Raw genomic sequence first — 72,089 nt, 5'->3', positions numbered from 1 at the left:
GCTCGGGTATATGACAGAAAGGGACAACAATAATCTATAACGTTACTACTTTTTAGCACTGGTTTTGCTGACTTTTCCTTCTTCTCACGCATTTCCACTCTGACCCTCTTCACTTTTTGCTGTCTTTTCCTTTTATGTTTTTGCATATTAATAGACGCTATTAATACCACGAGGCACCGATCTGAGTCTGAGTGTCCTGTATTTATGTGTTAATATGACCCTAGATACTTTGTGGAATCTCCCTTCTTTTTGCTTTGTTAATACTGCTGTGCTAACGCGGAGGTGACTCAGTATAAGACTCCATCTGTGGCTGTGCGCTGGGTGGGCAGGTTGTGAGGGTAATGCACAGTAAACCAGTACATCAGGAATCTTGACAATGGACGTGGAGCCCCCAAGGATTTATCAGAGATTATCCTTGACTGACTGGAATTGGGTGAGGGGAACTGAAGAGAAAGAGCATTCCACGCAAAGTTCAAGGAGTCCTCCTGGTTCCAAACTTGGGTATTTATGACATAACCAAAACAAATCTAATCACTTAGTAGAAAAGTTCAATGACAGATAACATCTACGTGTACATACAGGATCAATCTTCTAATTTGAAACAGAAGTCTAACTAAGAATGATCTTTCAATTTCAAATGATTTTCTTCTAATTTGTTTCCTACTCATTGACCTTCTATTACAACACAAAAATTTCTCTCGGCCATACATTTATGAATCACCTTGCAGAGAACTTGAAAGCAACTTCGGCAGTTTATAACTAATTGTTGGAGTCTAAGTACTAGGATGTCATATGCAAAATGAGCAGAATGACTTGTTAAATTCTAAAACCATCACGCAAACAAAAAGTAGCATACCAATCTTGAGTGAGAGTTGATGCTTAAGAAGTCTCAGATGACAACTGTCAAATAAATGGCATATTCTGAATGTAAGCTTTTAAAGTAGCCTTGGGGGTTTTATTAATTCATTCAATTTCCATAACACAGACCAGAAAATATAAAGTGATTTTGATTTCATGCATGCATTTGATTTAAAATGTATTCTCCAGTTGTCACAATTGATGATATGAATACATTGGAGTAAAGCAAAATTGTATTCCTCCCTCTTAGGTTGTATGCTTCAATCAATGTTTCCAAAAAAAAAAAAATGTGACCTTGACCCACAAACACAAATTAAGTTGATACTAACTATAAACTGAGGGGTTAAAAATGATTATATTCCAAGTCTGTTTTTGGTCCTAAAGGCTTTAAGTTTTCTGAAATAACAATCTTTTTCTTACAGTACACACACACACACACACACACACATACACACACAGATGTGTGTATATATAGACATGTATACACATATGCTTATTCATACACATGTATATGTGTATGTTTGTATATGTTGGTGTTTTAAATGCAAACCAGGATTCTGACACATAAAAAGAGGATGTAAGGTCTCAATAATATCAAGAAAATTTAGAAGAACAATGATGGAATTGAATTGTTATCACTTTCAAAGCAAATTAGGATCTATAAGACTAAACTGGTGATTGACAATGGGGATTTTTTCATTAAAATAACCATTTAAAATCATACAACTCCTAAAATGAAAAATAACATGAATTAGTTACTTTATCTTAAATTTAGTACATTTTTGAATGTCACTGATACACAAATATGATTTCCGGGTAGTTATTTGCTGTGAATACACACACACACACACACACACACACACACTCTTTAGAACATCATTGCCATATACTTTATATCTCCTTTGCTGTCTCCATGTATGAGAACATTAATTTTCATAGGAAAAAATATTTCCAGGACATGTTTTGCTCTGGTTTGTAGTTGTATAATTAAGTTTATATTACTCATGCTAAATATGTATTTTTGCCATTGAAACTATATTCTCCTCAAAGGGACTAAATGGTATAAAATAAGGCAACATGTCATTTTGCTTTGCTCCAAAAGATGCAAAGATCTATCAAAATTGCTGATGCTGTCATACAGTTTTTAACAAATTTTTTCCGGTAAGATTTTAGAAAATATGTTTACCTGGTTTGAGAACAGCTTTTAATCTTCAAGTCGAGAAACCAATTTGGGTAAAATGGGAATAAACTCTAATTCTCCAAAGACCCATTTACTTTAGTTGCTTAACTCAGCAGTTTATTTCAAGATTTTCAAACAGAAATACGTTACTGAAAACTAATTCCATTTGAGGAGTGTTTCAGGTAATGATTTAAGTAACTATAAATTAAATAAACTATTCTTAATATTATCAACTATTTTCTTCCATATGAAAGGAATTTTAAGGGAAGAAAAAGACAACTTAGACATGTGCCCTGTACTATTTGGGCATCATCTGTTATAAGAAGAAATAAAATATATTATCTGAAGAGTAGATACTGCAATAACATTTCTGTAAGAATTCAAAAAATGAAAGTCTTATTTCCTTCTATTTTTAAAAGTAACTCATGTTGCTGATGTTTTCCTGGTTCTCAATACATCACAAATTTTTTTTTGTAAAATAATAAATACAAATTATTTTTAAAAGAAAAAAGTTGCATTTTAAATATTTTACTAATTATTATAATATGTAGACTGTAGTCTCAAGAAGCTTTGACTATGTTTTCTTCAAAATTAATATTTAGAAGTTATATTATCTAAAACAATGAAATAAAAATGTGTAAGTCAGAGATGCTTCTGTCTCTAAGAAGACAACTGGATTAATAAAGATTTTTTTTCTAGGTTTTAAAAAAAGTAAAATCGTTTTAGAAACAAGGAAAGAATTTCATATACATGCTGCAAATAGTCTGTGAAATTTCTTTAGATATAGTATAAAATGCAACCACTGATGGCAAACACAAAAACTGTCTGAGAATTCTCTTGAGAATGTTCAGTAAATGAGTAGATATGAGCCCTATGAAACACTAACATTCCCAAATGAATGAATAAGGGCTAAAAGTGAGACTGAATCTGGGCTTAATAAATGGGATGAACAGGTAAACAGAAAGAATACAATCAGAATCCAGCTTTCTTCTCCCCGACCCCTCCCCGCACATTGTCCAAGTAAGCCTCTACTGTAGGTTCACTTCCTCCTTCCCCTTGGATGAAATCTAAGGTGGGTCCAAGTATTATTGGTCACTGTTAGATAATGAAAATTCCTGCTTACTTTAGTCGAGAGAAATTTGTTTAGTTCTGTCTATTTTTGTAATTAATATACCTAGTCCTGTGTAAAACAAAATGAAAATCATAAAAACAATTTTAACTTAAACTTCTTCCTTTCTTCATCCAAATTCCCTAACCACCTCCAAAGATGGAAAAAGGCTGAAAGTTGGAAAGGAGACAATAGGTGAAGGGTGGAAACTCTACTTTGGCCCTGTCCCGGTGGTTCAGAACTGGTACCCTGTGGGCATGATTGCTCTTTGAAACTTGCTTTTTTTCTCAGCTGGCACTGTGTCGATTCTTCAGTGTCTTCCTCCACTCTAAAATCACCTGCATATCTTACCTGCAGATTCCTCAACATAGACACACATGTCTTTCCATAGACCGATCTATAAATCATTTTTAAGCCTCTTAGCATCTCAGGGTACACTTCTAGCTTCTTTCTACTGACTTCTCCTAGCCTTCCTCAAAGAATCTATGGTGTCTCTTTCTCAAGGTTCCTTGTAAAACATTCACTCATTCTTTGTTCTGAGAGATGTTGGACAAGCAGGCAATCCCCACTCAAGCAACCTCTACGTACTCTGTATGTATGTGAACAGAAAAATACGGCAAACCATATCAGTAAACAAAAAATGCTGACGCCATCAAGTCGTCAGCAGCTGCCGCCTCCCCCCGGTAAAGACAAGCCTGCAGCCCGGCCTCTGCAGCCACTCACGATGCTGCACCCTGCGGGGACTCAGAATAAGAAGACAGGACACTGGCCCTAGATAGCTAGGTGCTTGTCAAAGGAATGAATTCAATGAGCCCAAATGTTTGCTTCCTCCTATACATAGAAAAGCACTAAATTCTTTAACTTAAGATGCCTGGTTTTCTTTAGATAACAAGCAATCTTTTATTGTTCCCACTACCTGGTCTTTGTTGTAAAGCTCCTATATATCCTAGCTCCTCCCCTACCTCTTCAGAGCGGTCCCTCAGAGCGATCTGAGAGGCTGTCACCCCGGGCTCTAAGGGGTTCGAGTCCTCAGAAATGTCCGCCACATAAAACAATTCTCAACTTTTAGGCTGTGCATTTATTTCAGTTGACACGTGGAACAAGTACCAGCCCTGAACTCTCAGCCTCTGAATGACTTACATTTGAGTCCAACACATCTATTGTGTCCTTGAAGCCTGGGAGACACATGCCGGTTCTCAAAGCATGAAAGCTGCTCTTCCTAGATTTGTGGACCCACAGTAAACTGAAGCACTTATAAAATTTTCTTTCTGAATCTCCAACTGTCTGACTACTTCAACTCTGAGATATTTATAACTTCCTGTGAAGAAGGTACCAAGTTTCAAAACTAGTCTCTTACCAACACATTTGCTAGCACCGTCTGGGTGGTCCTATTTAAGAATATGGAGAGATTTGGATCACATTATCTTTAACCAAAGATGGGACTGCAAAGTCTCCACTTTAACACTTGTTCCACTCCTGTGTACTAGGTTATTTGCATATAGCTTGGATGGAATGTTCACAAGCAAATGAAAAATAAAGAGATGGACATGCTCAAACTCTTCCCTGATACATCAGATTGTATAATCTAGAAAGAACTTAGAAAGAATCAAACATCACACATGGAATGTAGGTAAGCACATCAAAAAGCAAACTTTTTTAGGTTTACTGAATATAGTCATAAATGTTCAATGAATTGTTATATTCTATCAAATCATATAGTTTTCAAAACTGTGTACTCAAATCATGACCATCTACAATACATTCATTATACATGCATATTTAAAATCCAAAATTATTTTGACTTTTAATCATGAAATATGTGGATTTAATAATGTAACTTTTTAGGACTACCCAGATTGAAATATAAATAATCAATGAATTGAAATAGCCAATATCTATTTCTTACAGCTATCACTGAGATGATATTCTGTCCTCCCTAATGATAAGTGTGTTCTCTATTACTGATACTAATCACAAACTTATATACAGAAGATGTCTTCTGTGTATTAGCATACTAAACATACTTTCTAACATGTACTGTTTTGCATGTAGAGGAAAGCTTATTCCCTTATATTACTATATACCATAACTGTGAGAAAGAATGATACATTCTTCTTGTATAAGGATCCTGGTTGTAGAGGTTAGCCTAAGTTTCTTATGTGTTGGCATTTGTTTTCTATCCATAGACTAATCTTCTGTACTCAATTTGCCCCAAATATACTTGTCATAATTCTTTGTAATTATTTTGGGCAAGTTATTACAGTACATTATAGCATAATGGTTATTTTTGTCAGTAGAGACATTGACAGAAAAATCTAAAGAATAATCATGAAGAGTAACCTGTTCACTCATTCAGTAACACCAAGGCTTACTAAATTGCAGATGAACATATTCACAAGCCTCATGCATGGCTAGTGTCATGTCATTTACAAATGTTGGATTAATATAAAAAAACTCTGATATATTCATTTAGTGGAGATATTGACACAGGAAAGAAACTATTTCTGTACTTAAAAATAAATACTTGGATGAAACCACATGTGTATGGGCCAATTCTAAATTTACGAGTTAGCAGCTGTAGACATGCAATTGTACTTTTATTAAATTATTTTTCAATTGGGTTTCAGGTCATTCAAGATAACTATTTATGATTGGCTACCAAATGAAAACTTTTGCCAGTTTCTCAATTGTCCTCATATTTCCCAACTTTTGAAAACAACTAAACCAATAAAAGAAAGCAAACAAAAACAAAAACAACATACGTGGGGAACAAGTTTAGCACTGGTTAAATTTATCTAAAATAAAGCTACTTTATTTAAAATAATGACACTAAAAGATATGGACAAACATTATAAAATAAAAAGAATAAGTAATAAACATTTGAATACAAATAAAGAATTTGATCACTATATTTATCCTGTGAGTTTCCTTAATGTATTAATATTATATTATTACATTATAGAATAATGTCCTATAATAACATTATTAGAAAAATTAATATTATTTCAAATATTAACATTCTTCAATACATAAAAATTATGTCAATGTATGAGTTTAATTTCCTTCATCCCTTCCCCATCTCCCCCCAAAATGAATAGATAAAATAGGTACATTCCAAATCAGATAACCATAATAAGATTCAGTTTCTTAAAAAGGCATTTGACAGACATGAAGTTATGCATAGGCACAGATCAAAATGCCATAATCTGGTAAATTATGTTGATATACTCAAGAAATTTAAGTAATTCAGAGCAATAGCCAGGGGATTTTAGTCATCTGTTTGCCTAAAACCCTGAATAATTACAATAGCTTTAAATCTCTATATCACTCTATGGTTCCAGGTATGGTAGACTAAGGCATCGCTAAGCTTAAAATTATAAAAGCATCTATGGGACAAGGTTTTCAAAATTAATATTTTTATATTTTTATAAAGGTAAAGGAAAACAGGCTGATCTTAGATAAAAGTGTGTGTGTGTATATATACATATATATATATACATGCATATATATATATATATATACATACACTACATTTTTTTCAAGATATTTCTTCTGATGTCAATAATATTATATAAGAATCTGGGATCTCTTTTGCTACTGGGCAGTAGCAACTGAAATAATGATGTATATATAAATGTCTTATGATGATAATTCTTTCATTAAGTGTCAACTGAGTACTAAGTACAATTGTGTTAGGGTCACAAAAATTCATATTCATGTCAAATGCCTTCATACAGCAAAAACAAGAAACTCACAAAAAGCACAACAAAAAAGCAAATTTCAAAAGCACAGAAAAAGAGAGAAAGAACAAAGATTTCCAGTTAATCATGTATATAATGCTTTGAACTCACTGTTTATTAATTTTTGGTTCAGTTGTCATGAGATGAACATTCCACTGTCACTGCCTGTCTCATACTAAAATCCAATACAATGCCGAACAAGAAAAAAATAACGCTGACAGAATAAACAACAGTTTTCAATAACCCTTGAGCTGAAGTAAGCACCTCTTTCATATATAAATAAAGGAAATCCAAAACTCCTTGTTTTGCCTGTAATGCGAATGCCTCTTTGTAGGAAGCACACCACAAATTTCCCCTTCCATTTCTCACCCCATTAACCCCCTTGACAAAAGATGCTGCAGATCTTGGAAGAGTTCAAAGTCTTTTCTTTGAACATTTCAGATGTGCTGAACTGTAAGAGTGGGAGTGGCTATTAATTTCACTTGGATTAACAAGTATCTTTCAAAAACGATGTGTGTCTACAAACTCTTAAAATCTTACAGTGTGTCTGAACAACCCTACTTTTGAATGAAATAAAAGAAATATAATTAGAAATGAACTTTGAAAATGAAGTGATTTGTCATATTCAAATGAGATAATTTTGAAACTGATCCTAATTAATTTTGCACTTTACACTATTTTATTCTCATTAATGAAGGAAAATATTAGAATGGCTTAACAGAAAGAGCACTTTTTAACATGAGTTATAAGGACCTACTTCTTTTAATGAACAATAAGCAATATGGAATATAAATTATTTCTGCAAATTAAAAATATTGGCAGAGTCAACCAGAGAGGAATTAATGCTACACTGCCACCCTAACATATTCCTTTATGTTCACTGATATGAACAGTGTTGCAGTTTTATTTTATTGATAGTCCTTTCTTGTTTTAACTTCAGTGACTTCATGTACCTATCTTTTAAATGCCTACAAAACTCACTGATAACCAAACAATAAAATTATAATGCTAACTCCTTGAAATTAGAAGGAACCAAACATCCTTAGCAACTTCCTCTTTAATTACAGAAAGTAGTTGGATATATTTCACAAGGATCATTTCTGTGACATCTCTTGGAAATTGTAATAACCTCTTTCAAAGCTCTTTGAAAGCAATGAATAATAACTTCCCCAAAATTCCCTGCATCACTTGTTATCTCTTCTAAGCCAAGAGACCTACCAAGTTAGTGGCCACAAAATATGTAGCATGCTCTCACCATCAGGTACAAGATTTATAGTTAATATCTCCACAAGAATGAGCATGTAAAAGCTGAAAATGACTATAGCCAAATCAGAAATATGGATTTAAGTTCCTTCTGAAGTCTGCTCAACGAACATCCTCTGTGACAAAAGAACACCCTACTTCATCTAGTTGCTCCAGCCAAAAATATAGAGATTACATTTATTCATCTTTCCTTATCATTCATATCAATGTATTTTAGTGTATTTTTTCCGACTTTAAGGTCATATTCTCTCTCTGTCCATATTTTCATCCTTTCTTAGTATTAGATAATCTTGGGCTATTGCAATAATTTCATATCTTGCCCCCATTCTTGCCCCATATTACCTGGTTGATCAAATAATTCTTTACATGACATAATTTCTCTGCTTCAGATCCACCAATGGTTTCCATCTTATTTCAAATAAAATCAATCCTGTCCTGGCTAAAAGTTCTGATTTACCTATCTTGGAAGATCTGCTTGCCACTGTGGACTTAAAGTGTGACCATTTTGAAAGAAAGTGTAGTATTTGATATTGCTATTGCAGTTTTCATTAATCCATGAATATTTGATATTTAAAATTATTATACAACCCAAAATGTGAAAGACATTTAACATTTTGAATATGAGATGTCATTTATAGCAGTAAAATATGAAGCAAAAGTTGAAACTGGAAAATACTACTTTAAAAAAATCTTTAAGTGCATATTCAACGTAGACAAAATTCAGTTATTAATACATAATGCATTCCTTGAATTATCTTGCTGTCTCATTAAAACTTGCAGTCTGTGGGGGTGGTGCAGAAGAGAAATCTGAATTTGCCTTCATTTTCATCATTAGAAATGAACAAGTTTCATTAAGTTTATAGTTCAATTTGGATTTTAGGATGAAACATGATTTCTGCATTAAGAGAAGAGTAAGTTTTTCATATATCATCGTAAAATATCTCTTAAGCTCTTTTGATATATGAATATTCCACATTTAATTTTAAATTGTCTTTGAAAGTTGAGCAATACTAATGAGACCCCTACAAAAGAGAAGAAAGAGTCCGTGAAAAGAGCCTGAAAGGAGAAAGATGCTTGGCATGTTCACAGAGCTTTCTGGAAATCAAGTGAAGGAATGGAGGAGAAGAAGAAAATGTGACCTGAGAGGTCAGCAATGGGACGATATGGAGAGATCTTTGTAGATTTTGTTTAAAATATAATGAGAAACCTTGGGAATATTAAATAAAAGTGAAATATAGGTTTTAAAAAAAATTTATGTTGGCTGTGATGTAAAGTGCTTTAAGAGGGGAGGTTAGAAGCAACACATCCTGTAGCTATTGTAGGTGTCCAGGTGAAAGTTCATGGAAGTTTGCACCAGCGTGATACCAGCTAATGGGGTGGGAAAAATAGAAGTTTATTAACATGTACTGAGATGGGTAAAAACAGAGCAGCTGGCTAACTGAATAAATCAACAGGTCATTTTAGAAATGACGGGTTTAAATACCTGTAAGCAAGTCCTTGGCTCATAAGCATTACCTGGGAAGTCGTTAGACATTAATACTCAGGCCCACACCCAGAAATACTGATTCCGAAATTCTGCAGGTCGAGGCCCAATATCTGAATTTTAACAAACACCCTAGATGGTGTTAACAAAAGCTGACGTTTGAGAACCATGCTATGAAACATACAAGAGAAAAGGTCAATTATAGATATCTATCTATATATATGATTTTATGGATTTCAGAGCAGAAGTTTGAGACAGAAGCAGAAATCTGGAAGTGATCAGCACATAAGTGGCATTTAACACCATGGGAATGGTTGAAATTCCCTACACTGAGTGGGAATGAGAGAGAAGTGCCAGGACTGAGGCAGACATTTCGAGTTTTTGGTAATGGGCCCCCAGGGAGACAGGAAAGCTGGGGACGTGAGGTGGTTTTAATCTGGCAATGAGCTTGGAAGGTTACTTTTAAATCCTTAAAGCCTATATTTTCTAAAATGAGACAAATGTCTTCTAAATGTCTATTTGCTTTTTATTACAATTTTAAATCATACACTTTCATGTCAATTTTGATTAGGTATAACATTCTTTTAAATATTTGGTTTTGAATCACAAGAATATGCATTCTTTAATAAAGGTCATTTGTGATCAGAGTATAAATAATTGGAAAAAATAAGCTAAGTGAAGGAAGAGATTTTAAAAAGAGGATGTAACACACAATGTCCATGGAAGCTGAGAAGTTCTGCATGCTTTACAAAGTGGGATGCTAGTTTATGTTTAACAACTGGCTCTCCAAAAAAAGAAAGAAAAAAAAAGATTAGCAACATTTGCCAGTTTCTGCTCTGTAACTCCCAGCAGCACGGTCAGAGTTGGCAAGAGACGTTTAATAGCACCCCATTATATAGTATTGCTGCCACAAAATGCAATGGATAAAAAAAATACAGAACATAAATAATAAATAGCAAAATGTAGTAAAACAATTATAAACAAAGGAGTTTGACATTCACTCTGCAAAATTCCTGAGAATTTACTGGTCAGCTCTCATGAACCTACTCCTCACTTGAACTTAAAGGTCTAAGACATAAAATGAAGTTATTCCAGGTCATGTGAACCTCTTATATTGATACTCTCAGTATATTTAACATATATTTGTTAGCTTTAAATTGTCAACTAAATTTGAGGTGTTCAAAAGTGGGAATCATGTTGTATTGTGTACTGTGTATTCTTAAATTAAACAGCATAAAGCTGGACAAAACACCAGTTAAATGAAAAATTATTGATGTGTTAGTGTAACTCTGACCTGCTCCTTTTAGTTCTAAAAGTCTTTCAATGGAAAAGCATTTCTGTAGAAGACTTTGAAACTTATGAAGGTTAAATCTCATTTAAATTATATTCATGATATAAATGAATTAGCTCATACAAGTTTCAATTGTGAAATAATTTATGCAAAATCCTGACATGTTTTCTTCAGTTTAAGATATATATCACCTCGAAGTACAGAATCTATGCATGGATGACTTTTACTGAGCTTCAAGGCACAAAGACGAGTATGGTAATCATAGCAAAGTAGATCGAGAGGTTGGACAACAGTTTTGAGTAAGCTTGGTTCTTCAGCCTGGTTAATCCGAACTGAATTATTCAAGGATTCTTTTTAGTGCCATGGAAGTGATTTTTTTCTAAAGTAGAAGAAACCAAGGTAAATTTATATCCTGAAAATTCTGAGCCCCTTCCCTGACATGAAAGCTGTAAGAGACCCCAGACATTGTCCTAGATTCTGAAACTTTGAGCATGAGTGGAATTCATCCAAAGCCAAGTCATTTTTCTTTGCCAAACAAATGCGCGTGTAATTGCCAGGGGATATATTCCAAATGCTGCACGCCTGTATTAGTTCCCTAGGGATGCCAGGACAAAATGCCACAATCTGGGTGCCTGAAAACAACAGAAATGTATTACCTCACAGCTCTGAAATTATGGTGTCAGCAGGGCCATGCTCTCTCTGAAATCTTTAAGAGAGAATCCTTCCCCACCTCTTACTAGTTTATGGTGGTTTGCTAGCAACTCTTGGAGTTCCTTGGCTTGCAAATACATCACTCCAATTTCTGTTTCTACTGTCACATGGCCATCTTTCCCTTGTGTGTCTCTATGTTCTCTTATAAAGACACCAGTCCTGTTCAATTGAGACCCACCCTAACGACCTAATCTTAATTCAATTATGTGTGCAAAAACTCTACTCCTATTAAGGTAACATTCGTAAGTATTCTGGATTAAGGCTTCCATGCACCCTTTTTTCAGCTACAATTCGACCTATAACAGCACCTTACTAAGTATGACCCCCTTCTGTCTCCAGAAGAGGAGTAAACACTTTGGAATGCATCATAGATTTTAGCTGACTGGCCAAATGTTGAGGATTTAATTATTACACAGCTACTGTTACATAATTAATAGGTCTGAGTTTTGAAAATGTTAACATCCCAAAGTTGATAGTATTCTTTCCAAATTTAATAAATAATGCATCATTTTAGATATTTTAATGATTCATGCTAGTTTATACTTATATTTCTATAACACTCACTTTACACACTCAGATTAAAATTATTTCATATTTAATGTGAGGCTCAAAAGTGTTTCTGTTCTATTGTTCCTTTTAATCTATTTCCATTATAGTCAATCATGTTTCCTGTTCATTTCAACTTAAAAAAAACCTGAATGACAGAAACATCATTTTAAAAAATCTATTAAAATCTGCTCCCTTTCATGCACCTTGAATAAGTATTTCCATTTAAGAGCACTACAAAAATGCTGGCATGGCTGTAATGAGATAATTAACTTTATTGCTATTATCATGGTATGAGGCTAAACTGTACCCTCAGCAAGAGAATTAGTGTCCAGCTGTTTCAGGTGTCTCTCTAAGAATTTCCACAGGACAATGTGAACTCTTCTGTTATTAAAAAATTAATTATCTACTACACATGTTTTAGTTTTTCATCTTAAAAAGACACTTCATCATATCAGGTCATGAAACAAATTTTCTGATTTACCTATCTTGTATTTGTTTGGTTTGTTTGATGTATAATGCAGTTTATAGAATATTTTCAAATGAAAATAATTATGAACCATATAATATTTGATTCTTAGTTTAATCCCAAAATTAAGATTGCAGTTATTATGTGTCTTATATAATCTTACACAATCAGTAAAAAATTAGTGTATTTCAAATTAATATATTTAATTAAATAAAAAGCTCAAGAATATATCATCCAAATAATTCAACAATGGTGTGAGCCAAAAGCATAAAGACCAAGGATCTCTGTTAGTTGAGTTAGTTTTTGAATGGGCTTTGAATGAATGAATGAGATGTATTGACTGTGATAAGAATATAAATATAGAAAATTATTTTGCTAGAAAATTGCAGCATGTGGAAGAGAAAAACCTATTTTTATGGAGCATATTAGAAAAATAATAAGGAAAATAATGACTTTAAAAGAAGGAAATAATTAATACATAAAATGAGGCAAAGAAATAATTGTGAATTAATAAATAAATGACTTCTCAAATAAATACATGGAAAATCAGATAAAGCAAGTTCAGCAAATAGGCAAAAGTAGAAACTAAAGGCAATAGTGAATATCAAGTTTAAAACATTACAACGCTAGGAAAGACACTAGAAAACCTAGAGAATTTTTCTGTTTCTTTGGAAAGGAAAAATATGAATAAAAACAAAAATTGTTGTATAATACTATTTGGTTTAATTTTGAATCTCATTAGTCAGAATTTTAAAGAATGGCTCAAAAATTACTCATCATGTGGCCATGCAAATCAAAGCAGAAATCGAACTTTAACTTTCCACTTATGACAATTTAAGAAGTTTCATAATATCCAGCAATATCAAAGGCATAAGAAATGAAAATGTTCACAGTCTTTTGGTGATAATTTAAATTGATGGATGCGACTCTTCTAGGGAGCAGTTGGCAATATCTAGCAATATTTAAACATGCTTTATTTTTGACTCAATGATCAAAAGAAGTGAGTACAGGATAGTCATTTTGCTCCTGTTAGGAAAAGCAGAAATATATTCAAGTGAGGCCAACCTGTTAAATAGATTATAGATCATTCATAGGCTAAAACAAATAAGCCAGAAAAACCTGTGCATTCATGAAAGAAGGAGGTAGATCTCTAAGGACTAAAAAATACTTTAAATAAAGAAACAGCTATCTACAGAAAAATGTGTGTACTATGAACGATTACCTCTGTGAAAATAGTTGTAGTTCAATACAAATAACAAATACAAACCTTTGGGAAGGCAGTGGGTGGCGGGTGATGGAAGATTTACTATCTCACTTCATTTCTTTTGCTTCTTTATTTGCATATTATTTATTTATTTACTTATTTCAATTGTGGTTAACCAGGAGACAATCTTAGTGGTCTTTTTAGTTTTTATCATTATACGTCTCAGTTTTTATAGAAATGTATTAAACATTATATAAACATACTAATAACACAGGAAAGAGTGAGGGAAGGGTATTCAATAAATACTGCTGAAGTTTTTTACCAACTGGAAAATAACAACTCAAAGCCTTACCTCATTGTACAAATTACCTCATACAATACATTCATCCATTCCAGGTAAACCAAAATGTCACCGAAAACAAACTGAAATATATTATAAGGAATGTTTATCAAACACTGAAAGAATGATAGCTTATGAATCTTTGAGGGTTAACAGAAATGACAAAAATAACTCTCAAAAGTATGCATTATGGAATAAAGAATTTGTTAAGGATATTAAAAGAAAATTATCCATTGAAAAGTTTGAGAAATACTATATCAAAAATATTAAAAAGTATGTAGTTGAGTGAAAAGCAAAGATCAGAAACCAGTTGCCAGAAACAAAGAGGGAGGAAGGAGAGGGATTAAAAACACATCATAAGAGCTGGTACTGAATGTCTGTGGAATACTGGGGTGTGAGGCTGCACTCAGCAACTAGGTGGTTGGAAGTGGGCTTCCTACATAATCCTGAGTTAAGAAGGGACTTTCAGTGTTTTAAATTGGAACTAGAAAAATACCCCTGGCCCGGGGACATGGCATGGAGTCTGGCTGCCTACATGGTGGCAAAACAACCATTGAAAGGAAAATCAGGAGTTATTCAGGTGTACCCATCCTTATGAGAACTTGAATGTCAGGAGACGTTACCATGAAAATCAAACTAGAACCAATACAATCCAGTGTATCCCAGCAGAATTAAAAAAAAAAATCTGCCCATAGGAATATTTATGAACACAGGACACCTGCAAAACTCTCAGAGAGGATGACACACCCTGAAGGTAAATTAACACCATGCAAAAAAACACATGAAAAATCACTAGGAGAGTGTCCACCAAAGCAGAAAAGAGCCCAACCTCTCTCCATATAAATATTGTTAATTTAGTTAATTGAGCAATTTGTAAGTTTATAAATCCTGACCAAAATCTATTATGGAAAATTTGTTTCAGTAAAGATGCCAAGAGAATATATCATTAAGTGAAGAAACAATGTAAGAAGGAAGCAACTGTGATTCTAGTAAATGAACAGGCAGACCACAAACATATAATTTACAAACATACAATTAGCAATAAATCAAGAAAAATGGTCAAAGAGACAAGTAAAGAAAATAAGAGACAAAATAATGAATGATATATTTTTCACAGATCTAATTAGCAAAATATATTAACCAAGGCTGGCAACAATAAGCTGTAAAGGATCACTCTCATAATTGTGTGAGAGTGTGTGTGTGTGTGTGTGTGTGTAAACAGCACAATGCTTTTGAATAGGATATTGGCAGTTTTTATATAGAAACTTAAATAATCAATGATCGATTTCTCAATGCCTTTTTAAGATCTTAGTGAAAATTATATTAAATGTACACTATTCTGTTAGTTCAAATATGTAACAGCACTATGTACCAAAAAGTCTTGCAATGTAGGGTTATTTAAATAAAAGTATATATACCCAATGGATTTCTGCCCAGATCTAAAAGCTAATTTTACAGAAAATACGTAAGAACATTTAGTGGTAGCCAAATGCCTAGTGTGTAACTGTTCAAAAATGTTTGTTGAATAATGAACAGATGAAAGAGGATTTAAATCAATCAAAATAAAAGCATATATATATTATATGTAATGTTAGGTGGGAAATATAGGAAAGCTAAAATATCCTCATTCAAACTGTAAATAAAGTTTTGAGAATATTTACATACAGTTCTTAAAAGTGGAGCCACTGAATTATATAAATCATGTAATCAAATTATTTATTAATTATGAATAAATTAATTTACTAGATACATTTAGTGTTATTTATTCTTTCTACTGTTTAATGATGTCAAAGTAGGTATCATTTTATAGCAATAGTAAAAGGGACAGATGATTTTTTAAAACCCAATTCAGAATACACAGCCTTTAGGAAAAAGAATATATTCACTAATTTCTCCTAAATGTTAAATTTCTATTTCAGTCTGTAACACTGTCCCATGGTGGTCTTAGTCAGCTTGGGCTGTCATAACAGAATATCACATACTGGGTGGCTTAAAAACGGCCTTTACTTCTCACAGTTCTGGAGGCTGGAAGGAGACAGCTGCCCTCCTGCTGTGTGTCCCCGAGTGGCCTTTCCTTGGGGACAGTGAGCTCTCCTGTCTCTTCCTCTTCTTATAAGGGGACGAATCCCATCTCTAGGGCTTCACTTCCATGCTCTAATTTAAACCTCATTACCTCCCACAGACTCCACCTCCAAATACTGTCACATCAGGAGTGAAGGATTCCACACAGGATTTTAGGAGCACAAACATTCAGTCCGTAGACATGACTGAATGTCATGTAATAAAATTATGTTACATTAAAATTCAAAAATTGTATTGTCTTTTTATTTCGTTGTCTTTTTTTGTCTTTCATTGGCCCTTGTCCTTCCTCACCTCTTACAGTAAGTGCCATTATGGAAAAACCCTTCTTTACTTAAACATCTCTCCCTTTTAATAAAATGTGTTCAGACTCCTTATCACCGTTCACAGAACCTCACGTGATCTGCCTTCTCATCATTACTTAGATCCCAGTTTTTATTCTTATCTTGACTAAATCAGCTTCATGCAACTGGTGATCTTATTTTTTCTTGAATCTGCCAAAGCTTTCATTGCAGCAGGGCCTGGGAGCCTCGCTATCTATAGACCTCAGTCAGAGGTTGGTAACCCCTCTCCCTAACCCTGTGTTTTAGAAGACCCTGCAGATCACCGATAAGTGAGACACAAAGTGTTTCTTCTTTTCCTTTTTGAATGATATGGGGTTTTTAAAAAATGTTTTTCTGAAATCCAGTAACCCAAGGAGGACATGGGGATGATGGGAAGATGGTCACCCCAAGGCTGAACTGGACAGAAAGACCCAAGGAGGTAACTGAATGAGAGTACCTCTGATCGTGTGAGGGTTTGTGTTAAGTGTGAGAGCATGTTTGACAAGGTCTGACTGCGAGTGTGGCAGTTTGTGTTGGGGTGTGTCCCCGGGGGTGCCGGAGAGAAGGTGAGTGATTGAGGGTGTGTGTTTTGGGGGGATACGAGTGAATCTTCGTGACTGAGTGTGAGTGACACTGTGTGAGAGTTTTGTGGTTGTGTGTCCATGAGCATGAGAGCAAATAAGAGTGTGTGTGTGTATTTGTGTGAGTGTGTGAGGGTGCAGAGCAGAGCTTGAATGAGAAAGTGTGATACACTGTACGAGGCTGTGCATTTGTGTGTGGTGGGGGGTGTATGTGTGTGTAGGAGGGAGGGCAGAGAGGAGAAAACCACTGGCCTCTGAAATTGTAAGACGGAAAAAGAGGGGGCTTTGGTGTCAGTGTGGCTCCCCCAAATCCCCAAAGTGGATGTACAGCAACTCTTATTTCCTCCCCTCTGCTAATTTGGTGCCGTTTGAGAGACACTTAGAACTCCTTAGACATCCTGAGTGGGAAAAACCAGACCCTGAGAAGCTCCCTGGGGCGCCCAACAGGACTGTCCTCTCCCGGGTTCAAGAGCTGTCGCTCCTTGTTGCCCGCAGAGGTGGCTGGCCTCAGGCTCACCCTGATCCGAGGTGAGAACAGACCCATGGTGGGGAAGAGGGTGCCTTGTCAGGCCAGCTTGTGTTCACATGTCACATACTGAGAGAGATGGTGTATACTCTTGGGTCAGCCGCCCCTATGAGGGGCTCCCTGTGAAACACTGCCCGGGGCATGGTCCCCCATGGCTCACGCACATCTCCACTCACATGCTGCTGCTTCTGATCACCTTTCATGATGAAACCACCTAAATTCTCATCCCACTTCCTGTTTCAGGCTGCTTTCTATTTATTTTTAGTTATGCCTACCTGACATTATATTTTAATTTTTTGGTTGAGGAATTCATTTTCTCCTTCCTGCACTAGAAAAGTGGGCTCACTGAGAGGAGAGACTTGGTCTCCCTTTTGACACCATATTGTCAGTGTTTAGAACAATGGCAGTACTGTTCAGCTAGTACTGGTTGAATAAAAGGAAACCATGGATATAATGTCTAAATATGATACCTAATAGAATGTCTGAATGATGTCTAATGACTAAACAGAACTCATATTTGTAATTCACTTCCTCCGCCCCTACAGTTTATTCTATCAAAGACAACCAGGTTCACTTCTATAAATCATTAATGCGATTAGGACTATTTTTCCCCTGAACAATCTCAGAAATTTTATTTTGTTTTCATTTTGTTTGTTTTTTGCTTCTTTTTTTCTTTCTTTCTTTAACATGGTTTGTAGCGCTTTGATGGGGGAAAAAAAGCACAATCCTGAGTCTAAAGTTCTATGCCTCTAAAATGTAGATGAGAATTCCCTAATGTCAGCATTCGTCTTTAAGATAATTCAAGTTCAAATGACTTAGCTTCATCTATAAATCAAGACTCAACATCCCAACAGTGGAAATTCTACTTTCAGTAACTACAGGATCCCACAGAGAGAAGTCTGGTCCTTTTGAATAGCTGGGAAGTATATGCCAGGTTCACAGAACTAGGTAGTGCCACCTGAAAATAGAACTTATTTCACTTTTATTACGAAGTTTATAAGAGCATTTGTATTCTATAGTTCACAATAAGTTTTGTTTAAGACACCTATGACGTCTTTAGTACTAAGTGTATAGTTTTAAAACTATAAAACCTTTTTATCTTAATTTCTCTTCTTTTATGCAAAATTTATAATAAAACATTGTATCTGATTGCTATCTCATATAAATAGATAAAGGTATAGGAACATGGAGATATATATATAAAATGCATTTGTATGATATGGTTTTAGATATAGATACAGACATACATGCTTTTATATTCTCTCCCAAATAGTGAAATATTTACAATGTTTAACATACTAGAAATAATTCAAATTTTCTCATGTAGCACATCACTTTTTTCTGTTTTCACATATCTGAAAATTTTGTAACTGTTTTACATTACTGATTTAACAACAGGTAAATTACAATTTCCCTAACTTGCCTAAGGATTAGGGTTACCTGGAGTACTTAATAAAAGTTCTCATTCTTGGACCCTAACTCAGACCAATAGAATCAAAATCTTACGAGGGTTAGGGGCTGGCACAACTGTCAGCATCAAACAGGTACATAAACCCACTACTCCTAAATGCCATGTGACTCTACAGAGCACTCTGAATTATATCCAGCAAGGAGCAAAAAGCAAATAAGTATGTTTCAACTGAAGACTAAATGGCTCATGTGTTAGTTTGCTAGGGCTGCTATAATAAAACTACTGTAAACTGTGAGTTTTTAGACAACAGGCATCTGTTGTCTCAGACTTCTGGAGGCCAGAAGTCCATAATCAAGGTGTCAGCCAAGTTTGCTCCTTCTGAGAGCTGTGAGGTAAGGGCCAATCTCTCTCTCTCTCCTTGACCTGTATGCAGGTGTCTTCTCCCTAACTCGCTTTAAAGCACCCCTCTATGCATGTCTGTATCCAAATGCCCTCTTCCTACAAGTACACAAGCCATACTGGGTTGGGGCTCATCCCAATGACCTCATTTTAAGTTGATTATCTCTTTTAAGGCCCTGTCTCCAATTAAGGTCCCATTCTGAGGTACTGGGGTGGGGGGAGGGGGCAGCCTTAGAATCTCAACACAGGAATTTGGAAGAAGGGGCACAATTCAAATGATTAACAGATTAAGTGGAAAATACCTATTTTCCAGTTATCCACCTATATTTAAATTTGCTAATTTTTAGCAGGCATATAGTTTCCGTTCATTTTCTTTCTAAACTTTCTTCCCTGTACCATTATAGGAGAATCACATATGTGAGAACTTTTGTGAAACTTGATGACTTTGTGATCAAGGTGAATATGTCCAGACACTTTCTTGGAAGGAAGCACAACAAGTCCTTAGTGTGCAATATCACAGAGAAACTTCTAATTTGTTTCTGCCAAAACTTCAGAGTTGGGGTAATTTCTCAAAGCCCTGCAGCAACTCCCCTTTCCCATTTGACGTAAACATCTACGTCTGCTTTTTTTTTTTCTTTGAAAGGAAAACAGGAACCCTTAAGACAAGAGAAAGAAAAGTGCTGGCTTAACCACGGCAGAGGTGAAAAGGTCAAAGACGAGGTGCAGCCTCGGGGATGGATCTTTTGTCACCATGAATAATTAACGAGCACGGGGGGAGCACAATCTGCCGCTTCAGAGCATCCAGCCCTGGTACCGGGCTACGGGCCTGTGAATCTCAAGTTGTAAAAGGAGTCCTAGTTTACAAGCAAACACCGTGAGGATCTTGTACTAGATTTTGAAGCTTTTATTTTATGTAATTGACTTAAAAGAAGACCGGATTATGAAGGTTAAAGGAAGCTATCAATTTTCTAATCCGATTGCACTTCTAGTGTTGAGACTTTAAAATATTTACTCTTATCTCCCTTCACTTTTCCATTTAATGAATAGTTGATGCAATTATTCTTTTCCATTTTTAAGATAGATAATGGTTCCCAAATTAACTGTTTTATATATATATATATATATATATATATATATATATATATATATATATACACACACACACACACACACACACACACACAGAGATATCTCCATATTTAAACTATTAACTACAGGGTGTTTCTGAGCCCCTGACTTTCTGTTCCCTCATCACATTTTACTGGCAAAACCCTAATTCTTGTTTTATCCAACATCCCTGCATCTATGTCTGAAACACTAAATTTGATTGGAGAAAGAGACATAATCATGGTAACTGTTCTGATTTTAAATTCATAAGCATCTCGCAGAAGTAGACCATTAGTGGTACCTGGAATCCAACTAGATTTCCCTAATCAATTCCTTCTCTCTCTCACAAAGGAGATAAGTCTACACCTTCACACCTGTCAAAATTCTAATCTATTCTTCTCAGCTGATGACGTTTTCTGGAAAATAGGAAGCATTCGGAAGAAAAATTGCACCCGTTCTCCCAACACCCAGTCTACAAACTCCCTGCATGAATATATGTATATGCATTGCTCTGTCTTGTTTTCATTAAAATGGGAAAACTTGCTCTTCTCTAAGTTCAACGCCTACCTGTCCCTTGTGCACGAATCTCATAACCTCTCTCCTACTCAAACATTCTACCCTTACAACAATCCTCCATATTTCTGTTATCATTATTTTCTCATGTTCCTACTGAATTACTATCAGAGATATAAAAGTATTCTGTAACACTATATACTATCTCAAAGCCACCAAAATACTTTTTTTATCCCCAATTACTCTCCACATACAAGGCTATATCCACTCCAATATTTGATACAACTCCTATGAAAAAACAAATCTATATCTTCTGTCTCCAATTCATCTTTTGTCATTTTCTCTGGAACAACTTCCAAATAAGATTTTATCCTCATTCCTTCAGGTCACCAATGACTTCACGTCCCAATAGGTCTCAGCCATCACCTTGCTCTAGTAGCATCATAGGGCATAAATCAATCACATCTTATTTTCTGAAGTGTTTTATTTCTATTGTTTCTAGAATATCACTCTCCAGAGCCTCACTCTCTCTGAGTTTTTCTTTAACTTTGTGGATTGTTTCATCTTAGGTTGTCTTGCTGAATCTGTTAAAGAAAAAATTATCCTGACCCTTGTTAAAATGATAGGAAAATTTTATAGATGCCTATTTCAATAGAGTTATTGCAACAGAAGCAAGAGATGGTGCTCAACTTTGAATACAGCCAAGACAGCTGGGGATTCGGAGCCAAAGAGTTGAGTGGGGGCATCAGTGGGTGGAAGATTACTAAGAGGAGACATCAAGGTTAGAGTGATTCTTGAAAAACTGATTTAACAGGACTCTTGCTGAAGGGAGGTCAAAAACTTATACATAGAAAGGTGAGGCAATGAAAACTTGATTAGGTACCAACAGTGATCAGATATCAAGGATGGTTTATTCCCACTAGGTTGACTTAGCAGGATTCTTGCTAAGACTGGGCTGGACAGAACAAAGACAAGAAAGACAGGACAGGAGCTGTACTAAAATTTGGTGAAGGGCAGGGTATTTGTCAAATCCCACTTTTACCAAGTTCTGAATTTTAAAATGCCCTGAAATTTGTCTTCAGGCCCTTTCTCATCTCAATATTAATATTTACCTCCTAGGTGATTTAATCCAATACTGTGAATTTCAACACTATCCATATTCTTTTACTTTTCATTTTTCAGTTTCTAACCTGAATAGTTTCCCTAAATTCAGACATAAATATCCAACTGGCTACTAGACATGACCACTTGGATTACTAAATAAATTTACAGCTTACTGTAGAGAATAAACTAGTGGTTACCAGTATGGAAGAAGGAAGAGGCAATATTATAGGAGTGGGGGAGAAGTGGTACCTACTATTGAGTGTTAGTTGGTTCAAGGATGTTTTGTTCAACATGACAAATATACTCAATATTTTATAATAACTGTAAATGGAAAGTAAGCTTTTAAACTATATGAAAAATTTAAAAACTTAAAAAGAAGAGAGTTTGGCAGTTTAGAGAAAGAGAGAAGTTTATAAGAAGAGAGTTTATATTTATATGTAAGATCTTTCTATAAAAATAAAAGAAATTATGCCAAAATAAACATCTAGAAAATATATTAGAGTTATGCCATTTATAATGTATATCAAAATTATCAGCATATTAGAATTTAAAAAAAGACATCTATGCAGAAATTTGAAAAAATCTAATAAAGAAGCTAAAGTATGAAAAAAAAACTTACATCTTAGGATTTCCAAAGCTTAACCCTTGGTTTGCTCCCCAAACTATCATTTCTGCCTTCCACGTTTCCCATCTCAACAAATTACATTAAATTGTGAGCTATCCTTGACACTTTGTTTTATTCCAACATCCATTCTATCAAGCCATTGTGATTTTATCTTCAAAACAGATCCAAGTATACTTATAGGTTTTTAAAGAAGCTTCATATTTACCCTTTTTAGCCTTTAATCAAAATTAATCTGACCTTGAAAAAAAAAACAGATCCAAGATTTTACCACACTCAGCAATATGACCTATGCTTATAATATCTTCAGCCCTAGTACACTGTCCTCTTATCAAGTCTCCCTGTTTCACACTTGCCTTCTTATGTTGTATTCTTCATTCAGAAACAGGCACGATCCTTTTCAAGTGCAAGTTACATGAACATTCCTCCCTTGTTCAGTGCCTTCCAATGACATCACATTTCAGATGGCTCTTTTAATGAAACCCAAGTTCCTCACCACGACCTTGGAGGCCTTACCTGATCTGTCACGGGACTCTCCTCTCTCCACAACTACTCCTGCATCTTTCCTCCTTTTCTGACCGTCCTCCAGCTGGAATGACTGAGGAGCTCTGAACCCTGCAAGTGCTCTCCCACATCTGTGCCTTTGCACTGGATAGTCCCTCTTCCAAATACTGTCCCTTAATTTTGGATATGACTCATTTCCTCATTTAAATCACATCTCTGCTCACATATCAAATTATTCAAGAAGCCTTCCCAGATCTTTGTATAAATAGATCTATATCCTGATCCATCACTCTTTATGTTCTTATTCTGACTTCTACTCATCGTAGCACTTAGTATCTATTAACATACATTTATTGCATGTCATGTGCCTGCTGCTTCCTACTACAATGTAAGTTAATTTATAAAAGGATCTTGACTTTCTTTTTCACTGCTGTCTCCCGACATTTTAAACTTTTTATGGTAAGCACTAAATACATATTTATTGAGTGAATAAAAATGTACGGTGTGTTCATCCAAATTGAATCTTTTTTTCATTTTGGAAAGTATCCATTTGGAAGCACATGGATAGAAACCTTGATGAGTGATGATGCAGAAGTAATGTTATTAAAGTTGGGCAGAGAAGGGTGTAAAAAGTTTTACCTCATATCAATTGCAAAAAAAACCTGAATGAAAATATTGATTCTAGTAAGAATTCCCTTAGCTTTAGAAAGGAATTAATGCCCCAACTTATGTGATTATATATACCACAGACCTCCCTGAATTAGTATACATGTGTGGACTTTATTTTTGTCAATTTCCAAAGTTATGAATGATAAGGCTACTGCAATGTAAATTCGTGTAAATGTTGTGTAAATTGGAACTCAGGTTTCTCTTATCTCATTATCAGCCTGTGTCTATCTCCTTTTCTTAATAGCCCAGAACTATCTCAGGGAATCTGTATTTAATCAGAGTACATGACAAAAGTCTATAGATTTGAAGAAAAGGAAAAATCATGCCTTGAGACACACTGAATTGGAATAACTGACCCAAAGTAGCACAGTTACTAAATAGTGAAGCACTAGAATTATATAATTCAGAGCTTCTCAGATAATATAAAATATAGCCACACAGTTGGGTTGTTGAAAGACTTAATAATGAGTAGTCACAACTATAGCATGATGTTGAAGAAGATTGCTTTCATTCATATATGTTTCCTGAAAAATGGAGGAGGAGGTGATCGTACGGATGACCTGGCCTGGTTGAAGGGTAGAGGGGCTGCAGTGTAGTGAGAGAGGGAGAACACTGACTGCAGCAAGATCCCAAGTGAAGTGGTGAGAGCTCTATTTTTAACTCACTGTGGCATAAAACCAGGCCAGATACACTGGTGAAGGAGAGGCGTGATGTCAAGAGAATCAACCAAGAATTTTGCAGAAATTAGACTGAGGCAAATAATTCTCATCAGGAAGGCATGATAAAGAATAAAAAGTTATGAATATATGTATATATGTGCATCACTGGGCCATTATGCTGTGTACCAGAAATTGACACATTGTAATTGACTATACTTCAATAAAAGTTTTTAAAAAATCAAAAATAAAATGAATAAAAAGGTAAATCCTAATGAGTTTTGTAGAAGATTCACAACCGAGTGATCATATGGGTGATGTTAGAAAATAAACCACGAGAAATGTCACAGGGGATTGTAAACATGATAGTAAACTGATAGCAAAGGAGGATGTTGGGAAGACAATTAATTTGGTAGAGTCACAGTGATGCTCATTGATTACTTCAACTGTGGCCATGTAAGTAAGTGGAGAAACATGGCTGAATTGACAAGAAAGCTTACACGGTATAATAAAACTAAGATCATGTGTAAAAAATCAGTTTATCAGTGTTTATATATAATACATAGATCTGTATTTGAATATATAACATAGAGAAAGTATTTTTGACTTTTGTGTTGTATATACAAACTATCATGGAAAAATGCCTCTGAAGCAGGATCAACTCTGACGTTTGCAGAGCTCAGGCAAGAATATAAATGGAGAACCACACAGCATATGTCTCAATAGTGAATGCCAATGAATCAAGCTAAGAAATTACTTAATCTGTTCTATTCTCCTACCTCGAAAATAAACTTTTATCACAGTCTGGAAGTCCAGGTTAGGTAGATGGAGTCCCATCTCTACCATCAGTAGGCTCTGGAAACTGTCTCTGATTGGTTGGTCACAGGGTGTTTGGGTACCTATTAGGGACTTTAACTTGAATGCTGGAACTTAACTCCTCTTGGTGAAAGGTGAAGCCAGCAAACATCCAGAATAGGGTAGGTGACTCTTCTGCCTGAATCTAAGTCATATTGTCCAGATGGATACACCTGAAATGTTCATCAGCGTATCAACTGGACAGTATGACTTAGCATGACTTCAAACTTTCATCCTTATTCTGTTATTTGAATTTTCTTCAGAAAATTGTTTTAAATTTACTTTACAAATGGAGCAGCATACATTTTAATTTTTTCCATCCAGTATGAGAAGAAAAAGGTTGGGCTGGGCCAAGACTGGGCTGGGCTAACTCATGAATTTTAAGTCTCACCTTGCTAGACCAGTTTTGGGTTACTGCAAGTGACCTTTTGCTTCTGCTTTTATGATACTGCCTAGCTGTACTCACCCTATTGGTTGATGGACCCCGAACTTGTAAGCGACCCTATAAAACTGAAATTACACTTTCTGGAGGCTCTCAGAATTCAGGAGCGATAGCCCCTCTGAGTCTGCCAGCATTAATAAACCTGAGCACTCCAACCCTCCAAGTGGCATTTGTTTCTTGGCTTGCCTGCCATTTCTGTAACAAGTACAGGAAAAAATAATTAAGCCATTAGGAAACTGTTTAATACAATCTATGCAAATCTATGATTTCCACTTTTAAGTGAAAAGTGTAACATAATATTATAAAAGTATTCAACAGGATGAGTGGAAATAAAAAAATACTGACCACATTAATATAAATATATTTCCAGTAGAAAGAATACACAATAATATTGCATTTAGCAATGAAAATGCAGTTTCTATTTGATATTAGACTCACTATGATTCAAACTGATATGTAGGCGAAGTTCAATCCATTTTGTTTCACAAAGAAAACCATAAATATTGTAAAATGGAAAAAACTCTAGTGATCTTTTTCCTAAACTTTTTCATTCAGCTTTTTCCAAATCCCTTTATTTCAAAACTAAGAAATTGCATTTTAATCTTTAAAGACATATATTGTCATTGGAAAAAATATCCAGGAACTGAAATATTTGCCAAGCAATAAGATACTTTAAATGTAAATTTCAGATCACTTTTAAATATTAGAATTTATATAATTTATTTGGTCTTGTAAAAATAACATTTCATAAATCACAGAATTTCCTAGAGATTATTTTTCCCTCTGAACCATCAATATACTAATAAATAGTAATATGGAAATATTTTTCCATCCAAATGTTAGATCCTTAGCTAAACATTTCATGAAAAAATGTAAGCTTTCACTTATTTTTTTTATAATTATGCCTCTCTTAACATAACTATTCTATTTATCTATCTTTGTAAATATTTGAGGTTAAATGAGGCAGATTCACTATGCATTTAGTGGTCTATCAGCTGTCTACTTAGCCTTTTGAAAATTCTGATTATTTCTCATTATCTACAATGAGAATTTCCATATAATGCTCTACTTAAATAAATGGATTAATAATATATGCATATCAGAATTTTACAGTGAATTTGTATTAAACAAACTACCTGATTTTAGTGTCTTTAAGACAATTTGAGTTAAGAATTAAGTTAGCAGGATGGTTTACTATTCAGTAAATGGTGCATTTCATAGTGCAATTAAATTGATTTCAAGAAATGATTAATCTAAATTGAATATAAAATTAATGTCTTATGAAACTTATGTGTGTCACACATTTTGTACTCAATCTCCTCTTCTGCATCCCAATGCAATAAGTAACACCATCAGTGGTACCTGTGACATTTTTCAGTCCTGTCCACCTTCTCCACTCCTCCTGCTGCCTTTCCCATGTCCTACCACAGTTAGTGTTACTGCAAATGATGAAATTAAATTGAGCACAGACAATATTTCAGTCCCCATGTGTATATGCAATATATTTAATTGTATAAGATACCACAAAAAATGTCATTAATATATTGAAGTTAAGTATTTTCCAGATTTAATTTATAGGTATATCTTCAAATTTGCATATTAAAACTGTATACAGTGTGTATCTAATACTTTATATAAGGTGCACTGTTCATAGGGAATTTTATAGTGTATGATTTCATCTCTGACTTCAAGTGTTTTCCAAGCTAAAGAGTCCCAATCAAACATTGTTCATCTATTTTTATAATTTGGGAAGGTGGTAGCTACACGGTAGAGAAGGCACCATCTCTAAACTGACTGAGGCGTTTTATCAAAAATCTGTCCTGAGGCCCAGGATAAAGTCTCCCTTCTTGCACCTGGAGAATCATTAAGTTTTATGAGCCAATCTCAACTCTTTCACACACACACACACACACAAATGGATGCATATACACACCACACACATACACAAACACACCACTCCTAGGCAGTTATAACACTACTGGACCATCCTCATGGCTAAAAAAGCAAAATGACAACAACAAAACAACACACAACCAAAACTTTATGAGCAACGAGAGTCTTGGGACTTCACTCTCATGTGTGCTGGTTACAATAAATGGTGCTACAAAGACAATAAACAAGTTTCACATCCTGAGTCATACCCACAAACCCACTCCGGTGAGAAATTGTGCTCTCCCAGGATGGTAAAAACAAGTTAACCTTTCCATTATCAGTTGTGTCTCCTGGCATTTTCTAAATAAGACCACATCACTTTAAACTTGAAAAGAAACTTTCAATCCAAGTTGTGGATTTGACTTACTCTGCTCCATGAGACCGTAAGAGATTCACTATGTCTTTTTAATATGTTCCTGATGAGGGAGGAATACAGTGTGAAATCAAATTTTATTTGAAAATTGCCGTTTGAAAATAAAATGCTCTTTGGTATCTGAATTTTATTCAAGTTGAGAAATGGTTTTCAATCAGTCGATTTTGCCAAGCAGTCTAAAACAATCTAGCAAACAATCATTAGCAGCTAAATATATTAACAATATCTGAAAAGAGAAGTGCACGTCCAAATAGAGAAGGTCAAGTTTAGCTACAAAGTATTCAAATAAGTAATATCAAGAGCAAGTATATTATAATGGTGCATTGACTTATACCCTGTGAGCCTAAAAGACTTGTTCTGCCTTAAATGTCTAATTACTAGCAGAACTGAATTTATGGGGAAGAGGAAACCCCATCTGTTGTTCATTATGAACTTAAATTCACAAAGTGCATCCATTTACCAACATAATTAAATCCTGTATATCATAAATTCTCACCAGAGTGTTACCTTTCTTTTCTGTTTCCTAAAACTGCTAAGGGACAGATACAATCATTTAGATAATTTTGAAAGATCTTTCCCCAGTGTAATTGAAGACTGGAAATGGAGGAAAAGGCTTTCTGTTGGTTCTTTATCACAGAGAATGATCCTATAAATTCAATTAACTATATTAATATTTCAAAGTGTTCTAGCATGTTTGTTTTTTAGGTTCTTATTATCCATTGAGTGATTTAGAGGCCATTAAATGTATACGTGGGAAAGGAAAACAACTTGACACAGAAGATTCATATATCAAACATCAGAGGCTACAGAAGAGTGTGTGCCCTGGTATTCCCAAGGAGGAGGTTTACAGTGAAATTTTTTCTTGTTTGGGTGCAACTTTTGAAGATAATAAAATAAGTTTTAAACATAATCTTCGTAACTTGCCTTATGATTTATTTTGCCCTAATGTTTTAACGACTGATTTGCCATCTTTCTTCACCACCTCCGCCAATTTTTAGTAGAGAAATGACTTTATTTAACACTTTTCAAAATGTAAGCTTTCTTTGCCTCAGTTTTCCTGTGTACATATATCTTCTATTATACAACAAAAAGAAATATGTTTTCTTTAAACTAGGTATTCTTAATTTCTGGAACAGTCCCTGATAGACTATAGAAATGTTTATTCAACATGCTTTAATCCAAACACGCAAATTTACTAATTTGCCACTAAATGCCCCGCACTATGCTAATCACTTCAAATAAAATAGTAAATAAAAGGCATATGGTCTCTGAGCAAATGGAGCTAAGAGTTCAGTGGAAAAGGCAGACATTAAAGAAAGGAAGACAGAAAATGTGTAACATACAAGTCAGCCCAATGCATAGAGGGACCCAGTGCATCGAGAAAGAATGTTCACAGTGAAGTCTTGGTAGAAATGGCCTCGCAGGAAAGGACATTTATCTTAAGCAGGGTAAGACAGTCCACCAATTTGAGACTGAACTGATACTCTGAGTAGAGACTTCCTGGTTTTACCTAAAGGTCTACAGGGCTAATTTTAAACCCTTAAAACAACATCTAAGTAGCTATCTTTTTTTTGAAAATGGATAGTGACATGTCTCACATAAGAAACTGAAAGTCACATTTCTATAAATATTGTAATAATTCATTAAAATAGGTCTTAGATTGATACTTGAAAGGAGAGTGTGCATTTGCTTGCTTTGAATTTTTTATTTTTGTGGTTTATCATAGCAATTACAAGCATCCACATAATTAAAAGAGAATTAAAATGTGCCCATCATGCAAAATCCAAACAAAACCAAAGACAAGCCCATTAAACTCTCAGTATACTGTGACTTTCCTTGAATACACTGAGAAAAATTTCTAAATCCTTTATGACTTTCCTTTCAAATAGTTGAAAATAAAATTTGTAGCCTTAATTTGAAAAAAAAAAAAGAAGTACCTCATTAATTTGAACAATTTAGGTAAGTTTTTTTGTTTTTCCTTTTTAATATCAGGACTTTGAATCCTGAGCAAATTTTGTGCCAACCATATTTTTTTAATATGTTTGTTAGCACTGGTAGATCACATGCACAAACTAGATTCAAGAAAAAACACGTATTTCAAAATGATCTTGCTGCTAAGTTATTTTTAATGACATCAGATATTTTTGGGGAAAAAAAAGGTTGTACTTTTCCAATAGACACTTTCACTAGGTAACTTTAAATTCACTAAGTATATTCACAAAGTATATTTTAAATGCATGTTTGATTTAATTATATGAGATACTGCCCAAGCTGCACAAGCCTAAATCTAGCAAAAGTGCATAAACTTTTTTTGAAATCATAGTTTCCAAAGGTTATTGGACTGCTGTAGAGTGTTCCATTGTGAATGTCCATTTGCCAGGCCAGATGGGTGCAGAGATGAGCCCTGAAGGTAATGGAACATACTTGACTTCCTTTTTATTTTCATTGCAAAATAGATTCTCAGTATTTGCAAAACAGGCGCAAGTTCTGACGTGCAATGTCATTAAAATTAAAAAGAAATGCAACTCTTTTTTCCAGCCAGGGATCACTTATAGCATATTTCCTTCCACTTTATTTTTTATTGATAGAAAAATGAAATATGTTAGTTAATTTTTCGTAGTTATTCATTATTATAAAAGTGAAAGTTATTTTATAATGGCAGTGGAGGTAACTTCACCTGGTATCTCTCATGGTATATTGTTTTCAGCCTATTTAAATTCACTAATTACCATAATTGAAATAATAAAATAAGTGAAAATCAATGCCTCCTATACAAGTTTCATTGACAGTGATTACCTATAAAACCTACGTTTATTGGGACGGTGCTACTTCAGAAGAGTTTCCATGAAAGGTAAAAAGATAGACTACTAAGAATGCAGACCTTACAGATTACTTGCTAGGCTTTTATATTACAGATGAGAAAAGCAAGTTCTGAAAGAATGTGGATCCCTGATTCCTACTCCAGAGAACTTCCTCGTGTATGTCATGAAGAGAGATGTTCTCCACAAAATCCTTGTCTGTACAGTACCTCATAGCATGATTGACATGTCAGCTGGTCATTTGCTCTCCTAGCTCCCCCTTGTCTTTATATACCACAACTTTACCCAGTCATCTGTCGATGGACATTTAGCCTGCTTCCATGCCTCAGCTATTGTAAATAGTGCTGCTATGAACATTGGGGTGCGTGTATCTTTTTGAATTGGAGTTTTCTCAGGATACATGCCCAGGAATGGGATTGCCAAATCATACTGCAAACCTATTTTTGGTTTTTTAAGGAATCTTCATGCTGTTTTCCATAGTGGCTGCACCAAATTATATTCCCACCAACAGTATAGGAGGGTTCCCCTTTTTCCACAATCTCTCCAGCATTTATCATTTGTTGACTTTTGAATGATGGCCATTCTGACTGGTGTGAGATGATACCTCATTGTAGTTTTGATTTGCATTTCTCTGATAATTAGCAATATTGACCATCTTTTCAGGTGCCTATTGGACATCTGTATATATTATTGGAGAAATGCCTGTTCAGGTCTTCTGCTCATTTTTTGATTGGGTTTTGCTCCTTATTGTCTAGATTCATGGTCAAAAAAGTCTCCAACTTAACCCAAGAAGCAGTATGCTTCTCTATGTGTCTTCATGTGGAGTAAAACTACCTAAAACCAGAGGAAAAAATTCTTAAAAGCAAGCCAGTTGTTTCATATATATCCCTTATGTAACTGACTCCTTTATATAAAATCATCTGTAACAAAGAATAGTTTTCCACATTCCTCAAGATTTTTTTAGTGAAGCACAGTTTAGGCAAAATTTTAGCATATTATTTTTATGGTTTAATTTTGTCAGCATGAGAGAATCATATAATGTGTTCCTTATCAAGGTATTAAAATACATTCCTCTGAATATTCTTTCTTTCCCTCCCTATCATATGTTAAGCTTATAGATCATCATCAAATTTCTACCAAGGTAATAAATATGATTGTGTCAGAGATTTTTCTAACAAATACCATTCACCTTGGAAGATGATGAATTGATATATGTCCATCATAAAATGTCCAACCTAAAGCAATCAATTCTTCCATATGGCCAGAGTGTTCCTTCAGTGATGGACACCCTATGACAATGTAATGCTTCATTTGCTTAGCTGGTACTTCATTCAACTTTCTTAAAAAATTATCTAGTGACTTTCAGAAGGTTTATAAGAAGACACTCCTACATGTCTCTCATTTCCAACTGCAATTCTTTCTCTTTTCTTTCTTTTTTCAAAGGTATACTTTTTAAAAATAAATTATTATAGGTAGAAAAGGAAATCCAGGCTTTGTAAAGAAGAGTCTTTGGAAAAAATTAAGTATTGATTGAGACTATTCTGTGCCAAAATTTTTGCTTTATCAAGTCATTTTTCTAAGTGTAGGAGGAGAGATACAAAGAATATAAGACACTCTCACTGCCTCAAGTTTCTTTTAATCCAGTTGGAGAAAAAAAGTTTATATAAACAAAGAGAGGAAAAAAATATACATACAAACAGATTCATTTACACCTCAGTAGCTATTTGTTGAACACTCACTTTGTGCCAGGAGCTGTTTTAGGTATCGGGAATACAGCAGTGGACACGATCTCTGCTCTCATGCAGACTTCTTTCTAACGGTGCAAGACAAATGACACAAAGCAAATAAGCAAAGGGACGTGAGGGAATAGATGGTTGCTGGGCTTGATATTCTAAAACTGCGTGGGGATGAAAGAGCTTTCTAATGAGAAGACATCTGACAGAGATCTAGACACAGTGAGGGAACGAGGTTTGTGAATATCTGCTGGAAACGTACCTTTGTGAATATCCGCAGGAAAATGTACCTGTAGAGGAAACAGCAATGTGCATGCAGCCCTTAGGCAGAATTGAACTTGGCCTGTTCAGGATCGAGTAAAGCTTGAGTACAGAAAGTGAGAATAAGTTGAGTGACAGCAGCAGAGGTCAGGGAAACTTCAAATTTAGAAACGAATTTCATTCAACAATGACGAATTGTTCACGTAATTCACGGTTAATCAAAGGCTGTGTGATGTTGCTAAACTTAAAAATTAGGAGGGATACATAAAAAATTCGAGAAAATTACAGATTGAAATACTGTGTTATCTTTAAGGGAGGGTTATCAGTGATATCTATTTTCTTATTTTGGTCCTCTAGCAATTTGTTCACTTTTCTAAAAATTAGTATCTATAATTTTAGATTAAGTAAAATTATGGCTGGCTCTTGAACAACGTGGGTTTAATTTACCTAGGTCCACTTACATGTGCCTGTTTTTCACTAAACCTGTACTACACTACTACATGACCCCTGGTTGGTTGAATCCACAGATATGGACAGGCAGACACAGTGAGCCGCTGTAAAATTGTATGTGGATTTTTGACTGCACAGGGGATCAGCACCCCAACCCCTGCATTGTCCAAGGGTCAGCTGTATCGCAAAGTATATTTAAGCTAAAATAACATTTAATACCTGATATCTTACCAACAGTTGCTTTCTTGAAAGGAAGAGATTCCACAAGTAGGTGTGTTAAAAGACAGTTTACCACATGAGACTAATTTAAAAGATAATTTTGTGGCAAAGTAAACTGGGGTGTTAAATAAAGTAGTCCCAGCTCTGGCTTTATTTTGATTTGAAATTTCTCCCCCAGCACTACTTCCTTTATGGTCATTCTGTCTGAGATATCTAATGAATTTGAAAGCACAGTGGAAATTGTACAATGACTAGTGTAGACAATAAACACTGAATTTGGAAGGAGAGCTGATTCACCATTAAGCTGGACTGGTCAGAGCTAACATGTACTCTAGTTGTTCAAACCTGTGAAGGCTTTCAGGGAGTAAAGGTAAACATGGTCTTAAATAATATAGAACCTTAATTAACAAGATGTCAGGAAAACCAAAATGCAAAGAACTGTGCAATCACAGAGGGTGAAAAACAGAAATGTACTGGCATGGAGACTACTCCTGGCACATGAGAACTTCGAAAAAAATACAAATCTAGCAGCCATTCTTATTTCACAAATAACAGATCTGTTTATTCAAATTCACATGGTATATTTCTCCAATTTTTGATTTCTATAATAATATGATATTACATTCATCACAAGTCTTTGGATTCACAACTTAAAATATCTAATGAATATTAGGGGAAATAAAACTGTACCTATTATAGGAAACGTACACTGCAAGTTTACTTTTTGTGAAGAAATTAAGTTTGGTGTATTTCTCCTAGCTGATATTTCAGTGAAGATACTCAGCATGAATATTGCTTAGCTGCACAAAAATTGATCAGCTTTTTATTTTTACAAGATTATTTGCAGACTGTTATTTATATTCTATTATTTATGAAATATTTTTGTACACTCCGTAAACCCTTTTTAAAACATATCTTGCTTCCTTCCTCTATTCTTATGCATTTTCTCGTTTACATCATGGAGTTAAATCCTCCAGATTTTTTTGGGAGAAATTTTGATTAAATTAAATTTAGACTCCTATATTTGTAGTTTTAGCTTTCATTTTCTTTCATGGTGACTTTAAGTTTAAAATACAGCTCTAAGTGAGATTTCAGCTCAACTTATATATTCACATGGACTCAGGAAACATTTAGAGAACATAAGAAATTATTTTTAGTTTTCCAAGAAACAGAAGGAGACATCTTTGTTACAATGGGGAAATTAATCATAGCGATATAATGAAGCTAATACCCATCTTTCCATTTAAAAATATTTACTTATACATTTGTAGTATTTTTGTCAAGAAGAAGTTTCCCAAGGAGATACCAAGGCAACAAAGACATATAGCCCAAGAGTGGCAATAAGGTTCAGTCACATGTTGTCCAATGCTGGCAGGTCTCCCACACTGGGCTGGGGAACGTTCACAGAAGGACAGAAATGCCAGTGCAGGAGGTAGAACACCATCCACTACCAGCTCCCACAGCTGCTGCCCATGCCTCCCCTCATCCATCCTCCCTGCATCGGCCCTGTTCTATAGGCCACCCAGCCAGGGCCAGCCTTTCTGCTTCACCCCATGATCTCACATTTCTTCCTGATTGCTTCATGTCAACATACCTTTCATTATAATTCCTGAAACTGTCTCCTTTCCTCCCCAACACTAGTTCCTTTAGGACACCATGTTCCTGTACATAAAAATCTTCACTCACTGATCACTATCATCACCTTATTTGCTTTCCAGACTGAGTTTAAACAAACAAACAAACAAAAGAACACTTATTTTGTAATAATCTAAATCAATACAAGTAGAAACACATCTTGAATTGAAGGTGACATAAAAGTATGGAAGGAGTAACTAACAATTTTGACCATTAACTTTTAAAAATTTCTGTCAAGAATTTTTTTAGCTTTATTGAGGTATAATTGACATATAAAGTCAAGTAAGATATTTAAAGTGTACATCGTGGTAATTTGATAAAGTTATATGTTGTGAAAGGATCCTCCTCAACTGGTAAATGAAACCATCCATCAACTCACACATTTACTTTTTTTTTTGTTAGAACATTTAGTTCCTTCTCTCTTAGCATATTTCAATTATGTGATACAGTGTTATAAATTGTAGTCACCATGTTTTGCATTAGATCCTCAGACCTTACTCATCTTATAGCTGAATGTCTATACTTTTATGATAACAGCTTTGAAAAGCCTTACTTAACACCTCACATAGTGACCATGATAATTATAAAGTATATACAATCATGAGTTGTACAGTGAGGGGGTCATTAGCTCCATTTTCTACATTCATACCATGATGTTTGGAAAGATCAAGTGTTAGTTAGGATTTTCTGACCTAACTTGTGTGGACACCAGTTTGTGGACAGACCATGAATGAGACTATTTAGATTAAAAGCATGTAAAGAAAAGTGCATAGATCTTTGATCAGACAATCAAAATAAGAAATCATACTGACTGTTAAAATAGAGTATAATGTGGATGATAAGGTGAACATAGGCATGAAATAGAAATCACAAAGACTGACTATGAAAGATTGAAGAAAAAAGCAAAGATATCCTGAATCGAATAAAGAAAGTCACTCTAATTCTGCTGGCAGATGTGAGAAAATGAAACTTGAGGACACACAAAGCAACAAACACAAGGAAATACATTAAATGGTCAACAAAAACAACAAAATGATCAAGCCATAAAGCTAAGCCAAACAGTCTTAATCTTGAATCGTGGAGTTGAAGAAATGTCAGTGATAAACATTAGAGATGAAAAAAGTTGATAAAAATGTCCCTTCTTCTTTGGTTAATGGCTAAAAATCAGGTACAATATTGAAAAGGTAGAAACTGCTTTCCTCAAGCCCAACAAAACCAAACAGGTGCATACATGTAATTGTATACATACATATAAACACTTCACACTAACATAGGACTGCATGTGAGCATCTGAGAGCAACACGTAATTCTGGCATGAAATCTTGGATACCAAAGTTTAGTTTTTAACAAAATTATATGCTTGACTGGTTACATCAATTCATCATATGTATTTTATATATGACAGACATGTCTGGTAACATAAATGTCAATTGGTTTCAATAACCTATTTTGATACAACATCCATCACGGTGAAGTATTAATGGCAAAAGCAAAAATCATGTAATATATTCTAGAATTAGGAAGGATGCAACTCGGAGGAAAGTACTTTGTAATAAAGAAACGTACCAATGTAGTGTTCAGATTTAACATGATTTGACACACCTGATATAGAGGAGTACTGAAACTGACAGCTAAGTAAGTCTTCAAATAAAATCTGACAATGGTCTTTGTCTGTTTTTCCTTCATTACTTTTAAAATATGCAGCAAAAGTGACTTAATCATTTAAATCATAAATAGAAGACCTTTAATGGCTAATATAGTAAAAACTAAAAGAAACATTGATTCCATTTGAGCCAATTTACCTTACCATTATTTCAATGTTTTTACTTTTCCAGTATAGTAACTATATAAAAATATAAATTTAAAAATCACATTTTTTGTAAAGGAAATCAAATGAATGCAGTTGTATGAACTATGCCTTTTATTTTCTATATTCAGATGATTTAGCTATCTAGGTCTTTTGTTGCCCCTGTAGGGGCTGCCCCTCACAGAGTCACTTAATTCCTAAAAATAGCAAATAACTCACTAAAAGTACATCTTTCATATAAAAGCCAACCAATCTAGATCCCATACCCCTAACCACCGTGTTTCCAGGGATCTCACATTCTGGGCCATTGTCTACCTGGGGTCAGCCACCAGACGACTAAGGACAACACTTAGGTCTCAAAGCCCACTGAAATTGTTCCAACTAGCCAACCCTAAACTGGCTTGGCCTGCCTCACTCATTCCTCTCCACAGAAACCATGAATGTTTCCATGAATATTCTCTTCCCCTACATATCTCCATCATCTCTTCCACATCGGAGCAATCCTGGTGCTTCCTGTATGACCTTGTGTGGTACCTATTCCTCTGTTTCCAGGGAACTGTGAATAAAACCTTCTTCCTTCATGACAGTCATTTTCACGTCTGCATATCTTATCATACCTGATTAAAACAAACCCCAGGTACTATTAAGATGGCAGTTTTTTCTACTAAATGTTTAAAAGAAAGATCATTTGATAACAGGGTTATCAAGGTTTTTTTTTTGGTTTTTGTTTTTTTTTAAAACCATATAATGACATTAGAATTAAAATATCTTTCTACTACTGACATAAGTTTGGTCACAATTTGGATATTGAAGATATGAGCACAAAAATGATTTTCAGGAGTTTAAATTGTAATTGGACATTATTTTATCAAAGCCACTAGTTACACATGTAAAGACTTCACTTTCAGACCTCTTATGATGCCTTGTGTGCAGTGCAACACCTTCACCAAAATGCATGTCAAATGCTGTTTTCATACTGTTCTTTGATACATTTGAGTTTGCCTACTGAGATATAAAAGATATGATTTTAAATTATGACTTAATACAATTATTAAAATGTTTAAAGCTGGAACAATAATGACAAATACATTGGTTTTACTTTTCCTTTAAATTATACCTAGAAAAACTAGCTTCAACCATGAAGAACTGATACTCTTATAGTGTAGTGATGCTATGCTCAACACTCACAAGAAAAACATAACAGTACTAATTTCAAGTCAAACTTGGGTGCTGTGATGTTGGAAGATGTCTATTACATAAAGTTAATGTTTATTCTCTCACATCATTGCTTTAAACTCCTTCCCAGATGATCCCAATCGTGCTGCCTCAGATTCAAAGCAACTCATTTTGTCTAGATCCCATACAACACTGCTTTCCCCTTATTTTACTGAATTGTAATGAGTTAATCAAACCAAGAAATTCCTGCCTAACAAGACATCTCATACTAAGATATGGGTCTGAGAACAGGAGTCCCAAGGAAGAAGTGCTAGTAGATACCTACTGCTCATTCCACAAAGACAGAAAGTCCATAGAGGAAAAGGAGGAAAACACAGTCCTCTTCCCGATTTCTCAACTTTGGAATTTCCTTTATCAGCAATCTTTTAAAAATGTGGGGACAATCCTGACTTGTCAGCTTTTTTTTCCCTACTAAATATAAACTTTTTAATAAACTTCCCACAATGACTAACTACTATTAATATTATCTCCTCTATATGTAAAGAGATTTTTTATAGTAAAAACATAGGAAGGACATAATGTTAGTGTCTTCGATTATACAACCTTACAGGTTTTATATAGAAACAGCAAACTCAGTGTTAAGATTGGGCCCTGTGGGCCAAGGAGGTGGGAGCTTTGCTGTCTTCAATTCTGCTTTCCTTCCTTGCAAACAAAACTGCCCGGATTCTATGGAAATAGACAAACCATTGTCATGAATTGGGGAAGTTATTGGGGATAGTGTATTAGTTTGCTACAGCTGCTATAACAAAGCATCACAGACTGGGTGGCTTAAATAAAAGAAATTTTATGGCTATAAAAACCGACAATATAATGCCATTTGCAGCAACATGGATGCTCCCAGAGAATGTCATTCTAAGTGAAGTAAGCCAGAAAGAGAAAGAAAAATACCATATGAGATCGCTCATATGTGGAATCTAAAAAACAAAAACAAACAAACAAACAAAAACAAAGCATAAATACAGGACAGAAATAGACTCATGGACAGAGAATACAGACTTGTGGTTACCGGGGGCTGGGGGTAGAGGGTGGGAAAGGATAGACTGGGATTTCAAAATTGTAGAATAGATAAACAAGATTACACTGTATAGCACAGGGAAATATATACAAAATGTTATGATAAATCACAGAGAAAAAAATGTGACAATGAGTGTGTATATGTCCATGAATGACTGAAAAATTGTGCTGAACACTGGAATTTGACACAACACTGCAAAATGATTATGAATCAATAAAAAATGTAAAAAAAAAAGAAAAAGAAAAAGAAATTCATTGTCTCATAGTTCTGAAGACGAGAATTCCCAGATTGTCAGCAAGGTTGGTTCCTTCTAGGGCCAAGGGAGAAGGATCTGTTCTAGGTCTCTCTCATTGGCTTACTGATGGCTGTCTTATTCTTGTGTCTTTATACCACCTTTCTTTGCCAATCTGTGTCCCAAGGTTCTCTTTTCATAAGGTTCTCTTCACAAGTCATATTGAATTAGGATCTATTCTAGTGATTTAATTACCTATTTAAGGACTTTATCTCCAGTCATACTCTGAAGTGACAGGAGTTAGGACTGCAGAATATGAATTTGAGGCAGGGGACAAAAATTCAGCCCATAACATATGGCATTCCTGATTATTGGAAGCTGTGACCAAGAAATTGTCTTGCAGAAGCAGAGATAACAGGTCCATGAAGAATATTTTCCTCTTACCTGCAGAACTCAGTGTGTGGGGCTTGCAAAAGAGAAGGACAAGGGCAAGCACGCCGTTAAAGAGACATCCAGCGAAGATGACAAGAGGACACCCAATTTACCTTCCCAGACTTCTTTCTAGACAGACATCACACTGTAAAGGCATGCAACTCACCTATTCCAGATGACTCTCTATTTCATACAACTTCCTTCACCTTTTCACTCCTCTACCATTATGCAGTTCTGTCTTAAGTGTATTTGTCAAAAATACTGCTCATTCTTCAAGGTACATCTCAGTGCCTTGCTCTTCCAGGACGTCAGGTCATCATTCCCGTACCCCAGCAATGAAAACAAGCTTTTCCTCCTCTGCTCTCCTCAGAAGTCACCAATAACTTTGTGTTTTGTCATCCTGCCATTTCTTTGCTTAATATACTTTTATTGCCACTGATCATGCACAGAAGATCCAAACTCCTCATCGTGGCCAACAAAACCTGCAATACTTAGCTCCTGACAATCTCTTGGACTTTATCCTCTCACTCACTCACACTGTTTACTCAATCAGCCACTCTGGTGTTCACTTTTGTCCCTCACATATGCCAAGCTTGTTATTCCCGGGTCCTTTCCACTAGCCCTTGTTTCTGCCTAAACTCTCCCTACAGGTAGTCACATCACAGACTCTTCTTGGTCATTCATATCTTGGCTTAAATTATTTCACCTCAGAGATAGCGTCTCCCATCACCAATCAGAAGTGAACTCCCAGTGTCTTCCTAATACATCAACTTGCTTATTTGACTTGATTGTACTTTACTCAACTCTAAGTATTTCTTATAAATTAATAATTCATTTGTTGATTTTCTGTCACACTCAGTCATACTCTAAACTCCAGAAGAGCAGAAAAATATCAGGTTTGTTCAACATTATACGAAGGCAATCAAATTGGTGCTTGGAATACATGAGGGAAATTTGTGGAATAAATGAGTGAATCAGTGGATGAATGCACATGATAAATTTAATTCATGCATACATGAATATATGCTAGACACTATTCTTAGCACTGAGAGTAGGTTTAAATTTAAAGGAACACACGTTATTACCAAAATGCCATTACCACTGAAACTAGAATAAAACTTTGAAGTTAGGTAGAAAAGATCCAATTTCTCCATTCATTTAAATTATTTTTTTCGTAATTTTAATTTGGACCTCCAAATATGTGTCTCCTCCAACATCTTCTCTTTAGGGAGGTATGTATTTCCACATCTCAAGGCTAGCCATATGATTTAAAGAAGAAATAAAAATATCTGATAGCTTCAGCAAGATTGGAACCAAGTTGTAATCTCTGATTTCTGTAGGCTAAAAACTTAACTTTTTAAGTGTCCATATTTTCATCTAAACTGGTAGTCTACACAGCAGTATTAACCACACAAATGTGGTACTGAGCGTGTGAAATGTGGCTAGTGCAAAGGAGGAACTGAATTTTTAAATTTCATTTAGTTAATTTCAGTTTAAATTTAAAACTTGAAGCAGTGTAAAGTATTTCTTATAAGAAAACAATGAAAATTACTTCGTTGATAATGGTAAATTTCCTTCCTATTAAAAATACACTATTCCATTATGTTCGTATTACCTAATGTGCCAACATACTGCCAAATGTGGTACAAGGCCTAAAATTAAGTCCTGATAATATGTGTGCCTTGACATCTGGGGAAAACCTGGAAAGCCTCAAATGTCTTAGTGGCAAGTTTTCCTCCCTACTGTGTTCCCTGGATGAGGTCCTTGGTCAAATAGCCCTACTAGTCACGAGGACCAGACCCACCACATGGTCTCCCCTGAGGAGCAAACGTTAGTTCCTGGACAGTCTGCAGGGTTACTTACACAAGCCGATCACATCCTCCTGCAGGAACCAGAGATCAACTCACTCCCTTGTTTTAAGAAGCCTGCCTACCACAGCCCTTACCCGTTCATCTCCCTAAGTGCAGTCCCCATGTGGCCCTGTGTGGCTCAGTGTTCTCCTGCCTCGGCTGTCAGTGTCATCTGCCCAGTGTCTGATGTGTGTTCAGCCACCACTCTAATCCTAGGGTGGAGAAGCCTTCTTCACCAACAAGGTGAAAAGAAGGAAATCAAAACACAGTAACATTTGATGACTGTGAATATTCTTTTTTATGGACAATAGTTTATATATGTTCAGAATACAAATTCAAAACTTGTAAATAGCATCCCTATCCAGTGGTCTAATATCCTTATCCAACAGTCTATTAACATAATCAATAACCAATGTTTCTTTTCATTTCATTGCCTTGCACTAATGTAATGGCTAACTTTATATGACTGAATTTTTGAACCCACTTACAGTGCTATGGCATGTTTCCTCTACTTCTGAATCATACTCAGTCTTCTGGGGTCCAAAATCACTGATGATGGTCACACCTCTAAACTCAGATTATAAGCTGAAATTTAACGCAATGTAAGTATTACTTATGATTTAGGCTCACTCTATCTAAATCACTAGATGAATCCTTTTTTAAAAAAAATATGTTGTTGCCTGAATAAATATCCACTGAGGTGATCTAGAAGTTGAATAAAATTTCAAGAGGTAATTATGGATGGAAGGGGATAAAATTATTCCTCTAAAGATGGGAAAGTACATAGATCCCCAGAGGTGGGAAGAAAGGCTGAGTAATTGAAAGAAGGCCAGTGTGGCAGGAATAGACTGTACAGAGAATGGGCCATTTGTGCAGAGTGGAGACAGGACCCGCGATGAGGCCAGGAGACCTTGAAACCTGCAATTCAAACCAAAGGAATCTGACACAGATTCCAGGGATCAGAAAGGCGTAAAGCACAGAGTGGCGGACACCCATGTTGTGAGCAGTGAGCTGGTCCAGTGAGAGGCGCAGGTGTGAGGGTGGGCAGGTGAGGAGGAGACCTCTGGGCAGAGTGTGAGCATGTGACAGCCCTGTAAGTGAGCAGAGCCGTGGCTGAGAAACGGAAAGTTTTGTAGTGTATATGGTTTAGCACTGAGTTCAGGGCGGAGAGCAGCTTCAAACAAAGCTACAAAACAAAACACCAGACCAGGAGGAGCCTTGTAAGATATATAAGGCCAGGATCAATTTATCACTAGAATTGCCTATTGCTGCTCTGGAAACACAAGGAGTACTCTGTGATAAGGCTGAAGAATTTGATTTAGGTCATAAGTATACCCCAGAGACATTTATGTCAAATTTCAGTATTCCCCAGCTTTAAGAAGGCCCAGCTTGTTATGAAATGAAATGTGATGATAATTAAACCATCAGGAGGCCACAACACAGGTTGTGCTGTGGACAGAACACAGGTTGCAGAAAGGAAACTCCCTATTGCACAATCAACGGAGCAGTTATCCTATATTTCACCTCCTCTGTCAGATCCAAGGGATACACAGGACATATGCTTTCTATCTAGTTTCAGAGATGTGCTTAGAAGACAGGCAGCCCTTACGGGCAAGAGGGAGAATGGATTTCAAACAATACAGCAAGATGGAATAAATATCAGGCTTACAAAAATGAATCTCTCCATCTGTCTTGTCATATGCAATGAAAACTTTAGGGGAGCCTACTGCTCTTCATGGAAACATTTCTTTAAAATGCTCACTGAGACCCTAAACATTGCCTATGTTAATAGGCTATTCATGTGTGGAAAAATAATTATTCAAAGCTGGAAAAGGAGGTTTTATTTTGGTAGATATTACTTAAATTAACAGGGCTACAAGGCTATGTGTGTTATGTGCAAATAATTTATTACTTCCCAGGAACTCACGTCTGCCCATAACAGACTCCATATGACAGTGATGTCTTGCTATGATATGAAAAAAGTCTGACAAATTGAGAGTACACAGACACACACACAGATACATACACCTATGTGTACACACACATACATAGACATGCATATGTATATATTTATACATATGTGTGTATCTCCATATCAAAAATAGATGTTTATTTTAAGAGATTTTACTAAATGAATGATGAATTAATGAGCAGAACAATATAAGATATTTGGAAATAAAAGAAATACAAAGTTTAGGAGAAACAACCACTAAGAATACAATGGAATTTATGAGAAAAAAATATAAACTGAGTATGAATTTCTTAAATGTCTGCAATGAGGGTTAGCCAGCTTGGTATGAAAGAGGACCCATGATTTCTGCCATCAGAGGAATATAGAAGAGAGTATTCCAAGCCCTCCAAATTCCAGAGGAAAACAAATAAAAACATACCCAATTCATTAAAAATCACTTAATTTTTTTATTTTTTTAAGGAACCTCCATATTGTTTTCCATAATGGCTGCACCAAACTGCATTCCCGCCAACAGTGTAGGAGGGTTCCCTTTTCTCCACACCGTCTCCAGCATTTATAGTTTGTGGACTTTTTAATGATGGTTATTCTGACAGGTGGGAGGTGATACCTCAACAGACTTACCCTGTGATCCAGCCATCTCATTCCTGGGCATATCTATTAGCATCACTATTTACAATAGCCAAGACATGGAAGTAACCTAAATGTCCATCAACAGATGACCGGATAAAGAATTTGTGGTATATATACACAATGGAATACTGCTCAGCCATAAAAAAGAATAAAATAATGCCATTTGCAGCAACATGGATGGATCTAGAGATTATCATACTAAGTGAAGTAAGCCACAAAGAAAAAGAAAAATGCCAAATGATATCACTTACATGTGGAATTTTTTTTAAAGGGCACAAATGAACATAGTTACTAAACAGAAATAGATTCACAGACGTAGAAAACAAACTTATGGTTACCAGGGGGAAAAGGGGTGGGGAGGGATATACTGGGAGTTTGGGACTTATAGATAGTAACTACTCTATATAAAATAGATAAACAGCAAGTCCTACTGTATAGTACAGGGAATTATATTGAATATCTTATAATAGCATATAATGAGAAAGAATATGAAAAGGAACATACATATGCATAAATGAATCACTATGCTGTATGACAGAAATTAATCCAAAGTCGTAAACTGACTATATTTCAACATAAAATGCAAAAAATCACTTAAATTGATTTTTACAGGGTAGACACTGCTCTAAGTATTTACAAAATGCATATACAAATATTAATTCACATAATCTTTGTAAAAACCCTATGAGATGCAACACTCTTCTTAGATCTACAATATTCTACAGTATAGAAAAAAGAAATGAAGCATGGAGAGTTAAGATAACTTTTCCAAGTTCATACTGATAATAAATGGCTATGCTGGATTCAAATATAGAGAATCCAGCAGCAAGTCTATATTTTTACCTTCTATAATTTGGTGCCACATCTAAGACATCAAACTACTGGAACCCAACTTATCCAGGCAACCCTAAAAGGCTCAACAGAGTAGACACTACTTTGACAATCATATGGTGAATAGTGTATTTCATTCTAAATTTGATGACATAAAAATGTAGTCTTTGACTCTAAATTGAATGCTCTGGGAAAAGTGTTGAAACATAATGTAGATTTATTTTGACCTTTGCCACAATGTTATCATCTTTTCTTGGTAATTTGAAATGTGTTTGGCAATTTTTTTTAACCATGAACCATAGGTATATCTCTATTTGCTTTAAAATGGCACAAGAACCCCAAATGGCTTAAAGACAAACTTATATGACACTTAAATAATCTGCATCTCCCCCAATATTTTAGCTTCACGATCAGTTGTAAGGAATAAGATCAGGGAGAAAGCTGCATCTGCTAAGGGTGCTCTTATAAGGAAGTGAGGAGAGAGGGCACACCATTGAATCTGCATCACGTAAGGCTGTAGGATCAGAAGATGCCGAAATCCTGAGAGTGGAATTGGAATAAGATCTCAAGTCATAAAGAAACACACAATTGTAATAAAAGTCAGTGAAACTCAGTGTTGCCAAAGAGTCTGCACATAAAGATCCCAGGATTATCATCAAAAAATGATGATGGAGCGTTTCTGACCACAGAATTTGGAACACCTTCAATCACCGCGAGGCTTCTAGAATTGCCTAAAGTGTTTGGATCTGAACTTCATGACTCGGGTACTTTAAAGTCTCTGTAGGAGCCAGAGTGTGACACAGTGGAAATTAGCCAAGCATTTCAGATGTTTTGCCACTTTAAGAACCATAGCTAAATACTGAGATTTTTATAAGGTTAGAAGTTATTCTGTGTCCTGATTATAAACCAACCAGGCAGTTTCCCCAGATTTATTGTACATACGAATTACAATATTTACTATGTTCTTACCTTGCTCTGATTTGCCAAGAACTCTGTCTTTGTGATACCCAAAGATCAGATATAAATCTACTTTGAGGCATCTCACAAGGTAGTTCCATTAATAGGATATTAGTAGTATAATATAACATAAGTAGTATAAAATAATGTAAGATATTAGTAGTAATAGTAAACAAGTTTGAGAAGCCCTTGTACCTGCATCTACCTACCTATAGTATTAGATATAAATCTTTTAAGCTTTTTCTGCCTATATTTTCAGAATGGACATTAATTAAACAAAATTCAAATATTATATATTATTCTAGATTAGGTATAGATGTGCCCTCAACAAAAAGAAGACACGTGTCTTAAGTGTTCTTTTCATAGTGGCATGAATTGCAAAGACACAGATTATATCTGCAATATGACTCAGATACGCAATGAAAATGTTGCGCCCTTTTCTCAAAACCGATATGACTTTTCTCATGAGCAACCCCTCCTCCAGTTTAAAATTCTGTTAGGTCTAAAAATTTAAGTGGTTTGTGAAGAAGTATATTAGGGTATTGCTCAGTCTTCCACATCCTTCTCTGGGCTTGTATATAAGATGAAAGGGACCCGTGTGGCCTGTAGAGTTGGGAAGGAAAAGGTTTCCTGGAACAATGGTGATGCTGCCTTGTGGGGTGACTGACATTTGCTCAGGTATGTTGAGCCTAGTCGCTTCCTAGAGCTTACTTGTTACATATTGTTGATACTTTCAGCTAACAAACATGCCACCTGTTCTTCTCAGCTCAGTCATGTTCTTCTGCTAACCACACTGCTCTAACCTCATCACTCTCCTGAGGCTGCAGACGTTGAAGGTGGTCACCTTGTACATGTGTCTTCTCAGATACCCAAAAGCACTGAGCAAAGATCCCTTTGCCATCCCTGTGTTTAGAACTACCCTTTACTGAATCACCTTTCATATTTGAAGACAAATTGATCCTTACTCTCTCTCATCTCCATCTTAACATGTTTCCCCTTAAAACTAGACAGCAATAAGGGTATGAAATTTAGTTTACTTCCCTTATGGCATCATCAATCGACCATAGGGTAATAAGCTTTATGGCTTGGCTGTGGTAGAAAGTGTCATTTGTGCTGCCATCTTCCCAGTCCAAGCTTCCATCATCACAGAAATATAAGAGAAACTTCATGATTTCATTCATCACATCCATCCCTTAATACTAAATGGGAGCTAAAGGTGATTAGAAAATCTTTTTTTTTTCTCAACCATTCCTTTCAAGCTACTGCCTTGATGTTGAAAATTAACTGTCTTTGTTTCATTCATATAATTCTGTCATCAAAATTTTGCTCACCAATCCATCAATACTGCTCTTGACAATGTAAACAATAGAACCAACATTGGGATTTCCAATTGTCTGTTCTCAGCCCTCATCGTTTTTGATTCATCAGCAGCACTCGACCCAGTTGAAACACTTCCTCCACGTGATGTGTGGTGTCAGGACACCACTCTTTGTTCCTACTCTTGCACTGGCTCCTTTTTTTCAGTTCTTCTTCATCTCCCTGACTTCTTTTCACTATCATGTCCCCAAGTCTAGATCTCAGATCTCTATTCTTCTCTAAACTTGTTCCACTAGTGATCTAATCCTGCATCAAGTTGTTAAAATCTATTTTATTGTGAAAACAGAGTCATGGCTAAGAGCATGGTCTCTAGGGCTGGACAGACTGGGTTGAATTTCCAGTTCCACTTACCAGCTATGCAATCTTGGAAAACATTACCCTCTTAGTCTCACTTTCCTCATCTGTAAAATGAGGATAATATTAATAGTACTGTCTCTTAAAGTTGTTATGAGGATTAAATTAAATGAGCTAATACATACAACAATCTTCAAAAGGCACCTGCTATATATTTTTGTTAAAATGTATGTAGGTCAAATGTCAGAGGATTTATATACCAGAGTGAGATAACTCACTCCTGAATTTCATATGAATATACCTAACTTCCTACTCAATATTTCTTTCAGGTCATCTAAAAATCTCTTAGACTTTGCATGCTCAGTAAAAACCATCCTCCAGTTTCCCAGAACAGACATCGTGGAGTCAAGCTGGACCTCTTTCATTTTTTCACACTGTGCATGTAACATGCCATAAATCATCTAGTCTCAGTCTTCCTACTTCTTACTATTTGATCTTCCGTAGCCCTATTCCCAGCTACAGTCACTGCACACCTGTGTTACTGTAAATTACCTTAAGAAGTATTCCCTAATCCTCAACACTTCAGCCAGAGAAGTTCCCTTAAAAGATAAAATGCATCATGGCACTGCTCTGTTCAGGTCTATCTGATGCCTTCTGGTCTCATTCAAAGGAAAAATCAAAGTCCTTGCCTTGCCCCACAAGGCCCACTGTCTATCAGGTCTCATCTCCTACTGTTCCTCCTCACTCTCTTTGCCTGTTTCTGCCACACTGGTCTTGCTGGATTTTGATCAAGCACATCAAATAGCTCCCACCTTGTCAACCTGAAACATGTAGTTTACTCTGGAATGACAGTCTTCAAATATTTTCATGGTTGCTCCCACATTTCCCTCAAGTCTTTTCAAATGTGATTTTATTGGGAAGATCTTCTGTTAATATTTTTAAATTTTGCAAATACTATTTCCCCTCTCCTCTACAACACAGAAACTTCCTCTCACTCTTCTCAGCTTATTTTCAGCACAGCATTTCTCACTTTCTATAAAATGATTTACGTATAATTTTAATCTAATTTACATATTATATAATTTTCTTTTTTTCTTTTCACTTGAATATAAGCACCAACATGGTTAGTAATTTTTAACGATAATTTTCACAAGCTTATCCACTACCTAGAGAGAGCTCTTGGCACAAAGTAATGTGTAGACTGTTTTCAATAATATTTTTGAGTAAATTAATCCATAAATCTACAATCCCCCTCCCCTCCCTACCAAACACTGGATGCTCTATGTAAACTAGGAAAAATTCTTAGGGAAAAAATAAAAAGGAAAAGTGAATTAATTTTAGTTGTATGTCACCCACTTTACAGAGCTATTTGAAATATTAAAAATTAAATAATATTGAAATACATTTGACATATATTATCACTTGTCTGTAATCTATTCTCCCTCTTTAATAATAATTTTAAAAATAATTCGGATATGTAGACATAGGTGCAAATATTTATTGTTTTTAGCAGACTCTGGGGCCCATAATTTGTAATTAAATAGCAGGTATTATTATGAAGTCAGAATTGATTTAGCCCATTTTTAGCACAAAAATTTACAAGTTTCCCCCCATTTCTTTATCATTATATCAGTTTTAGTTTATGTGGGAAAGAAGCCTAGCTGGGTTTCAAAATTCTCCTTGCCTTGAACTGGTTGTGGGAAGGTCAGCACAGCATTTTTAGAAAACAAATAAAGGAATAACTAAATGCAATGATATTCAGTACAGGGAAGCTGTTCTACTTTAAAAATCATTACACAAGTTTGTATCAAAGCATATGGTATTTAATCACCATTCCAGACGAAGGAAAACCTGTAGTTAAAAAGATACTTGAACTAACTTAGAGTAGAATAGGAGTGCCTGCTGAAAGGTTATTTTCCCAAGCATAGGGTGCGGAAGAATAAGGTACACTCAGAGCAGAAGCAGCCCAAATGAACAGATCCGCTGTGTTACTCTGCTTGTTTTCAAAGACAGGTTAGTTGTGGCTTTCTAAAATGTCCGATGAAATCATGTTCAAAGATGAACATAAAATACATTTCAGTGCTAAGTATAAATATATATTTTTAATTATCAGCCACTCTAATTATCTGGATTAGCAGCACTATAGCTCCCCTTAACTAAAATAGATCAGTAAGTATTGGCTATATGAAAAGAATCATTGCCAAGTGATATATGATATTAAACCAGGGAATCAGAAACTGGAATCTACTTGTGTCTCCTTAATAAGTTCGTAATTATCCTTGAAAAGTGATTTTATTATTCTCTGCTCTACCTTGGTGTTTTTATAAAATCGCCAAGTTCAGTATTATAAACCTGATTTAAAAGAATATTGAGAAAATTAACAAATTAGTATTTTTCAAGAGCTTTAAAAATTGATTAAAGTTTCTATCTTCAACCAAAAAGTGAAACCTCTCACTGTGTTACTCATTTGCATCCACAGACATTTGCTTAGAATTATTTTTCAAATATAAACAATTAGTCACAGGCCATTTGTTTACTAAATGTTATAGAAGTGACCCAGCTGTCTTTATCTGCTTAATTTGACTCTTCTGAAGTTAAAACTTTCTCGTGACATTCGCTTTTAAACATGTTTAACTAAACATGAGGATCTTTCGGGATTGGCTCTTTTAAGGTTATTTTCCATATACTGTCCAAGAAGAAACATATTTCAATCTAAGAAAATGATGAGCTTTTCCACATAATTGGACTCCACTTTTAATATACCCTAGAAATATATCTCATCACTCACTCAATTTATTTTGATGGGGAAGGGGCCTTTTTTTAATCATCTTTAAAATTATGTTCTGCTGACTTGCAAATGGCAGGTCAATGCTAATGGAGAGAAGCCTGAAAAACTCTGACACGTTTTATCCCTGCACAAAGATTCCGTGCTCTCGATGCTCTAATCCTTGGCTTTGCGATATTGCCTTTACGAGGTTAAGAAGATGAATGCTCATTGCTTCTAATCCTCACCATGATTTATGAGCCTCTTGGTATCCTTTCCCCAGAGCAGCTACAACTGTGTGGTTGTTCTGCCTGCTGCTTAAATTACACGGACATCTGCAAAGTAAATTATGGATTGCTGTCCCATAGACCATAACCAAGCATTCTCTTCATCTCTCCTGCAGGGTTGTTTTTTTTTTTCTTTTTTTTTTAGAACAAAGACCATGTGTATTTTTACTTGCTTGTATACTGAAGAAATTTTAAGCTAACCTGAATGATAGTACAATGACCTGAATTATGACCTGTCACATAACATCAAAGCAGCATGACATATAAACAGGATTACTTTAAAGCAAGGAAAAAAAACAACCTCTCATTTATTTATATATTTCTTCTTTATACAGGGAATAACACCTTAGGTTCTCAGAAGGAAGGTGACCTTTAAAATTAACTAAAAATATGAGTCGTGGAATAAAGACACGTGCAAGTGACCTGAGTCTCTTAAGCATGCAAGATTTTAAGAGCACCTTGTGGATTTTTAAAACTAAATATTGAGCAAAGAAAGAGAAAATTACATGAAGGAAAATCCATGGAAGATGGGGGCATCTTTTTTCAATTTTGTTTTCCCTGTACTGGTATCACTTGTAGTAAACCTGTTCTAATATCCTAGAAGTGTGCAGCGATCATGAGTAATTGAAAAAATTCTTTCTTTTGAATAAAAAGCTGAGCAGAGTCTAAGTTGGAATAGTCAACTTGCTCTGTATTTTCCTTCTTTTCTGTGCTTATTATTCTGTGTAGACGATGAATCATAATTCCCAATGACAAGTCCATTGTGAAATCCTAACAGGCGCGTTTCAAATGACTAACCTTTGACAATGACCAAAAATGAGAAATATTCCAGCATTTATCTTCTTTAGATGTACTAATTGCAACACAAACGATAACCCATCATGGGAAATTAACCAACAAAATTTTTTACAAAATGATTTCTAATAATGCCTTGCAAAGTATATTTCTTTCTTAAGCAGATGGTTCTGCAGTTCATTTTTGAACCCTATTGTCAACTCAGCAGGATGTTGTGAGCACTAAAAGCAGATATGCTCAAATCCAGCCCCGGCTGAGCAGATCTGTTGCTCCCTCTGTGTTTCCATCAGTTTCTGTTTCACCTCATCACTGCTGAGAGGCGATGTTCCCTTAATGTCAGGACCTGATATTCATACCAATGCCTAAAGACTTATTTGTAAAGATAGACCTTAGATTTGTCTGCCTCTGTGTCAGCCTCTGTGTTCATTTCTAAAACTTTCCTTTTACAACTACACTTCACCTCTTCGTCCTGTTGAAGTGAATTATTAAAGGGATCCCTAAAAACTAGATTTATTTAAAACTCTAAACTATTCAAATATATTTCCAAATTAATGTCTTTTGAATATTGATTATATAGAGTATTTGCCTAAGATAATACGGGGAATAGGCACAAATAAAATGAAAATGGTGCTGCCAAAAAATTAGACAAATATATATATATATATATATATATATATATATATATACATATATATAGTATACATATATATAAATAGGTATACAAAATCCCCCAATACATTACCAGCAGTCATTTTCTTAAACACATAAACACACAGAAATACCACTAATCAGGTTATTTCTCTACAATCAAAAATAAACAGCAAGAACAAACATGGCTCCACATCACATAAAACATAAATCCCACAGCACAGATACAGCTATAAATTTCATTCCAATGTCTTCATCATCTGGGCCTACTCTTCTAGAGTGATCTGCCAATTATCCTCATATCTGATATGCACTGTATTCTCTAACATCCCAAATGTCATCAAATCCACTACATATGAAATATTATTACATATCTTCATGCCTTTTATGCCTCAATATCCTCTTATTTACATATTTGTATTCACTTCTTAAAATCAGCTCAAAACCCATCTTCTGTATTTTCCCTTCCTTTTCAATCATCACAGGCAGAAGGAATCCTATCCCAGCTTCTCTGCAACCATAGCATTTTTTATATTGAAACAAAAAGGTATTCTATAAATAGTCAGACTGTGCTTGCTGTCTGACCATATAAAAATATTTATTTCTTTTTTTCATTTTCACATAGTTTATTAAGAAAATCTAATTACTTATTAGGCAATCATGGATATAAGTCAGACGTGAGTAGAACAAACAGTACATTTTGTAAAAAGTTGAAGAAGAAATATATTGCTCTATTTTTGATTGTTCTAAAAAAGAATTTACGAAAGGAGGTGCTAGGATGGTAAACAGTCCCCAGGGCGTTAATATATTCAAAATTAAATTAATAATAGGCAAATATTTTAATGCTAAATTTGTTTGCCTTGACACCTATATCTTCAATGTTCTTGGATATCGCTCTATTTTATTATATCATTCCACAGAGATTACATTCAGGTCTATTTTCACATGTGAAATTTATGAAAACTCAACATTAAAAGGAAAACAATTTCAAGCCATTCTCTTCAAATGTCTTCTGCATTAATTTGAGTGCTCTCCTAATTGAAAAAATGTGAACATTCTAATTTCTTTAAATTTATTCATTCTCAAGCTATTATCTCTAAACTATTCTTATGTAAGATGATTATCAAACTCAAATATTTATTTTTTAGTCTTCGGTTATATCACAGAGAGAACCAAAGAACACTTAAAGAAAGCATGCTTCTCTCTTTATTTAGATCTTTAGATGTTTTAATGTTTCATTAAGTTTTAAATTAAAATATACAAAGTCTTGCATTAATAATTAGAATGGCATGGTATTAATTTTTATTACTCACACTTGCATCATAAATAATGTTTAGATTGATGAAATCACAATTTTGTAAGAAGGACAAGTTGCCTGTTACAGAAATAAAATTTGAAGTGTTAACTTCTCTCACCCTATCAATCCCCATATGAATTCTGGAATGAAATCCCTGCTCCAAAATTATTTAAAATCAGAGATTTAAAAATTATTCAATTTTCTATAAAATATAAAGATCTTACAAAGTAAAAGTAAGATATTTTCTATGTGGTAGATCTAAATATTGATGAGAAAAAAGTTGAAGGATAAAATGGATGACAACAAGGATTAGGAATCAGTAGTGTTTGACATATAAAATGGTGAATTATTTTATTTCAAAGTTTTTATTTTGAAAATTTTTATCTAAAATTTGTATAGTTTTTACTCACATCTAACACCTGAAATTAATTGGTGTTCCAAAACTAGATTAAAGCATAATATTTTTAAATAAATATACCTCATAAAAGAAAAGTTAAAAACAGAAAAGGTATCATTTTTCTACTTATTAAATATGAGTATGCAGAGAGAGTTTGAACAAATACCACAGCAAGATCCGTAAAGCCACATTAGCTTAATTACACAGTTGCCTTATCTCTTTAACCTTTTCCTTCTGAGCTATTATATCATGGTTAATCTTAATTGATCACTGATTGAGCACTGAGAATATGAAACTTGTTTTGACGGCAGCCAAGCAAGGAGTGTCAGGGCAGTCCTTTAATTATTGTCTCTAGAAGGTTAACTGTGAAGTGTCTAAATCTCAAGGTTTAGATTTCTGCTATCAGCAAAGGAAAATCAGCCTGCAATTGCCTTCCCAAGAAACAACTGAACTAGACTCTACCACATTAATATTAATAAAGACAAGAAAATGTGTGAAATATCTCTTTGTTTCCTGTGTCAGAGCTTCAGCTGAGGTTTGCCTTTGAAATGAGACATATCCAATTTAACAAAAGTAATATCCACTAATTATGAGGGAGTAGGCAAAGTGTCAAAAAAAGAATATAAAAGGAAGAAATCAATTTCTGTTCTTTAGGAAGTACATAGCCACTAGGTCTTCTCAAATCTACATGGAGATTGAAACTGTGTGAGGCATATAATAAAGTAGCTATAAATTATAGAATTCTTGCTAAAAGAAATGGTTACTTAAGTTTTATGGTTCTGCCATTTTATGTCAACCACCTGTAAGTATATAAACATGGGAATATTCTGATTTCTAATAAAATAAATATTTTAAGCAATAAGGAAAGTTTTAAAAAAGAATTTGAATGTATCTATTAAGAGGTTGAAAGCATATATCTTGATGATATTTCAATGTCACTTACCTTTAAGAAGGCTGGCATCCTTTAAAACTCCAAAGTGCTATTGAGTTCCAAATGGATGATATTCCCAAGTGGAGTCAAATAGAGCTGGAAAGACAAATATACATAGTGTCATCATGTCAAGTGTATATGTAAATACATAGTTACTTTAGAATATTTTACATTTACTTAAAGCTTCAAAGACAGTTCAGAATTCTTTTATACCTTCCTATCTAATGTCTCTTATTGTTAGCATTTTACATTATAATAGTTCATTTATCACAACTTTTGATACATTGTGATACATGGACTCAAATAAACCAATATAGATACATTATTCTGATGTCATTAGTTTTTTCTGTTAATGTTCTTTTTCTGTTCCAGATATATTAAATTTAGTCTTTATGTCTCCTAAGCCTTGTCTGGACAGTGATACTTTCCCAGATTTTCCTTCTTTTTGATGACCCCTTGCATCTTGAAAAGTACTGATCAGACATTTATACAATGTCCTTCAGTAGGGATTTTCCTGATGTTTGTCTCATGATTAGATGAAGAGGCATTAAAGATCTAATTTTTTTCCATTAGTCTGGTTTCTGGAGGAAGACCACAGAGGTAAAGTCATTCTCACTCCATATCAAGGGTGCATGTCACCAGCATAGCTTATTACTGCTGATACTAATCTTGATCTGCTGACTAAGATGGTGTTTGTCTCAATTCCATACTGTAAAGTGACTTTTCTTCTCCCTTTCCATACTGTGCCCTTTAGAAGCAAGTCACTAAATGCAGCCCATTCTCAGGGGTAGGAAGTCAGAGGGAGAATTATTATCCACAAAATTCATTTGAAATTCTTCTTCAAGAATGATTTGTCTACTCATCCCATCTTGTTTGTGTATCCATTCATTCATTCATTCATTCAGTAATTTATGTATATCAGTATGAATTTATGGATATTTATTTTATGTTTTCTGTTATAATTTAATACTACACTATTCTGTGGCACAAATTATTTTAGCTTTGGCCTTGGTGAGCTCTTTCACTTGGCTTTGCATCCTTTACACATACCACATCAGTTGGAGACTACGTTTCTAGATTTCTTCCTTACATTCTGACACTACAAGAGTCCAAGCTATTACATACTCCCTGTCTCAGCCCTAGATGAAGCAATACTTTCAAGGATGCTGGTTCCTTTTATTGTAAAATGGTATTAGGAACCAAGGTTTGGGCATTAGCTCTTTTTCTTACTACTGGAACATGGAACATCATTGTGTCTTAACCTTCTCTAGGGACTGAGCTAGGAAATATATGTATTTATACTAACTTGTATACATCCATACCCATAACTATTTCTGATGTTTCTCAACATTATTTTATGGTATATCTCTAACTTTAATCCCATAATATATTTCAAATTAAGAGCATCTTGCTTTTAATAGAATATATTATTAAAAATACATCTTACATTTCTGTTTGAAACGTTCCTATTTGAGTAGTACATGGGTGAATCAAAAAGGAAGCCCACACAAGTGAGAAAATACATGTCTAGTGTCTGATTCTGAAGAATTTTTGAGAAAGTTCATGGACTTTTATTGTCATTGATTCCTACTAAAGTTCCTCATGCTTGGAAAAGGACAATAACTTTTAATGTGTGCACACAACCACAGCTGCCTTATTGTTTTTTGTCGTGTCGTACGCTGAAAAAAATAAAATAAAAAGAGCATGAGAAAATATAGATTACTTTTTAACTAATATATTTTCTTCTGTTGATACATCATATTACTATCTATGTTTTATACGATTAGATTTTCTTTAAAGGATGAAAAGTCTAAGACATCAAGTTAAACTATTAAAGAAATTTTATTTTTAATGAATTTATGCAATAAAGAAAATGAACATATACATATAGCCATTCTCACAAAATGGCCATCAGAATGCTTAGAAGTGCTTATCATCACTTTAAATCACAAAAAAAATGAGTAGAAAATATCGGTAACAATGGATTTGACTGATAATCCACGTGGAATCCCTGTTGCTTTCTGGAAGTAAAATGACTAACTCATTCTATCATTTTTATTCTGTATGTTTATACCCCACCCCACCCTCAAATCCATATGTTAAAACTCTAACTAACCCTCTTGTAATGGTATATGGAGGTGAGGTCTTTGGGAAGTAATTTAGTTATAAGGGTGGAGCCCTCCCAGTGGGATTAGTGCCCTTATAAGAAGAGACATGAGACAGCTTGCTTCTCTCTGCTCTGTGCCTTGTGAGGATACAAGAAAAAGACAGCCATCTGCAAACCAAGAAGAGGACAATCATCATGAACAAAATCAGCTGACACCTTGATCTTGGACCTCCATGATTGTAAGAAATAAATGCTTATTGTTTAAGCCACACAGTTTCTAGTAATTTGTTACATCAGTGCAGGCAAATTAAGATGTCCAAAGACTAATAAGTTTACCTGTCAACAAATACTTAAGATTAAAAACCATTAAAGTAAGAAATGAATTCAAAAGAATTCTAAGACATTACATACTTTTAAATAGTATTAGAAATTTTGATTAAAATGTACCTCAATCTGTATCAGTTTCCTTTGACTGTGGCAAGAAGTTGCCACAAATGTAGGGGATTAAAGCAATAGAAATGTACCCTTTCAGAGTTCTGAAGATCAGAAGTCTAAACCCAGTGTGACTGGGCTGAATTCAAGATGTTAGCAGGGCTCTTCTCCCATCAGTGTCTAGGGAAAGACACATTCCTTGACCAGCTTAACCTTCTAGTGACTACCATCATGCTTTGCTTGTGGCCACATCATTCCAGTGTTAAAGGCTGGCATCTTCAAATTTCTCATGCTTCCTTCTCATACTTTTCTCTCTGTATGTTTCAAATCTCCCTATACATCTTTTATATATATATATATGATTACATATATATATGATTATATTCTTAACCTACTCAGATAATCCAGGATAAACTCCCCATTTAAACATCTTTAATTTAATCACACTTGCTAAGACCCTCTCTTGCTATATAAGGTAAGAGTCACAGGTTTCATGACTTAGGATAAGCTACCTTTTGTGAGGCTATTTTTCAGTCTATTACAGATTATCTTAGAAATTCCCCTCCTTTCCCCTTCTGTAGAAGAGAAAAATGTATTAGAATAAAACAACTTCCTCATGAGTCTGTTTCACATAAGATAATGTGTATTGTTCTGGTCGCACTAGAAATATAATCAAACACAGTGAAAGAGTGTTTTAAAATACTATTTAAGATGATAAAGGACAAGCATAATTTTAACTTGCTTAGAGAGATAGATGGATATTACTTAACAATGTACCATAAATAGGTGATTATTCCTCTTCCTTGTAGACTAGGACCATTGATAACCTATAATTATGCTGTGATAAGCTGAATAAAACCAGAAAACTGATGCTTCAGAATTATGGCTGAATATTCCTTATAAAATCTTCATTAAGCAAACCTTTAAAAAAAATAAAGGAGTCACATTATGAATTCTGAAGAATACTACCTTTGTAGTTTGTAAATTATTATTGGTGTAATGTATCTTTCCTATCTGATCAACTTTCAAAGGACCTTGACAATAAGGAAGGGACTAGCAATGAAATCAGCATTAGAGCAATAAAGTAAGAAGAGAGGGGGCTGATAATTCAGGAAATTATCAGAGACAGATAAAGGCAGGAATGGTTTAGTGGGGTTTAAATTCCCAGCACTGTTAAGAGAATCCAGACTTCAGGGTATGTGACCTAAAGGAACTAGGCATTAGATATTTATATGTGACGGGTTTGTAGAAGTTGACGCTCCATCTATGGAATAGAAAGTATTTGGAAACCCTTCTGCCCACCAGTTCTGAGAAGCTCACTAGGGATGATAGATATAAAAGATGTCATCCTTGAGAAAGCAGATCATAAGCGTGAACTTCATGTGTATGAGGTTCAGATTCATGCACATATATGGTATAGGGACTCCAACCCAAAGTATGAAAAAAAGTATTGCTATGGCACTGGTGAAACCAGTAGAATCTCAGCTGAGCAAATGCAAAAATGTCTTGAAGAGGTTCTTTCACCATTTAAGACTCTAGACTCTCACAGCAGGGGGAAAAGAGAGAGAGAAAAGCCGAACACCATGAATGGAAGTCAGCAGAAGCAATTAAATGAAAAATTTATTTCTTAAGCTCTAGAAATAATAGAATAATCTGTAAGAGACATAAATATATTTAAAAGTTAAGAGTTAAAGAAAAGAAGAAAAATATAATGTAAGAGTATGGCAAAAATATAATAAACAAATAGAAGCAAAAAAATTCTACAGAAATATATATAAATTCCCATGCATAGCTAATCCTGATAATCATTTGGGAGAGCACAACCCAAGAGGTTCACCAACTATGTTAGGAATATAAAAATAAGAAAGTTCTCCCTATTAGATATCAAAAATTATCATAAAAGAAGAAGATATTATTGTATTGCTACTGGCGCAGAGTCCAAATGATCTATTCAGTATAAGAAAAAAACTGAGAAATAAGTCCATACCTATATGGAAACTTGATATATAGAGGAGATGCCATCAACATCAATGAGAAAAGGACAAATGTTACATAGTGGTGCTGGAACAATTTGCTATGCAGATGCACAAAGTGAAAGTAGATTTCTTACATCATACCATGTACAAAAATAATTTCTGGATATGTAGAGAAATAAAAACTTATACATGTAAAATAAAATGTAGACTATTTTTATGAAATATGAATAAAAAGCTTTCTTTGAATGAAACGTTAAAAATTCAAATGAAAATAATGACACATTTGAATTAAAATTAAAATCATGTATTCAAAATTAAACTTCATAAACACAGCCCAAAAATGTATCTGAGTGACAGTGAGAAGGCATTTGCAATTCATGGGACAAAGTTCAGAGTATAGATTATATTAAAAATTTCAATAATCAGTTTTCATCTGAGGGGCATCTGTTGAGCACTTAGAATCCCTTTAAAGACTTTGTTTCTAGAACTTTCAAAAGCAGCCACACCATGAGGTCTGTCAACAAACCACAACCAAACTGAATGGAACATCTGCAGGCAGCCAAGTTCTCTCCTCTTGCAGCTGGGTGCATTACTGGGTAGGAAGGCCCAACCAAATCAAAAACCCAGTGTGGATATTTGGCTACTGATACGGCAAAGAAAATGTACTGAGAGGTTTTCCCCTACATGCACTCTCCAGGCCCTTGTTATCTCCCAGCATCTATTGACTGATAAGCATGGATACCAGTCACCAGCTTCCTAACTTCAAACCATGTCCACTCCAGATTTAGTTAATCTGTCAGACAAGCTCTCTCTAGATGCGTAACCTCTAAGGAAGACCTCCAGAATTAATATTCAACTCTAAAAATGAGAGCTCCTAAACAAAACCAAACCCTCTAGTTTCTGCAATTATTGCAAAGAGTCTGAACACTGGAAAAGAGACTGTTAAAAAGGTAAGCTGTTTAGGCAGCTTCAGCCTTCTAACCAGCCTTCCCGGTGTCCCCGCAATTCTCAGTAATGGGGATCCGGGGAACTACAGGGAGTCTTTTCAATCGTTCCTCTCAGTTGGCTTGAGAAAACATTTCTCCAGATTGAGGATGAATCTTTTCCAGTCCTAATGAACCCCAGGGACATGCTCTTGGTGCTCAGCACCGCTGCTCTGAAGCAGCCCCCGCCTCAGAGCACTGAAACAGTTCAAATGGCGGGACTCTCCAACGAACCTCAAGAAGTTCTTGTCTCTAAACTTACTCCTTTTTGTCTAGGCCATTTGAGAAATACAAACCTGTTCTCTTTAGTTTCTCAAGCCCACCCATTTATTAGGCAAAGACTTCTCAGAAAGTATCATGTCAGAATTTCTTTCTCCCAAAGGGGGAAATAATTCTAGAATTTGGCAGTAGTCATTAAAGTAACCAGCCAGGTGAATGAAGTGACTCTTTGATATATATATATTTTAATATATATTCTGTCTCTGATGGTACTGGAGTTGATTCTGGAAACACTGATGATTTGTCTCTATTGAATCAGCTACCACCTTCATTATGGGAAAAAATCTTTACCTGACAGCGGCAAAATTTACAATGCACCTCCCAACAAGATTCAGATAGACCTCTCAAAACCTCTTCCCGGAATTAATCGATACTCTATAAGTAAAGAAGCCCTTCAAGGCATAAAGCCCGTATTAGAAGATTACAAGGCTCAAGGCCTTATTATTCCTTATACTAGCCCTTTTAATACTCCCATTTTACCAGTGGAAGACCTAAGGGCTGAGGGTGGAGGTTCATCCAGGATCCTCAAGCAATGAGCAACATTGTTAACCTTTGACATCCTATTGTTCCTAACTCTCACACATTACAAACATTCCTTCTCACCAGAGGTAAAGTGATTTACGCAGGACATTCTTTAGTGTTTCAGTTGATGCAGCTAGCCAATGGCTTTTTGCATTCACTTGGGAAGAAAAACAATTCACCTGGACAGTAAGCCTCAGGGTTTTTCTGAGAGGCCTTCTTATTTCTCACAAATCCTGAAGTCTGATCTGGATGATATGAAGTTCCCTAGAGGTTCTACTTTATTGCAATGTATGGATCATTTGCTTCTTTGTGCTCCTTCTCAAGCCTCCTCATAGGAAGACAGCATTTACTTTTTGCTAAAGCTTTTAACCTTAAAGGAACATAAGTTTGCCAAGGAAAAATAGCAGCTTGCTCAAAACCAAGTTTGATATTTAGGGCATCTGATACCAGAACAAGGACCACACCAGGATCCAGGTAGACTTCATGATATTCTGAGTTTCCCCAAACCTAAAACCGAGCACCAACTGCAATATTTTCTTGGACTAGCTGGTTATTGCTGAAACCAGATTCCAGATCTCTCTCTTATGGTCAAATTTCTATGTGTTTTATTAAACAACAGTCCCAACCCAATACTGTGGAAAGAACCAGACAACATAACCTTCAAGATCTCAAAGGAGAGTCTGATGAATCCACCTGCCCTTAGACATTCCAGTGGTAGGATTTCCTTTTTCCTATTTGTGTATGAAAAGAAAGAGAGTGACCTTGGGGTACTCATCCCAAAACACAGGGACTGCCGTCAACCCATAGGGTATTATAGTCAGTAACTGGACCCTGTGGCAAGAGATAACCTCCTCGTCTTAAAGCCATTACAGTCACTGCCATACATTTAAGATCACTGGTAAGTGTTGTGGGATCCCCTTTAACCGTTTTTCTACCTCATGCAGTAGAAGCTCTCCTATATTCTCAGTATGCTCATCATTTTCCAGGAAGCCACCTTACCTCCCATGAAGTCTTTTTGTTAACTGTTTTTCACATGCCTCTTTCATGTTGTAGTAACCTTAAGCCTGCTACTCTTCTCCCTTCATCACCAACCAAGTCCCTAATGAGTGCTCAACACAGATGGTCTGACTCCTGACTCCTCATGATGATCTCCAGGAAATTCCTTTGAGTGACGTTACCCTCTCATGATTCAGTTGATGGTCCTTATTTAAAAGATGACAATGGCAAATGTTATGCTGGGTATGTTATTACAACTCCTTTTAATGCTGTTCAGGCAGCATCTTTACATACGGCTACTTCAGCCCAACAGGCTGAATTATTCACTCTTATGTGAGCTTGCTTTTTAGCCAAGTACAAAATTGCCAGTATTTATGCTTTCAGAGTAGCTCATGATTCTGGAATGTTGTAGAAGCAACAGGGCTTTCTTACTTTCAGTAGAAATTACATTAAAAATGATCCATTTATTTGGGAACTACTGGATGTAATACTTTGACCTGCCACTTCAGCTATTTCTAAGATTCTGGGCATTTTAAACTTGGCTCTCTGGAAGCTAAGAGAAGTCACCTTGATGATATTTCCTCAAGGAATGCTTTCCTTAAAGAAGCCAACAGCAGCCAGATGTCTGTCGTGGTTTAAAGGGATATTTCCCCAAATGATAATTTAGAAAAACTGGCTAGAGAAGCCCAAAAATTGGCCTCAGAAAAGGAAGAACAAGGTGGTAAATTCAACAATTGTTGGTTTGATAAAAAGAAAAAGCTCTGGTTTGGACCAAATAACAAACTTTCCTACTGGAGACTCTAAAATTCCCATTCCTCACCACTATCCATGCATGAAACCACTGGTTGACTGACCAAACGATAGTCTTCATGAATCAGTATTGGTGAGGAAACATTAGCAAGGCCACAAAAGGTGCCCACCTCACTTTTCCTACAAAATACAACCCAGGGAAGCCTATTCATGCTGCTCTTGGACATTCTAAACTGCCTAATGGACCATTCGAGTTCTGTCAAACAGATTTCATTCACTTCCCTCCACATAATGGATATCAATGTGTTTTAGTGATAGTCTGTATGTTTTTACACTAGACCAGAACCTTTCTTTGCAGGCAGACTACTGGCTCTTCTGTAGCTAAAGTCCGCTGGATTATCCCTACTTGGGTAACTCCTCTTGAACTTCATAGTGATCAAGGAAGTCATTTTATTGGCTGGGTACTTTGGCAAATCTGCACTGTTAGGCTGGTTTTACAACAGTTTCACTGTGCTTACCATCTTCAGGCCTCTGATTTAGTCAAATGCACTAAAGGCAGTATCAAGACTCAATTGACAAAATTTGGAGAGGCCCTCAACTCCTCTTGAACTTCATAGTGATCAAGGAAGTCATTTTATTGGCTGGGTACTTTGGCAAATCTGCACTGTTAGGCTGGTTTTACAACAGTTTCACTGTGCTTACCATCTTCAGTCCTCTGATTTAGTCAAATGCACTAAAGGCAGTATCAAGACTCAATTGACAAAATTTGGAGAGGCCCTCCAAATCCCCTGGCCAAAAGCATTGCCACTGGTCTTTCTAAATCTCAGATCCACCCCTTTTGGACTCATAAACTCCCCCTTTGAGATAGTCAAAGGATACCCAATGAACTTGGCTCCTGCTTCTTGACCCACAACTGATTAAAAGAGAGAAACTCCAGTATTGCTAAGGCATAATTGCTTATATTAACAATTATCATGTTTTGGTAGAGCAATCTTTTCACAATTTGTCTCTCAGGAGACAAAAACTTCAAGCATCACACCTTGCAACCTTGAGATTTCCTCTATTGGAGATGGCATCTCCAGAAGACCTCACTTCAACTTCACGGGAGAGGCCCCTCCGAGGTATCGCTCAACAAACCTTTTGCCATGAAACTCCATATTACACCTAAAGAAAGCATCCAACTCTGACTTGCCCTGCATATCATCTGGTTACCTAAAAGTAAAGATCTCCTGGAACCAAAACAGGTGATGTGAAATGAGACAGTTTTCCCAAGATCACCAAATTACAGGCCTATAGGAAGTTTATCTCCACGCATTTGACGATGACATAACACTTAAGATGATCTCTAACGTCTATGATCATAATAACACCTGGACTTTAGATAAAAAATGTCTGAGAGTTCTTCCTACCCCTCTTTGTTACTTGATACAGGTTCCGATCTCCACTTTCCCTCTGACATGAGACACTATACTCAGGAAAGGTCCTAACTGGCATTGCAAAAAAAAAAAAAAAGCCTCTGAAACTAGCAAATCTGACTGGATCAGTGATGCTTTCAGAGAAAGATCACGGACAAAAGGGGAAAATGTGAAAAATTAATAAACAGCAACCACAACTGAATAGAGTTTGGAGACCAGAGGGGAAGCTCTCATTCCCTGTGACAATAGCAGAGCAGAAAGAAGACTCTTCTTTCATGGCAAGAAACCAGCCAATAAAAAAATCATAGACTCTGTTTATTATCACTCTGCCAACTTCCTTTTCCTCTCTACTAGAACATTTTTCTTCCCTTTCTGTGCAGGTACTTGCACATGGCTCACCATGGCTGCACACTCTGAAGTTCAATTCTCTGCTAGACTTTGCTGAAGAAATATCTGGCAGTCTATTTGTTTTAGGTCAACAATAAAGTCTACACTTTAAGATTTATCAGTCTGATTACAAAGTCACATTTAATTCACTTGAAAATCTTTATGTTCCTCGGTAATTTAAAGTATTATTTCCAAAACAAAGTTAACATTATCAACCAGGAAACTACAGCAAAACTTTGTTAAAGCAAACAATTTAGAGCCTCCATATGTGAAAGGAACTCACCCTCTTTATCACTGGAAAATTAGCCACAGGACTAACAAGCTTGAACCCTGTTGAATTACTGACACCTAACTTATTTTAAGGCTTGCATATCAGGGAACTTGTTAAAGCTAGTTTTTGTTGTTTTTTTCTAACAATACATTAATAACAGATTAAAAATCCAGGGCAAATTCATTCTGATATTACTTTTAAAGAACAAAAAGATCTATAGTTCATATTCTAACTACTTGCGTCTCTCAAAATCTTAAGTTTCTGAATGTCAATGTGTTTATTTAAATTGGTAATTTGTACTTTTATCTCAAGTTCATATGTTTCTTGTGTTTTGCTCATAGGTATTTGTGTAAGTTATGTTGGCATCAAAAGAGTATTTATTTAAAAAAAATATTAATACTGATGGTATTGGAAGGTATAGCAGGGTCCCTCTAGTTTTGAGCTGTGATTTAAGAAAAGAGGAAAAGGCCAAAAAAGAGAGAGAGAACAGGTTAATTTATTTTGGTTTTGTTTTGTTTTATTCTCCATGCTTTATTTTCACTATTTATTTTATTATTCATTCAGCAAACTACTGAGTACAGAATAAATACAAAATCGGAAAATGAATTAGATACAATTTTTTTGTCCTGAGGAAATGTACAAAATCAAAGAAAACTGATGCACAAGCAGATGTTTGAAATACAGTACTGAAAGTCATGTAATGGAAAAATCCATAGATGGACAAAGCTGAAGAAATTAAATGACACAGCAAAGAAAATTAGGTTTTTCACAAATGTTTAAACATTTGAAATAGATCTTGGAAGATAAATAGCAATGCTCCGAGGAGAGCAAAACAAGAGGGGTTTCAGAAGAAAAAAATCATGTGGTCACAAGTGGAGAGGGCACTGGGATCTGGGGATCAGTGCATCTTTGGGAATGGCTTCAAAATAGAGCAACTTGTTGAAATATTATAAAACACAATGGCCAGCCATCAAAGTCAAGTCAAAATAAGATGTCTGCAACTGCTGCCGCAAATTGCAAAGGACGCCAGGCCACTGAATTTTTCATAAGTTTATTTTTACCCCTGATCCAGCCATGGTACTGCAGGACAGGAGTTCATTACCCCCTGTATCTACTCACTCCTTCCCTGCCTTTTATTCTCTATTTACGTTTTGCCAGAACCTAAGCCAAGATGATTGTTTCCTGTCCCATCAACCAAGCATCTGGGTCCTGAGGGAGAAAATATCTCATAATTTTATAGATTCATGTCAGTGCAGATTTCTGGCCTCCAACCTGAACTGGGCCCTCCAGGCATCTAGGTCTCCTTTATATGATATTTTTTTTTTTATCAACTTTCATGCTCATTCTCCGCAGTAACCCTCTGAGGGCTACCCCAGGGAGTTCAGGGCCCAGGGAGGGCTCCTGTCTATATAAACAATTTTTTACAATATATGTTCTACAAAATCTGTAAGCTCATCTGAGGTATGGTGATTTATTAATGAAGATTAAGAATAAGAGTACAAGTGAGATATTAATATATTTGTTTATTGACCAAACAGTGCATGTTAACATTCTTCTAAGTGTTCAAGTACATTCTGTACCTTTTCAGGTTCAGGAACCATCTTGGTGTCCTTTACCATCAAGTGCATTATTACTGGCTAATTTTATGTGTTTCCCTACAAGAAAAAGGTAGCAGCACTATAATTATTCACAATGGCTTGTTGGAGTCCATTTATATGAAAATAATGTGGATCTTTTCACCTCTGTATTTCCATAATGCCACTTCCTAATGAAGTTTCTATCACTACTCATCCATTGCATCGTCCATAACTCTCTCAAAGCTTGTGTCTGGGTTTTGATAATAACAATGCATGCAGTTCTTTCTTTGATTAGGTAGGAAAATGGGAAAGATCACTTTTTCCTGAGACATATTAAGTTTGTTGTTTGGAAATGTATACAATACAAGTTCTAACCATGGCTTTTCTTGCCCTACTTATACCATAATACTCCAGTTCTTGGCACGTGACCTTTTACAGTGTTGGCCTGATCGTTGACTTACTACTTGCCACTAAATGACAGGATGTACAAGGAACATGGCAGAGCAAGAAGAGCAGTGTCAATGGCATGAGAAATCCCTGTCCTTTGTTCAACACAACGTGAGACTAACCCAGGTTGCATGTGTCATCACGTGGATCGAAAACAGGAGAGAAAGCACAATGGTCAGGAGGGCTAGTTGTTATCACTGAGCAACGGCCTTAGGCAGCCCACAGGGAGACAGGCTTAGTCAACCCTGGAGGACTGCCTAGCATGAGGCCTGGACCTTGCCTACACGGGTGCCCTTCGTGGGTGCTAGTGTCCAGCAGTACATTCCTCCAAGTTGGCTTTGCTCATGCCAGCTACTCTATGTCACCAGAGGGAGGCAGAAAAATCTGAAGGAGACACGTTGGTGACTGGAACTGAGATGGGACAAGATCTGGTGTGTCCTATCCTTACATACTGTCTGTCATCCTTGGCTGGTCTCAGGCATTGGAGGAGAGTTCCATGAGACATAAGGATAAGATCAGGGGCCCACTTGGTCCAAAGGAAGGGCTGTAACCCTCAATTAAACCTTTTTGTGTTTTACTTTAAGTATCTGTATCTTCATCATCACCATTTTTATTCTCTATAGATGATATAAATTTCTACTTTAGTTTGAACAATGAAGATATAAAGTAGAATTCTCTCATACTCAACTTACAGACATTCAGCTCCAACTTAGAGACTTCTCTGCATCCATACTCATCTTTAATTACTTCCGTCAAGCTATGGTAATCGTGCACTTTGAGGTCAGTATGATATTGTGTCTTAAAGCATAATGTCTAACGTTACATAGAATTACCATTTTTCTGTGTAGCTCAAACACCATTTTCCTTATCTTTGAAATGAATATATTATGTAGTTCATTAAGTTGTGGTGAGGCTTAAATGTAATATAATAATATTTGTGAAGTATAGCCTGGAATATAGAAGGTAGTATATTTGTCCTTATACAATAATATGCATGCACTTTTTTTTCTTTTCTGATTTAAGATATTAAAAATTTTTGCTTTGTTAAAGTTTACCTTCTATAATGAAAAAAAGATACAAACAAAGGAAATTCAGCTGTATTTTAGCTATGAGATTTAAGGGCTGAGATGCAGTTCTGTCCAAAGATTAAAGAAAAACCATATGAGCAATTCCTGAATGAGGAAGGAAACCCTGACCCTCCTAGCCAGCATGGGCTCAACAAAAAGTAAAACACACAACATGAATAGAGATGATGCTATTTTTACTTCACTTAATTACATAACAAATTTATCTGTATTTATCTATATAAATCTGACTGGTTGCATTAGTATAACGGAGACTTGACATTTCCGTAAGGCAGGAATCGGGACATTATAATTCCATGGGTGAACAGGTACAGATAAATATACACATGATATTTTGCAATGAAACATGTTTTGCTCTTTATAATTATTCATTGTACATGAGGACATCCATTTTAAAGAATCCATGACATAAGGTAGACTTAAGTTTTACTCCAAAAACAATTACGGAGGGACCATTAAAACCAATTTACATTGCATTGCATGACTACTTGTATGAATAATGCAGTTTTGTGGTGTCCCTTATGCAAACTGGTTTAAAGCACAGAAAGAAATATGGAGTCATATTTGTTGGAGCATGAGATAGAAAGAGACTTTGTACAAAGCATGTACTTTAGGGTTTTAATTAATAATGTCAACTGAAGTGTAAGTAAACTGAAGCCCTTCAGTGATCCTAAAATGTAGCAAAAAGGGCTGCTTAGTTGACGTTTTGGAAAGAAAATGTAATTATTTGTAGATAACTACATGTGTGACTAAGGTGTATAATGTAATGAAATCTCCAGCAGCTAGACATGAACTAGATGAAAAGGAGCATCGCTGTTTTATTATAGGTTCACATAAATATATAGCACTTGGTTTGGGTTAACTATTTATTGTGCAGTTCTGCTGTCTACTTTTCAGATGCTCTTTGTGTTACTTGTGGGACAAGCAATCAAGCTTTCTTTCTTATGCCTCCTCTTTCTCACCAGATCGTATTCTTTTTAACTGCTGTTTTTCTTGGGAGGATGTGGGAAGAGGAGAGGAGATTGCATGTTCCATGTTTCTAATATGCTTCTGGTAACACAGAGCTCATTAAAAAGAAAACTCCCTAAAGGAACATGTTTTGTTTCTACTTTTATCAATTAGCAGTTTGAACGTTATCTGTGTTTGCAATTTAATGCGCAATTGAATTGGGGAAGCAGATTTGTTGATAGACATTAATATTTTATTATGTTAATATTTAATGATATTTTATCTTAGTCATATGTATTAATTGCATTTTTAAACTCATCTGTTTTTGTTAGCCCGTTGGAAGTTCTGAAGTTTGCATATATAATGTTTAACATTTGGTTCTTTGAATGTGATAAGTAAAAAGTAAATAGGAGCAATACTAAAATTTTGGAGCCTGAATTTATGGTCAGGTCTTTGACAAACAGTGTAGAAAGGACACGTACTAGTTATCCTCAATCAACTTCCAGATGAATGAGGAACCTAATTTATTTTATATGACAGTCCTAAGTGAGAGAGATTCCTCATGAATAAATACAAATGCTAACTGTGGCAATGGTGACCTATGACATTCAGACGCTATGTTACTAGCAATATTAGTTTATTACCTAGAGCAGAGGTCAGCCAACTTTTCTATAAAGAGCCAGATATTACATATTTTAGGATCTGCAAGCTCTAGGCTCTCTGTCACAACTGCTCCATTTGGCCATTACAGTGTAAAAGCAACCAGAGATAGTACTTAAATGAATGAATGTAACTGAATGCCAAGGAAACTTTGTAAAAAGTGGTGGCTGGCTAGTTTGATCTGCAGACTGTACATTACTGACTTCCAAGCTAAAAGGAAGCTGATGCCTCTAGAAATATGTTTCCTGCCAAATATGAGACTCATTTGCACGATGCATTAATCGATGTCTAAGCCAATCAGACACAACCAAATTAGCAAGAAGGACTTAACATTTATAGTCCAATATTGCCTGTTAGTCACAATTAGCAATAATTAATGTGATGTGCCCCTAAGTGCATCAGGAAAGTATTACATTTCTCAAATTACTCCTGCTATCAACGGTCTTTGACAAGAGAGCTTTCACGATGTGAGAGCCATTGCTTTAGAGTTATGATAAGACACGATTACCATTTGAAGATGAATAAGTATTCGATAAGCACTGTAGTTGGTGGGTCCTTTATGCACATTACTACATGGTAATAAAACAACCACACAAGAGTAGAAGTACTATCCCCGGGTTACAGATTAAGAACTTGAAGCTCAGCATGAATGTATAAACTGACCACGGTCACACTGGAAGTAAATTAAACTGGAACACCAAATGTCAATTTCAAATCTGTCCAAGTCAAAGCCCATGCTGTATTTTTACCTACTGCTCAACTGTGTATGCTGTCTGTTACAGCTCTAGTCTATTTAAGATTGACTTGGGAAAATTACTTGCTATTTGCAGCAGCTGCAAACATCACCGAGTCCTCATCGCTGGTCAGCTTTCATTATATTTCACTTCCCTTGTCCTCCAAATCCAGATTTTCTCCATCTCCTTTAAAGACTCAGCAGTGAAGCTGCCTTCTATTCATTGAAGAGCAAGATGATTTTATAGGAGATCCTAAAACTTCAGTACTTCTTACTCTATACAGCATTGAAGTCTTATTTTTTTTTTAACTTGTCTTGTTCTTTTCTCTAAAATAATATCCCCTCTACTTCCCTAAACTAGCCTAACCAACCTTCTTGAGTCTATCATTTCCCACCAGAATCATGCTTCACGTATGCTTTTGTTTCTTCCGGTCTTCTGGTTTCTAATCCTCAGCCTACAAAATGCCCGGGTCTCTTCTAGCCTGCTCTTAACCCTCCAGTTCCTCAAGTATTTTCCATTGCTCTCCATTGATTTCATGGCAAAACTTTGAGAAAAAAAGTCTATGTCCTTGAGCAGCTCTGCCACCCACTCGTACACCTTATCCCTGGGCACTTGAACCAGACTCACTCGGCTGCAATTGACTTGCCGAGGGTTTCCTGCCGTTCTGGGGAAGATCCCTCCTGATCGGCCTTCGTGCTAGTTATCGGGCTCTCTCAGTGGCAATTCGCGTTGTGAATCTCCCTCCTGACTTTGAAAACTGTTTCTTGAGCTGTCTTTTACTTTGTTCTTTCTCTGGATTCCTCCAGTGACCGCCTCTTCTAAATTTCTGCTTTCCTTGAAGAAAGGGCCCTGCTGAACTGACAGCACATCGTCCTTTCTCCATACTCTTCCCCGCAGGAATTTCACCTCCTGTAACGCATGGACATGCTATCCCACGCAGACTCCGCATCTGTATTTGCTCTCTAGGCTCCAGATTCTCGTCCTTGCGTTTTCAACAGCCTGTGTAATCTCTCTCCAGGAATAGATCTCCAGCTAACCGTTACAATGTAATATAGCCTGAAACAAACCCACTCCATGCACATCTTTGAAGGAAACCAATCTTTATCACCTATGCTCAAATTTCAGAGTTGTCTTGTCTAACTGTTTATTCCATTCATTCATTCTCTACAGATTCAAGTGTTAATTTCATCCAGAAACTCCCTTAATCATCTCAGTCCCCTTAGGCCAGGTCAAGACAGTAGAAACAGTGGTCACCTTCAACCCAGTGCCAGCGGGCACTGACAACGGGGAGAAAAAGTTTACCCTCTCCTTTACTGCAAAAAGATCATTCTATTCCAGAATCTGAAAACAGAGATCAGCACG

The sequence above is a fragment of the Vicugna pacos genome, chromosome 3, assembly GCF_048564905.1.
Source record: "Vicugna pacos chromosome 3, VicPac4, whole genome shotgun sequence".
NCBI classification, from domain to species: domain Eukaryota; kingdom Metazoa; phylum Chordata; class Mammalia; order Artiodactyla; family Camelidae; genus Vicugna; species Vicugna pacos.
The sequence above is the reverse complement of the archived record's forward strand: the minus strand, read 5'-3'. Positions refer to the sequence as shown.